Source organism: Lepidochelys olivacea, assembly GCF_965140295.1.
Source record: "Lepidochelys olivacea isolate rLepOli2 genome assembly, chromosome: 9".
NCBI classification, from domain to species: Eukaryota; Metazoa; Chordata; order Testudines; family Cheloniidae; genus Lepidochelys; species Lepidochelys olivacea.
This window is the reverse complement of record NC_140419.1, coordinates 97,942,543-98,014,631: the sequence shown is the minus strand read 5'-3', so window position 1 is coordinate 98,014,631 and position 72,089 is coordinate 97,942,543. Positions and strand designations below refer to the sequence as shown.

Below are 72,089 nucleotides of genomic sequence, written 5' to 3'. Positions count from 1 at the left end.
CCAATGCACCGCTACAGACTAGGGACCGAATAGCTAGGCAGCAGTTCTGTGGAAAAGGACCTAGGGGTGACAGTGGACGAGAAGCTGGATATGAGTCAGCAGTGTGCCCTTGTTGCCAAGAAGACCAATGGCATTTTGGGATGTATAAGTAGGGGCATAGCGAGCAGATCGAGGGACGTGATCGTTCCCCTCTATTCGACATTGGTGAGGCCTCATCTGGAGTACTGTGTCCAGTTTTGGGCCCCACACTTCAAGAAGGATGTGGATAAATTGGAGAGAGTCCAGCGAAGGGCAACAAAAATGATTAGGGGTCTAGAACACATGAGTTATGAGGAGAGGCTGAGGGAGCTGGGATTGTTTAGCCTGCAGAAGAGAAGAATGAGGGGGGATTTGATAGCTGCTTTCAACTACCTGAAAGGGGGTTCCAAAGAGGATGGCTCTAGACTGTTCTCAGTGGTAGCAGATGACAGAAGGAGGAGTAATGGTCTCAAGTTGCAGTGGGGGAGGTTTAGACTGGATATTAGGAAAAACTTTTTCACTAAGAGGGTGGTGAAACACTGGAATGCGTTACCTAGGGAGGTGGTAGAATCTCCTTCCTTAGAGGTTTTTAAGGTCAGGCTTGACAAAGCCCTGGCTGGGATGATTTAACTGGGAATTGGTCCTGTTTCGAGCAGGGGGTTGGACTAGATGACCTTCAGGGGTCCCTTCCAACCCTGATATTCTGATTCTATGAAAATTGTAGCCTACATTCCTGCACAGCTTGCTGGCTTACATGTGAGTTAAAAGGACACACTTTCCTGAAACCAACTTCATTTTGAAACAAAACTTGGTTAGCTAAACGCAATTTTTCCAATTTGTAGGCAATTTTGCACAAGGATCCAATACCAGTCTACCATATTAATCCTGGGACTTTCAACGGGGACTACAACAGTTGGGCACCTCACATAGCTTGCAAGTCTGAATTCTTCAGCACACAAGTAGAAGTTCTGCAGCAACTTCAGATCAGAAGGTTTTTATTTACTGAATTGGGTATGAAATGTATTTTAAAAATATGTACTGAGTCCCAATTTTTTCTAAGCTATTCCTACTGTTTTTCCAATGACAACACCTAGCTGCATGAAAGGACTTGTCTTCATGTACAATGCTAGAGCGGCACAGGGCGCAACTGCACTGTGCCTGAGAGCTCCCATTGGTGTTGTTAATCATCCACCTCGAGGGGTGGCAACTATGTTGACAGGAGAAGCTCTCTCCTTGACATAGCGCTGTCTCCACAAGGGGTTAGGTTGGTAGAACGATATTGCTCAAACTACATAGTTACACAGATATAGGCCTGTAGTATAGACCTGCCGAAGAAGTTATCAGAACCTTCTGTTTTGCCAGCTTGGCAGACAGAGGCTTTTGACACCTAAAGGTGTGGCAGTTTTGGATAAGCACATTAAACTAGATGTCTTTTCTAAAGACATGAGCAATTAATAATAGCTGATTTTTATAATCAAGACATTTGAATTCACACTGAACGTGGAGTGGAGCATTTCACAACACTCAGCTGTTTCAGGCTGCCTGCAGGCGACGGCAGGCATCAACGCAATAGTTTACAAATGGTTTGCATTTTCAAGATTAATTTTTCCAGCACTGACAGACAATTTTAGAAAGGCACACCAGCTAAGAGTTTTGAGGATAACATTAGTCAGTGACTCCCCCTATGGATTATTTTAAAGATGGCTTGAATTTACTTCCTAATCAACAGCCCTATTTAGCCGGTAAGCTGTAAGGCAACACACTGCAGTAAGCAGGAAGGCATGAAGTATTTTAACCCTAGTAATTGTTTAACACACTAGTAGGGGAAAGAAGAGATGGAAACATGTTTGAGAGGATACTTAAAAAGATGGCAGCTGCTGGAGATGTGTAACGTGAAAGCAGGTGCCGTAGTAGCAATATTGGAGCAGACGAACAAGCTCACAATCTAAGCTGCACAACCAGTAACATTTAATCACATGCCTCTTGCCATGAAAACATGGACTGCAAGCTTCAAATTTGTAGCCCATTACAAGGCCTCTCTCTCATAGAAGTGTGATCCCCAGTTTTATATTTTATTTTTATCTCTTATGGACAACTGTGTAGTATTTCAGTTTAACACAGTACAATTATTTGCATCAGTTTTTAATCTTTGGTGTTAAGACATTTTTTCTTCCACCAAATACCTGTATTTGGAATTTAAGGTAACCTGAAAATGCTCATTAGTCTACTGAGACACCAACTGACAAAAATACAAGCTCCCCTGGTTTAGATAATTATCAATGCCTTTCAAAAAGATATTCAGTCTATCTTAAACATGTTGTTCATCAAAAGGAAAAATACCTAGCTGTAATTGTTTCTCCAGAGTTAATATTCCCAAACTAGATTTTACATTTGAGGAAATGCATCCCCAGGGACCTAGACATTTAATACTTTAAAAAATAAACTTTTTTTTGAAGGGGGAGTACAGCAGTGCCATGGGTTTTTTGTAGACCCCATGAGTTTATTTTTTTAATGCCTGATCTGCATCCACAATTACCAAGATTGCCTGAATAAGCAGCCATTCCTTCATGGTTATTTGGATGCAACTGCATTTTTAAAAAAAATAAATCTGACCCTGAATTAATAAAGTTTGAAAGCTAACCTGTGCAGAGAAAAATAAACTGGTGCCCTTTCTTTCATGATATATAAAGGCAGCCCGAAAGACTTAAGGCAAAGATTTAAAAATTAGTGATGAGTGTGTCACCTTTATCTTTCCATGAGTGCTAGCAAAGGAAGCCCCACCGGCACGCCTCAAGTTGCTCACCTAAACTAGTGATATGGATTCTTTGGTAGCAGAATCCTGAGTACTGAAAACACAGCTACTGAACATAATCAAGAGTCCATCGGGCTGATTTTGGTGGTCAGCTGACAAAGTGAATTGAAAGGGGTGGGTACAGCTATTCATTAAGACTGTTTGACAAAACTGACCATAATATAAAGAGAACATGTGGGAACTGGGAAAGCTTTACATAACTAAAGAAAACATGTACAAGAATAGAGGCAGGTATAGAACTAAACTGAGGTATTATTCAGTAGTTAATGTGCTCTAAATCAGACACTTCAAGAGTTCCATAAACCTTATACTTGCTTAAAAATTATGAAATGCGAAGACTAGCATCAGAATTTAGAAGAGAATTACTTGTAACGTACATAGTACAAAGGTTCGTTGTATTATATGTAACTAGCCACTTCCCATCAGAGATCAGAACTATTCCAAGCAAAAAACTGGATTTTGTTTAATATTCCAGGAGTTGTGCACCTTTAATGTCCATATCAATATAGAAGTCTACAACCCAAGGACCTAAAACTCTACAGCAGCACTCTTACTACAAATTGCATAGACTCAAAGCTAAGTCCACCATCCAGAACTTCCAGATACTAATCACTAAACTCCCAGCCTACCTGAAAGCAGAGTGAAAATTTTTTGCATCCACATTAGCTAGATCAACTGCAGAAGTGGGGGGGAAGCTGGATTTTTAGGAGGTAGATACTGGGTACCAGGGAACACACACATTGGAGTTTGGGTGCACAGGATAAACACTAGGTGGATATTTTGCTTAACAATCCTGCCAGTCACCTTTAAGTTTTAGAGTTAGGTCCCCCCACCCCAACTGAATGAACATACAGCTTCAGTTGTTTCTGTAGGATCTAGTTAAAATGCAGTGTTGAACTCAAATTTGTATAGTACTTCACATAGAAAGTTAGTATCTTCATTTCAAGCCATACTTTGTCCCTGACCTAGCTGTCCAGACAGGCACAAACATTTTCAATGACCAAATTTGTAAACTGAAGCTACCTGCTTCACTTACACCACTTTGCATCTATCACACGTTCAGTCAATGTAAAATTTATTAACCATGACACTGCATCTTCACCAATGAGAAAGATGAGGGATGGCATATAGGATTACTGATGCTTGAAAACTGGATTTCACTTCTACCATATATTGGCAAAATAAGCAATAAACGTGTAATACAGAGTACAAATGCAATACAGACAACCTAAAGATGTACTTAAAGACAAGATTCCATACAAACTAATTATCTCTATCTTGGATCACATTTGGAAGTAATCATTTATGAAAGATGCTAGCTGGTACAAGGGCACCAATAACTCTAAGGATGGATTTGAACTTTCCCCAGAAGTCCTCTACACCTCATTTTAGGTTCATGAATATTGCCTTTGACTCTCCGACTCCTACCCTCCAAAAAGATTTAAAGGTTAGGCAACTTAATTTTCCATGCAGAAAACAGTGAAACAAAAACGGTTCTTGTGTTTGCAAGTCCTCCCCCCACCCCACCACTGTGAGTGGGCAAAGTGGGCAGCTGCTTTTGCTTAAGTAACTTACTCCATTTTCAGCTCAGAGGGACAGTTTCCGCAAACTGTTCACTAAGGCTGTTGACAATACAGAGTTTTATCAACAAAAGTTATGCCACTCCCGTTAAATTGCTGTTGTGCGTCCATGCTATGCTCCTTGTGTCAGCTGAGCGCATCCACACTAGCAGCTCTTGCACTGACAGCAGTGCACTATGGGTAGCTATCCACTGTGCAACCCACCACAGGTTGCTTTAGGAAGGATTTGCAATGTCTCACAGGGCAGGTACAGCACCACACGATGCAGGTTCCTCAAGCTCATGGTTCCTTGGGCATCCTACTAGATTGCCATCTGTTTTTCAACTGAAGCGTATGGGGAGAGTGGTAGTATGTCGGCATGCTGTCTTTAAGTTCAGACAGCTGCTAGAAGCAGCCAGTCCTGAGGCACGGAGACACCCTCCCTCATTAGCTCCCACCTGGTTCTGTACAGCACAGCACTTTTCCACACGCACACACCTGCCTCTATGTTCCTAGTACAGGAGATAGCAGCATTCCATATTAATGATTTGCTCTTTGCTGCCAGAGCTCTCAATGTCAGAAATTCCAGAACTTCCTGGAGCATTGAAAGGGGAGGGGCACATGCGTGCAGGGCAGCAGAGTTCCAAACAGTGAGCAGAGCAGTCATGGCAGGCACTGAAAGATACTGGGGAAGGCCGTACCGCCAATATAATGAACAGCAGCATCTATACTGACACTTTGTTGCTTTAACTTCGCCGCCAAAACTGAAGAGTTTTGTCACTAAAAGTGGCATTGCAGTGTTTACACCTGCTCTGTTTTGCTGAAAAAAGCTGCCTTTTCCGGATAAGAAACTGCAGCATAGACAAGAGCTAACAGTAGCACAGCTACTAAAATTTGTAACACAGCTACTAAAATTTAGTATTTTAGTAGCTGTGTTACAAATTAGTACAAATTTAGTAGTTACTAAAATTTAGTAACACAGCTACTAAAATTTGTTCTGCTGCAGCATCAAGATGACACCCACGCTTACTTCTTGGAAGTGGACTGTTACAAAAGCCAGACAACCACCACTTAGTTCACACTTTTCATCTATAAAGGAGATACTCCTCTCAGATGTTCCCATTAGTAACCTTTCATGCTCCAATGAGAACAGCTCTAAAATGGCAATTAACACCTTTTTCTTCAAAGCTAACATTAACATCTGCACACACTGAATGCTTGCTGGCCAAGACCACTTTTAGAGGTGGTTAAAATTTGTGTTGCACTAGTTATCCTTAGATTTCCCAATACGCATCCATTGTTCCACCGCTTTCTTCCAGTCACTCTGTAACTGAAGAAAGGAAATGTGTTAGTACATTGTGTATTGCAAAACAGTGAGGTAATGCAGTTTCTTCTCCGGTTTAGGCTAGACTTCAAGAAGCTAAATGCTCTTCAGCACCCTTTTCACACAAGAAGAGATGATGGCAAAACCCACTAGGTTGGAACATTTGAGTGTGCCCCAAGACATGCACAGCTCTTACACTAATTGTACCTGGAATGTGCAAACGTTATAACTTACTGAATTAACTAACAAATAGGACAAAGTTTTCAGACCAAATTGAACTGGTGATGCAACCGTGGGAACAAAAACATTGCAGCTACACGTCCCCTCTACTAATTCACTTCCCGCTCATGAAATGATCTGCACTTGATCAGCAAGTGACTTTGGTTCCCTGCAACATTAGGACCATTATTAGAATACCAGTGCATTCTGGGACAAACATGACTACAAGGAGTGATGAGTATATCAGCTGGATCAAGACACTGTTTATATGAAAATTGTTTCAAAGTAGAGGCAAATGACTTGTTGCATTAATGCCCATTGCAATGGTTTCCTCCATTAGCACAGCCACCATTCTTGGAGGAAAGAATTAGGAAAATAAGGTGTATGAGTGTAAATTGTGTATATTAAATCTAAAGCAGGGTGCAGTAGACCTCACACAATGCTTAAGTGTAACATCTTTTGAATTACACCTGGTCCAGTACACACTAGATAAGTCAAGATATTTGACATAAGCAGCAGCTCAATTATCCAAAACATTAGGAGCTTGTTCAATTGCCAAAAGTAGAACTGCTCACTGCAGTAACTGAACTCTACCAGGGCATGACAATTTTTGTAATACATCTAATATAGCTAGAGAATTAGATCTATTAAGCCAGATGATTTGAAAGATGGAGAAGTGAGTTCTACCAGCAAGATGCCTTGGCAAAAGCCTAGCAACCAGTCCAAGCTGCACCACTTACTTGGCACTTTACTCTTGACTGGGGAATTCATGTTCTGATCAAGACTCTGGGTTTTTGTATATTAAGCTTCACCTTCCCTAGCCCCTAGAACAAACAAACATACCATCTCTTCAACTCTCCAGTCCCACCACTGATGCAAGTGGGAAAGAGGACTCAGCAAGGAAAGAAGTCTGCCTCTTAATGTCAGAGGCAGAAGTTTGAGGAGGTGAGTAATGTATAGGGAAGGATCAATGTCTACCTTTGCCGATGTTTGTAAACTTTCCTAAACAGTGTCAATTTAAGAGTTTGTTCACCTGCCAGGTGTGGAATTACCATCACTGAAACATACTTAAATGTCAGTCTCACACTAGAGATGCACCACAAAATGAAGCAGCAGTTGAGTATTTTTCCAGATTCCTCCATCCTACTCTGATTTTGGATGATTTTATTAACAGCCATTAAGGCTAGAAATCTGCCTTCCTATTTGCCACTGGCCAGATTTTTTTTGAGCCCTGGACTCAGATAAAGTTAATTCTGTACTAAACCTTCCACAAGAGGATTTCAGAGCACTTGACAAACAGCTTAGCCATTTACCACTGTGAGGTTGGTAACTTTTATAGGTAAGGAAACCAAAGCTGAAATTAAGTGGTTTGTACAATGCCACAAAGATCACCTGTAACCAATCTGGTAATAAAATTGGGTCTCCCAGTTCCCAGATGTACCTTAACTCTGACCCTGGGCTCCAGTTAGTAGTGGTTTAGAGCAGTGGTTCTCAACCAGGGGGTATGCAGAGGTCTTCCAGGGCGTATATCAAGTCATCTAGATATTTGCCTACTTTTACAGCAGGCTATAAGAAAAGCACTAGTGACGTCAGTACAAGCTAGAATTTCATCCAGACAATTACTTGTTTATGCTGCTCTATACACTGAAATGTAAAATATTTATATTCAAATTGATTTTATAATTATATGGTAAAGAGAAAGCAAGCAATTTTTCAGTAATAGTGTGCTGAGACACTAGTATTTTTAGGTCTGACTTTGTAAGCAAGTAGTTTTTAAGTGAGGTGAAAATTGGGGTATACAAGACAAAGACTCCTGAAGTAATGTAGAAAGGCTGAGAACCACTGGCTTAGAGATGTTAATACTGGTCCTAACAGCAAATTGAAATGGAGATCTTTTAACTAATTTTACTTTTCTGGGGGGGGGGGGGGGGAGGAGGGAGAGAGAGTGTGTGTGTGTATATATATAAAAGGGATATGAGGAATAGGAATGCAACTTTTTGTTGCATCCATTATACTGTCCTAGATAGGTAGTGGGAAAGAGTAAATTAATGCAGGAACAAATCCTAGAGTAAAGCAATGTTCTAAATTAATAGCGTACCCTAGATAGTAAATATTTTCCTCCTGTCAAAATAGCTTTAAGTAGTCAAGATAAATTACAAAGCAACATTATAACATTCTGATAGGGAATTGAGAAGCTATGTAATTCCCTGGGCACTGTACTTTTAAATGACAATTCCAACACAACAATAATGTGAATACACCCAACGCAGTAAGTCACAACTGTCAGCTAAAAACCCTCCAAAAAACTTTCCTAAAATGAACAGTGAAAGTCACATGCACAAGGCAGTACCTGCTTCCCTATTTCAGTTTTTTTAAAAGCAGCATTTGAGAGCGCAAACAAGAAGCCAATGTTTTCTGCAGGTTCTCTTTTAGAGTATAGATTTTTCATGTAGTTTATTTTAAATGGGAATGTCCTATCTTTTCTGTGCTTTAGGTTAGGTTTTGAAGTACACTCAGGATTCAAGTTAACTCATATCTTTGCTACTGCAACTGTTTGGCTGGAGACTTTTTGGTAAAATTGTGTTAGAGCAATAATCCATCCACTTTTATGCTTTTTGGGGGAAGGTATTTGTTTCGGTGAGCCTTTCATCCTTATGCCGTTGTCTCAGCAAACTGGAAACATCTGTTCCTGTGCCTGCTGGGCCCCTGATTAAAGGGAATGTGCAGTGATGTGATAGAGGTAGGTTTTGTTATGCTAAACAATAAGCGAATGACCTACAGAACTTGAGTTGTTTTGCTTCATTTGTTTGTTGTTCCAGTTTAGTCGGAGAACCTCAGCAAAAGCAAACTCAAAAGATCTTTAGATATTAAATTAAACTCAGTCATATAATTTTAGATCAAATCTCCCTAAAGGTGGCGGCACTGGTTAAAAATTGAAGTTAAACTGCAAAAGCAGCATGGCCATTTTCTTTTAAAACAGGTTTATTTTGGCTTGCTTCGTTAGCTCAGGAGTAAATTTAAATTAAAGCTAAAAAAGTGAACTCAAAAACCAAAATAAGCATCCATACAGCAGTTTGCACTAGTTTAACTACTCTTTACTGAGCTCTTAGCCGAGCTAGTGCATCTCACATGGCCCAAATGCATACACAGAGGCCTTGTCTAAGTCCCTCCCAGTCATCCTTGCCACTTCCCAACCTGCTAAAGTACTCTGTTCAAACATCCTAGAAATTTTGCTTTCAAGCACAGAAAAAGGCATGGTTTCCACCCCCCACCCAAAAAGTGAGATCAAAAGTTTGAGCATGGAAAAAAAGGAAATTTCTTTAAAGTTACAGTGCTATTATAAAAATTTACCTTTCCTACTGTTACAGCTGCGGTCACTTATCCATGCAGACGTGTCAGAACTGTACCTTGGACCATCATGCCTTTGAAGGTTATCAACCTGCAACAATTAAAACAGATATGACAGAGCTAGAACAGATTTAAAATGGTTATCCAACCTATAACCATCCCGGTCCCAGAAAAGTCACAAGCTTGGGTTTGCAGATTAATGTGTTTCAAGTTCTACTACTTCTCTTTAAGTGGTGGAAGGTTCACTGGCTTGGAATGGACTGGAATGGCTTAGTGATAGGTTGCATGGCTTATGGATTCTCATTCCTTTCCAATGGTGCACTGCCATGTTAAATCCATAAGATGAACGGCAAATTTATTTTGAGGACTAGAGTAGTAACAAGGTTTTTTTTAGTTGGAGGTCTTCAAGTCTACTATATTCAAGAGCATCTTTTGAACTTCATGGCTCTACCTGCGATATGACAACTCACCACAGGTTCTGCCACTTGTACTAGAATTTCCCCATATAATGCAGTTTCACAAAACTAAAATAAAGTCAGGCATCCAACTAAACGTCAAGTTTGCAATGGCTTGCTTGAAAATGCCCAATATCCGAGCTGATATATTTGGCAATCTAAGCCAATTCCTGATTTCATCAGGATTTTAATATTTGTTAGAAATATAGTACATGCAGCTTGTTTTAAGTGTCTTCAATGAAACATACTGGGCATAGAATTTCCCCTCCCAACCCTACTTTGCAACACATTGTGCCTACGAGCTGCATTCTTAAATGCTTTAGTTTCAAAATTGATGCCATACATGCTTTATATCCATAAGAAGAAATGTTGAATTTGGAAGACTTCTAATGCTTTCCAGCATTGCTTTTCCATAAGATATTGTTTTAAATACAGAAAGCACTTCCATTGCCATGACGTACAGCATGTCTCACTGTACTAAGAGGAAGGTAATTTGGTTCAATTTTGACAGACTGAAAAACTAGTTTGCTTTGCTTACCCATCTTTGCTGTTTCACAGGCATTTGATGCTTTAAATCTGTTGTGGAATGCTGAAAGATTCACTTGTTTTTATGAAGTCATAAGCCTTTGAGAAGTTGGAGAGAAAGACTTCTTTGCTTATCTTATTTTCTCCATTTGCCTTTGGAATCAAAGATGGTCCTTTAAAAGTGAGACACTACACAGAGTTGCAAAAATTTGAAACAGTATGAGTAAGCATCGTTTTGTAGCTTCTTTGATGGAACTGGTCAAACCTTTTATTTACAGTATTCTGTAGTTGACTTATTACATGTAAATGGTTTATTTTGGGGGAGAGGTCCTTGCAAATTCCCAGCAAAACAGTAGGAAGGCAAAGTATGCTCAGCATTATCCATTTGCTGTTTCTGGTTTAGTGACTGAATGGAATCCTGATTTTTTCTTTACACAAGGATCTGAAGAAATTTTGATCTGGGAATATTGTGTGATTTCAGAATCAAGAGGAAACTGAAATTTTAATGTGGCACATCCCCCACCACCCTCCAACCATAAGTAACTAATTTGTTTAGAATGAGAGTTTGAATGTGTAGAACGATCCATCTCCATTTTAGATGGCTAGATGTTGTGTGGAAGATCTTAGAACTGCTTGTTCCATTCATGAGGAAAATCAGATGGGAAGTTTGGCATTTCAGGGAAACTTTTACTTTGAAAGTTACAACACTAGTACACAGCTCAACTTTTATACATTTAACATCTGCTTTTTGAAAGAAATGTTAACAATTTTGAAATGAAATTAAACATTGTTTTAACTTTTCCTCACAAAAGCATAAAAATCATGGAGGGGGAAACTTAACAGGCAACAATAAAAAAAGGTAAGAACAACTTTTCCTTTTAGTAGTCCTCTGGTAGTAAAGATAGAACAACTTCCACTTGGGTTTGTGAGAAGTAATCTGTCTTGGTCCAAAAGTTTATGATTGTTTTTCAGTATCTGCTTCTGCCTCCACCCCTATCAGATCGGCTTCCTCCACGGCCACCACCTCTGGGTGCTCCGCGGCTTGAACTGCTGTATGAATCACGGGGAGGAGGGTAACCCCTTTCCATGGAAGGGGGAAGACCTCTGTCTTGTCTTCCAACACGATCACGACCACTTGAGTAGACATCACTTCTGCTGCTTGAATAACTTTCTCGACTTCCATATCCATCTCGTGTACTGCCGTAATCATCATAGCGACTGCTTCCACCATAAGATGGCGGGGGCCCTCGTGCAGGTGGAGCACTACGTGAGTTACCTGCAGGGTCAATGGTCAGGTAATATGGCAACACTATAAGTTATATATAACAATTTAAATCTGAATTTACAGAATTGCTGCACTAAAGTTTACTGTTACTTTTTTGTACGAATTGAAACTTTTTAATATAATCTGCCATGTTAGGACATTTATAGTGGGGGCCGTGTATCAGGCAGCGAATGAATTTAAAGACTGTTTGAAAGGACTGAAGACGGTGTTTATTTCAAGCAGGCTCTTTTGGGGGATATTCCAGAACAACTTGTTATTTTTAGAGAAGAAACTCAGCCATATTTTCCAGTGATAGTCGCAATTCTGAACTGTAGACTTTGCTTCGTTAGGTTATGGTAATCATTTGATCATCTTGTTAAATAAACTAATAATTGCATTCTCACTTTCACTGTGAGGAGAAAACTGAGTGTGACATTCCCCCTTAAATGCAAGCAGCCTAGTAAATCAGGATTAGGAAACCTTTACAAACTCTGCTACGATATCCTCAAAATGGGTCCTTACCATAGCTCTCATACGAATCTCTGTAAGAGCCTCCACTTGGATGATCTGAATAGTCTCTATCGCGTCCACCACCATAGCCATCACGATCACTATAAGAAGAAAAACTGCTGAGACTTACTACAAATCAGTGTTGTGACAGAGTGTGACTGAAGCTGAGAAAAATATAATGCTAGGTACCTGTATCCTCTAGAGGGGTACTCATCACGTGAGCTGGAATGACCATAATCACGGTATGCATAATCTCTTGGAGGCGGAGCATAATCTCTTGTATCCCTGGAACTTGGATAATCTCTACTTGAATAACTAGAAAAAAGTGATAGTTATATTATTTATGAGTATCATAGAATCACAGGGCTGAAAGGGACCTTGAAAGGTCATCTAGTCCAGTCCCGTGCACTCGTGGCAGGATTAAGTATTATTTAGACCATCCCTGACAGTTGTTTGTCTAACCTGCTCTTAAAAATCTCCAGTGATGGGGATTCCACAACCTCCCTAGGCAATTTATTCCAGTGCTTAACCACCCTGACAGGAAGCTTTTCCTAATGTCCAACCTATTCCGCCCTTGCTGCGATTTTTCCTCCCTCCTCTTCACAGCCTTGTATGTACTTGAAAACTTATGTTACCTCTCAGTCTTCTCTTCTCCATACTAAACAACCCCAATTTTTTCAGTCTTCCCTCATAGGCCATGTTTTCTAGACCTTTAATCAATTTTGTTGCTCTTCTCTGGACTTTCTTCAATTTGTCCACATCTTTCCCAAAACGTGGCGCCCAGAACTGGACAGAATACTCCACTTCAGGACTGATCAGCATGGAGCAGAGCGGAAGAATTATTTCTTGTGTCTGGTTTACAACACTCCTACTAATACATATTAGAATATTTGTTTCCGGCCCCCTAAACTGTGTTACACTGTTGACTCATATTTCGCTTGTAATCCACTATGACCACCAGATCACTTTCCACAGAACTCCTTCTTAGGCAGTCTTTTCCCATTTTGTATGTGTGCAATTGTTCCTTCCTAACTGGAGTACTTTGCACTTGTCCTTATTGAATTTCATCCTATTTACTTCAGACCATTTCTCCAGTTTATCCAGATCATTTTGAATTTTAATCCTATCCTCCAGAGCACTTGCTCCCAGCCTGGTATTGTCCGCAAACTTTGTAAGTTTACTCTCTATGCCATTATCTAAACCAGTGATGAAGATGTTGAACAGAACATGACCCAGAAAGGAACCCTGCAGAAGCCCGTTCAATATGGCCTCCCAGATTGAATGTGAATCACTGATAACTGAAGTACTCTCTGGAATGGTTTTCCAACTAGTTATGCACCCACCTTATAATAGCTCCATCTACAGTTTATTTCCCTAGTTTGTTTATGAGAACGTCATGTGACAGTACCAAAAGCCTTACTAAAGTCTAACTATACCACATCTACCACTCGCTCCCCCCCTGCCCCATCCACAAGACTTGTTACCCTGTCAAAGAAAGCCATTACATTAGTCTGACATGCTTTGTAATCCATGCTGTTACTTATCACCTTATTATCTACAAGTTGATTACTTAATTATTTGCTCCATTATCTGTCCAGGTACTGAAGGTAAACTGACTGGTCTGAAATTCCCCAGGTTGTCCTTATTTTCCTTTTTATAGATGGGCACTAACATTTGCCCTTTTCCAGTCCTCTGCAATCAATCTCTTCTTCCATGACTTTTCAAAGATAATTACTAATGTCTTAGATATCTCCTCAGTTAGCTCCTTAAGTATTCCAGGATGTATTTCATCAGGCTTTGGTGCCTTGGACATCTAACTTGTCTAGGTAATTTTTAACTTGTTCTGTCCCTATTTTAGCTTCTGATCCTACCTCATTTTTCCCTGGTATTCACATGTTAGATGCCCGATTGCTAATAACCTTTCTGGTGAAAGCTGAAACAGTCATTTAGGACTTCCACCATTTCCACATTTGGTTATTGTTCTCCCTCACCATCATTGTGTAATGGGCCTTCCCTGTCCTTGGTCTTCCTCTTGCTTCTAATGTATTTCTAGAATGCTTTGTTACCCTTCATGTCTCTAGCTAATTTAATCTCATTTTGTGCCTTGGCCTTTCTAATTTTGTCCCTACATACTCACGTTATTTGGTTATATTCATCCTTTGTAATTTGACCTAGTTTCCACTTTTTGTGGGACTCTGAGTTTCCAATCATTGAAGATTTCATAATTAAGCCAGGGTGGTCTCTTACCATACCTCTATCTTTCCTATAAAGAGGGATAGTTTGCTTTTGTGCCCTTAATAAAGTCTCTCTGAAAAAACTGTTAACTCTTGAACTGTTTTCCCTTTAGACTTGCTTCCCATGGGATCTTAGCTACCAACTGCCTGAGTTTGCTAAAGTCTACCTTCTTGAAACCCATTAGCTTTATTGTGCTGTTCTCCCTCCTACCATTCCTTAAAATCAAGAACTCTACCATTTCATGATCACTTTTTCACCTAAGCTACCCTCCACTTTCAAATTCTCAACCAGCTCCTCATAGGTGAGCATAATTCTTTGCAGACAAAATGAGAAATCAGGACCCTGGTATTAAGCTTTAACTATAATGCATTAACTTTACCTGTCTTTTGTACTATAACCATCATCTCTTGGGGACATGTAGACATCTCTCCGTGATGGCATTGGCTCTCTGCGTGGAGGACCACCATAGCTGTCTCTTCCACGTGATACAGGAGCTTTAAAGAAGTACAATTCACGTAAATCAACTGTTTAAAAATGAAGAAAGCATGAAGGACAGCTGCTGCAGAGGAAGTTCCTCAATGCAAAGTTGTATTAACAGCATAGTTCAGAGTTATTTAGGACATCACTTTGCTATAGTCTGCATTCAGTGCAATACTGTTTCATGGCTGCTACTCAAAACTAAAAAACAGCAGTAGAGGAACATCTTTAAAAAGTCACAGATCTGAAAGTTTTGCTGACATGAAGAGACAATAGCTATACAAGCATAAACATTATGCTAACAAAAAAATGAATTTGATTTGAAGTCATTGGTGATTTGTTACAGGCACGAATAAATCCAGCCTCGTTATTCCAGACAACCAAAAAGAAACACATTGAACAACTCCTTACCTCTCCCTCCCATTCCACTACTGCTTCGCACTGGCCCTGAAGGTGCAGATCTTTTGGGTGGAGGTCCGCCACTTCGTGGAGGTGGCCCCCTCTTCATTGGAAGTGGCCCCCTAGAAGAACCTAAAAAGGTAAAGAGTCAGTCAACCGATCATTTATGGGAAGATCTAGATAAGCCATTTTTTATATTCCTGCAGGTTAAAGGGCTAAAATTTGAGATGCTTAAGCAGTGGCAAATCAGTACCACCAAGCCAGAGCAGAAGTCTGTAGGAAGAACTTGGAGACAAGTGGAGAAGAACTGTAACACTCTGGCCACATGCATGCTCCCTGAGATTCCATAATGGCTCTTTTTTTGGTACAGCGGTCAAATCTGGGAAGCCCCAGTCACGAATAAAAGATGCAGTGTGACCAAAAGAGGAAGAGTAACGTAAATCAGATTACATGGTCATGTAGCCTAGATAATGCACAAGTCCACTGCTTCCAGATATTGTGGCCAAATAAGGAGCAGAGCAGCCTAAAAGCAGATTTGACCACATCCTACCCTGGAGGTTGTGCAGGACCCACTATACAGACCTCACAGAACTGCTTTCTGGCTGTTTTGATTCAACTACACCCCAGATAAGGGGCTACTTGCTTCTCCGATTAAGAAAGCAGCTTGCTTAATTTTAGTCCAGTATCCAGACAAACTAACAAAATCTTGTGTCTCTAACGTTTTCTACATCAAAGGATAACCAGTCAAGTATCTCTCCTAAAAGCTACAGCGCTTTTAAAGTATCTCTCCTAAACAGCGCTATATTAAACAAGCAGTGCTCAAAGTTTGCAGATCCCTATCTTGCCAGATAATTAAGCTTGACCGTCAAAGGATCAATCCCTGAAGTCAGCAGCTATTGTTTATTGAGTTTTGTCTTCTGGCAGTAAGACTGCAAAGCGTTCACCTTTTTCCCAGCTGCAAGATGACTTTCAAACCAGGACACCAGATTCCTTCCTCACTTGCAAGGGAGGAGTTTTGCTTTCTGTTTGAGCCAAAAGTCAAGCAGAATGCTATATGCAGAAAGGAACCCTCACACACTAGAAGATTTAAGTCTAATTACTGAGCCAATAATTTGACTCAACTGCAGAGTGCACATTTTCATCTGTTTTTAATTTAAAAACAAGGACTACTTTATTCAGTGGCTTGATTTTTCAGAGGGATATTGTCACCTTCCAAATCTGATGGTCTTCCATGTTGTCCAAGTGCTATCAGATATGTAAATACATACCCAAGTGACTCCCTCTTGAAGGTGGTCCTCTTGCTCCACTTCCGCCTCTTCCACCTCTAAGGCCCCTGGGAGGACCTCTGCTTCTTGGAGGGGGTGGTGGCCCACGTCTACCACCACTTTCAAAGGATGGCTTGGTTGCTTGTTCCACTTTAATTGCTTTCCCATCTAATGACTAAAAAGAGAAGCTGCTTTACTCAGTGCTCAGTTATGCTTCTATGTCTTAAATAAGCAATTGGGCTAGATGGACCATTGGTCTGATCCAGTAGAGCCATTCTTATATTCAGCTTCACTGTTACTGGGCTTTTACATTATAAATTAAGTAGGTTTGTAATTCTAGAACAGCTCTGAATCTTCAGCATGCCGGTATAAACAACCGGGAATGTACTCAGAAGGAGTTAGTTCTACAGAAAGGTCCTTTGTTCCTGTGGCACTTAATGGAAATCTGCAGCAATTTCAGAAATTGGAACTCTGGTATTTCTGTTGTTTAACTTAGAACATACATCTGTTTTAAATATGTGCTATGTATGTACTACTCTCTCCAGTTTCAGTTTTCAGTAAGCCACAGGATTTTTGTACCAAAGTATAGTGGCATCCAGAAGTTCCAGGGATGAAGCTTAAGGTTTGTCAGCTGGAGCTTTTGGCACATGGGAAGGCAGCTGGACGTGTTCACTTGATGTTTCTGTGAAGATGATCAGCCGTGAACTAAATTAAAGTTGGCATGAAAACTAAAGGCAGTTTCAGAATTAACAATGAACTGGGCAGTTGATACCTTTGCACTATTGCATCAGGCTACCTACTCAAAAAGGTGACAGTCAGTTTATGTTGTTTTCAAGGTTCTCTGAAACCACTATTTTTTTTCTTTTTTTAAAAAGCAAGAGCTGATTCTAGATCTAGATTTAAAGGCATGGCTCTACAGAAATGGGTGCCTTGTGTGGCCATAATACAAGCTCAATGTTCAATATATTCAACAAGTAAACTCAAAGTTTTACAGCTGCTTTGTTACCAGCCTATTATGTGCTGGGTTATCACAAGTTTTGGAATCAAAGAGTCAAGAGTCCTTAAAGAATTTGAGCCTATCTACCAAGACTGCAGGCTCTGTGAAAGGTGTGTGTTATTTAGGTTTCCGAACATCTACTCTGCCCAGAACTCAAAAAGGACAAAAATAGTTAGGATTACTGTGCTAAATACAACATCTCATTAAAGAGAATCAACTCGATTTTAGTTCTCCCTTTCTGCAGTTAGTGATTCTAAGGCCATTGTTCACAAGGAAAGAGATGCCTGTAGGTGGTGACACCCCCTTATCGCCCGCAGCTTTGAAGCTTTATAGAAATTAGTTGCCAGTGGTGCAGTACAAGCACTCTCCCATAGCTTGTGTCGTGCAGAAGCCTGTAGTCTTAAATTACCCAAGAGTCCAACTCAGTCTATTGGATACAAGCTGGAGACACAAACACTGGTAAACTGGATTGTTTAAGTTAGAACTACTATGACAAGGCATCGTCAAGGCACATGGAAAAGCCACCAGTTGTCATGATGAGTTGAAATATTCTAGAAACGGAAGCAAGTGTTTTGATTGGTTAGTTTCAATTGCATGAGGATGCCATCACTTCTTGGACATAATTTGTGTGAAGGTCACTAAAAGACTGGAAGGAGCAAGCTTCATCATGACCATTCTCCCGGCTCATTGTAGATTCCTGACACTTTTGTGTTTTTGCTGTTCTGAAACCAAAATACCTCATTGACCATCTGGCATTTAGAAATTCTGAATACCTGGAATGCAAGCTTTAAGTGCCTTTTATCACCTAACTCCCTAATGTGTGCTTTTCCTTCCCCACGTTACTTTTCCTATCTTTTTGCTTTCTGTTCATTGAAACCCTGGCTTACTCAGCCAAGATATCACCACCTTCTGCAGCAGGTGCTGTGAACCTGTGACCAAAAAGGCCAGCTACAAGTGCCTGGGACAGTCCAATGCTAGTAAGTTTGCAAAGGTCTTAAAGTAACTAATAGGATAATATGCAGAGCCTGTGTTTTACCAGCAGCTAGGATGCAAGTGAAGAAAAGCATTAGTGACACAAGCTGCATTATTTTATCTTTGCTTTTATTTTTCCTACATATGAATAAGCTTCTTGTTTGATTCTAAAACAAACAGAATTTAATTCCAACAACTCAAGACAATCTAACGAACAGTCTTATTGGGATTAGACAGCTACTATAATCTTTAGCGCCTTCTGGGAAAGCTCAAACAAGGGTCTACTCTATAAAAAGGAGACTACAGCTGAAAAACAAGAATTAAAAATAAAAGCCTTAATTTTAAAGCCTTAAAGTTAAAATACTTTAATTATTTCCCTTTCTCCTCGTGTCCATAAAAGGTCAGAAATTTAAATAGTGGTTACTACAATGGCAGCCAACAGTAACTCGGTGTAAAACCCCAAACCACCTTTAACTGTTTAGCATTGTATCCGCAGAACAAGGGTTTTACTAACACCTTTTCGCTTGCTGGGCCCAAGACAGCCTTATGAACACAGCACATCCAATAGTTGGATCATGTATTAAGCTTAAATTTATAAACTTTTTTGGGGCAGCGATCACCTTACTAGTTTGTGCAGTGCCTAGAATAGGGACCTGGTCTCTAGATACTCTGCAACAAATACTGATGTTCAGAGCCATGGTTATAAAAGCCATACAGGTGCTGACCCTCCAAAGAACTACAGTTGCAGGTGTACTACCTACACGGCAGCTGGGAATGGGCAATCAGTATAACCCTATAAAAGTTTGACTGGGAAGGTTCTAATTAAGTGAGGATTAGAGAATTACCCTTGGACAACAGCTATAAAGATTTCCAAGAAACAGAACCAAGGTGTGCTATTAATGCCTAAAAACCTTCAGGTAACACCATGCTAGCTGAAGCATAAGATGTCAATGGATTAGTTTGTGCATTGGCAGGCATTTAATAGACATGTCATTCTTCTTATATTGCTCATTAATAACTGTTTCTGTAGTCTGACTTCAGCTTCAATTAGCCAAAATAGGCAGGGATGCAAAAACTGTAAATACTTTCATTATTAGCAAGGTAACAGGTCCAGGTCCATTGTTTCCTGATAGAGCAGCTAGAAATGAGCACTTGCTATCATAACACCAGGCTGTCATACTGTCCTGACACTTTGTATTATGTGGTCCTTGACTGAAAGGCAGAAAGGATTTTCAAGTTCATTTGATGGCTTGCAACCAGACACTCTTATACAGAGTTTGGCTTTCCACATGTTTTATTGACCATGAACAGTCCACTTTCTCAGACCAAACTGAATGCATCTGCAACAGTTGGTACTAGAAAGACCTATCAGCCCACTGATGACTCTAGGACAGCCTTCAGTAAAATAATAAACACTATGCCCAAGTCACCTATATTTGGACTGTATGGCACTACCAACCACTGATGCAAGGATCTCCTTCGCAGGTAGGCAGAGGTCATACTTAGAATCATAAACGTGTGACTGGAAGTGTCCTTGAAAGATCATGTTCACCGTGATCTCATGAAAACTGCACTGTGAGCACCTTCATTACGACCATCTGGCAAATGCCTTCCTTAGTAGAAAAGCCTTGGCTAATAGAGCCAAGGATAGTTCCAGAGAAGGGTTTATCTGTAGTGATCACCATCTATGAAGAAGCAATGGTACTTTGTGAGCTAATCTGACTACAGTGTAAAAGTATGCACTTTATGCCTGAATCCGTTTCAGAGTGAAAAATAGGGATAAAAGCTTGTGGTACGACACATAATTTGAACTCTGATGTAATTGTTCAGTTTCTTTAAATCCATTACAGGATGAAAACAGTCTCTTCAGAATGATGAAGCATTATGAAGTAATTTCTTCTGTACTGCTTGAACTGTACTGTTTCTTTTGACGCCCATCCTTACTAGAGAACTCAGTTTTATCCTGAATAGCAGATCATGTGAGGGATCTCTGAAAACTTATAGGAAAGAAGCTAGGAGGCAGCACAGGATGGAACTCAATCTCATATGGACCAAATAGCAGCCCAAACCCAGTGATCCGTGGTAATGTCACTCCACAAGGATGAGAATCACCCATCCCCAACAGAGAACAAAGCAAAGCTATCGACTCCCAGCAACTATCAAACTTGAGACTTACTAGAAGTAAGAGTGTAAAAGGCAGAATAACTTGACCAATCTGAAGTGTTGTGCTCTCTTTTGTGCTGTTAGAAAGAACCAAAAGCACAGAACTCCCACGCTTCTTTGGCTAGGAGGGGGTCAGCCAATAACTTATTAGAGACCTGGTTTAATTTTTTTTCCCAAGAGGTCAGTCTTGCTGTATCCTAACAATCCTGTGCCTGGTTTAGGCTGCTACTTCCTATTTAGAAAACTTCTGTTGCTTTCCCACTTTAGGAAACCATGGAACTGAAGAGGCCCCTTTATGGGAACAAGGCTCTGGCTCATGGGAGCTCTGTCCTATAGAAAACCTGGAGAAATGCATGTGTCTTTTCTGACCTAAGGTGTAGAGGAATAGCATTACAGAACACCAGCGTTTGGATATCTTCCACAACATTCAAATGACAAAAAGATGAAGGATGCAGTGTGGTAGTTGTATTGGCCCCAGGATATTAGAGAGAAGGTGGGTGAGGTAATGTCTCTCACCAAACAGAAACTGGTCCAATACAATACATGTCTCACTTACACCTTTTGTCTCCCTCTTTATATAAAAAAAGCAAGCCGCACAGAAGGTACCACTTTACCTCAGTTTTCCTCTAGGATTGACCATAATTGACCCAGAATGCGGTGGATCCAAATTTAAGCAGATGCAGATATTTTAACTGTTCTGTGGCCCAGAAACTAAGCAAGCTACTATTAAAAACCTAAAGTTTTTAAAGATTTCTCATGTAAGGACCTCCACCCCATGCATCTGCAGTTTATCACAGGAAGAAGGAATCAAAGGCTGTTGGACACTTAGGACCACCCTTCAGAACATTATGGGCATTGAGAGGGTGCTCACACAACCCATAAGGCACCACTTTATAAAGGTTCTAAGAGTCCAGTGATGCAGGAGGTGCATTCTAAAATAGTATGCACAGATCTCAAAGAAATACAATTAAATATTATATAAACAAGCCACTATTTTAGCTAATACACTGGGCATTTATTCTAAAAATTCCAAGTGTGGCCAATGTTATACCATTATACAGAAGACCTAAAATAAGAACAAGGAATCATTTTGTTTTAAGAGCAGTTTTAGAATAGTACTCTACACACGATGTCAAATGATCAAATCCTCTCAGCCAGTCACTAATCTCTAGTGCCTCAGCAGTTAAAGCACAAATTATTCCAAGCCACTCTGGTTTAAACAGTATTTAAGAGGACTTTAGAATTGTGCTACATAATTCTCAGTATTACAGTAACATGCATATTTTGAGGTAAATCCTGGAATAGCACCTTTAAGGAACTGTCTACAAGTCAGTAAGAGTCCGACTGCCTTCTAAGTCACAGGACTGTAAACTTTGACTCAGGAAGACTGCTCATCTCTGAAATGGTGGCACAATACAATGGTGGCACAAGTTATTGTAACACTAAGTTGGGCATGGGCACCAAGAACACATGCTCAAACAGTTTGACCGGACACCATGTTATAGCTAGCTTTTACTGTTTGTATTTGATTCTCACTGTGAGACAACATAAGGCAAGGATTAAGAGAGCTCTGCTGAAATTAAATGTTTTAATTAAGAACACTACCAGCACATTGATGTTCCATTCCCAGGATTCCATAGATACTTAAAGACCTATTGAAACACTGCAAAATATAATGCTTAAATCACACTTTAAGATATGCACTCAAAACATTCAAGTGATTGAATATAAACCAAATAGTAAAGAGTGCCAAATGACAACTAAAGGACTCTAGCTATGGAAGACAAGTAATATCAATACAAGCTTCCTCAACTGCCCCATCAATGTGTCAATTGATTTAAAGGTGACACCTCCAAAGAAAAAGTAAATTCAGTCCTGCTACATAGTTGTTCAGAGCTTAAGAGGCTGCAAAAAAGGAGGGCTGTGATGCTGGTCAGCAACAACAGACATCTCCCACTTAGAACACAACTGCAATACCACCCGGGGCTACATACTAGCCTGTGACCTACAGATCTTAGGCTATGTATCCCCATTACTACTCTGGGCCTTTTCACTTATTTCATAAAAAGTTGACAATGCATAGCTACATTATTTGCATATCAGTTTAAATGAAGCAATTCAGTCCTTTCCTATCATCAAAAGTTACTGTTCCTAGTTAAATTGCCAGATTTGAGAAAGGAGCACAGATGCAATCATGGTTGTTACTACTATTGAATGAGTTAGCTGGCAAGCCACTTCCCATATCACGCATCTGGTACCTATTTGACAAATTTAGGTGTGCTTAATAAGCAGATATCCTTTATCTATATCCTCTAAGCAAGAACAACAAACACTAAAAGACTTGAGTAACTGTCTCAAATTCCAAAAACAAATGGAACTGTTTTTCTTCAACTTCATATTTATCAAAATATGTCAATATAACACGAACTCCCATCCTTCCAGATTAAGAAATTACATTTGTATCAATTCAGTACAGTAGATGCTGTTTATAATAAAATTTAGACTTTGATTAGAGTTATGTAGCTTTTGGCTTTACAAACAGATAGGATAAAGAATTTGTATAACAAAAAGCTAAAAACTCCATCTGAAAGGCATCCTGATTCTCAAAGATACATAAATTAACTTCCCTCTTATTCTCCTGAGCAGGAAGCTTCCCACCCCCACCCTCAAATCCTGGGACAGGAAGAGAAGCTTTAATAAATGCCAGTTCTACAGGGTTAGCAAAGATTATATTCAGCATTTGTAAGTTTAGCAGAAAAGAAATTTGGTCATTTGTTACAGTAGGACTTGTCTCTCAGATCTTAATACAAATCTAGTTTGTAAAGCACACTGCTATTAAGTTCAAATAATTAATATTGACACTGCACTGTTGTAGTGATAAAACAAGCATGATTTATCAAACAGAGATCATACCTTTCCATTCATATCTCTGGCAGCATCCTTTGCATCTGCTGGGCTCTCAAATGTGACAAAAGCAAATCCTCTGGATTTGTTCGTTTCACGATCCTTCATCAAGAGAACTGTAAATATAAACCTAAATGTTATTCTACTTTTCATAAGTCTCACAGCATAACCTACCCCTTACAACATGCTCAGAACTTCTTAGAGGACTATGAGAGCAGTATCATTTCAGCTGATCAATGCCATAAGATTCATCACAGCACAACTTTTAGTTAGTATCCATTTAGAAATTTTATTTTTACCTTCCACAATGCGCCCATATTTGCCAAATACAGCCTCAAGAGCTTTCTCATTTGTCTCTGTATTCAGTCCACCAATGAACAATTTCCCAGGACGATCCGCTTCAACCATTTTGACTCTAGTAGGACCTATTAAACATAAGTTATATTAATGAGACATGATGGCACTAGATTTAAGTACTTTAATTCTCTTTTTGTAAGAAGGTGTGAACTCCAGAAAGTATTTCAACACACACCCTCCCTCTCCTTCCTCACCATATATAAGAGTGACTTCTAACCAAGTCAGTTAGAAACTTTAGAGTGAGAAAGAAACAGAGACCATCATCTGTATGAAAGAATGATAGCTAGACACAGAACAAAGCATCAATTTTACAAAACGATATTCATATTTAGCACCCTAATAGTATTTCTAACAGATGAACCTATATAATTTCAATAAATCTGGAAGGAAGCCATGCTATAAAATACAGTGCCGGGATACAGAAACTGGGGGGTGGGGGGGCGGCGCTGAGGAGACCGTAATAAGCCCTGCTCTAACTGACTGCACATGATGTAGGAATGATGTTTTATGGGCAGAAGGAACAATTTTTAAATCCTATGGAAACAAAACAAAATCTTTTACCAGAGGAAAAGAAACAGGACCCTGCAGCTACGTTTCAAATGATGCAAAACAATCCCAGAGTAATTCGCTTCAGGCCGGTCAGCTCTTATTTCCAAACTGTTCAAGCCTAGTCTGGAAACCAGGGTGCATTTTTCAGCATGTTGCTATTAGGCTGGCCCGTCCACGCCGCTCCAGGGGCCGGGTGTAAATCGCGACTGCAGGACAGATGGGCCTCAGCAGCTGGGGAGGAATGTGCCAACGCTGCTTCACCCGCCCCCCAAACCCCAGTGGCGGGAAAACCAGAGCGCACCCCCCCCCCCCGGGAATACCGAGGGCTCGGCAGCCACAATGCGGCCGGGGAGACGAGAGCACGCGGGATCCGCAGCCAGTCACAAAGGCAGAGGCGCGTGAGCCCCAGGCAAAGCGGAGGGGGCGGGGGATGGGAGCGTTAGACCCTCAACAGTCTCGCGACGCTACCACAAAATGGCGGCCACGTTTGGCGGGGAGAATCTCCTACCGGAGAGGCGGGTCGCCGCAGCAGCTGAACTGGGAACTACCAGACCACGTGTGTCTGCCCGGCATCGAGCCACCCCAAACGCAACAAAGAGCCGCGCCCCTCCCCACAGCGAGCGCGCGTGTACACACACACACACCCCGCGAGGCCCACCCAGCGGGACCCGAAAACTGCCCGACACCTAAAATGGCGGCCACCGCTCCTCACCCCGAGAATCCAGCGACCAGGCGGGCGCGGCGCCCAACCGCAGCGAGTGCCCGGCGCCCAACCGCAGCGAGTGCCCGGCCACCCCACACCAGAGCGGGAGGAAGTTTAACTCCCCGACGGAACGTCGGGACCTGGCCCCCTCCAAAAAAAACCCCTTCTTCCCTCTCCCTTCGGCGTCCCCTTTCCTGCCCCGCTCAGCTCTGCTCTCCCGCTCCGTTCCCGCCTGTCCCGCCGGCCGGCCGGCGCTCACCTCCCCTCCAGTTCCCGTCCTCGCAGGCCGCGCTGCAACTGCGCAATGAGAGAGCGAACAAAGGCGCTGCAGGCCTTTATATAAGTGACGTCACCGCCTCGAACGCGAGGGCGAGCCCCGGATGCAGCCGCCAGCGGGGAAGGGGGTTTGTAGGCGCGGGGAGGGGGGGCGCTGAAGAGGCCCGAGTCGTTGTAGGAGCTTGGGGATAGGGAGCGTTTTTTTGAGGGGGGAAGGGGCGATTGCCTGGGGGAAGCGCTGCGCCCTAGGGCCAGCCTGATAGCGCTGCGTGGGCCTCGCACACAGACCCAGCCCTCGCCTGCGCTTAAACATTAGGTCGGCCTCGTGTCGACCCAGTCCCTGCTGTGGCTGCAGCGAAATTGAGGGGACGATTCTTCCCTGTCCTAACTAGTGCCTCTCAGGCTATGGGTTACCTCTCAAACGGCTGTGCTGGTGACCCCTTTCACACAGAAAGCCTCAGAGTGCAAACCCCCCCTTAGTCATTAAAAGCACTTTTAAATCGATTTAACACCATTATAAATGCTGGAGGCAAAGCGGGGTTTAGGGTGGAGGTTGACAGCTCGTGACCCCCCGACCCCTCACGTAATAACCTTGTGACCCCCTGAGGCCTCCCGACCACCAGTTTGAGAACCACTGCCCTACAGGGATGGGAAAACCCCTTCTGGCGCTGTAGGAAAGGATGGCAGCACAGCTGGTGGGCCAGAGCTGTGCGCTGGAGCGGCTGCAGTGCAGTTACACCTGGACGTGACGAAAAGCCCCCATCTACACCCCGTTTTGGTGTAGTACAGACACTTACTAGAGCCACAGAAGGGGTTCTTCTGTTGCTGTAGTAAATCCACCGCTCTGAAGGCTGGTCTGCACTAACGCGGTACAGTGGAACCTCAGAGTTATGGACGCCTCAGGAATGGAGGTTGTCTATAACTCTGAACAAGAGGTTATGGACGTCAGCCCACGGGAAGGAGAACGGACTCCGGGTCGGGGTGAGGGCAAAATAGCTTCATACATAACTTCCTGGTATAGCATGGGTTTAAACTTTCTGAAATACATTTTGGGTCAAAAATTCATGTTTAGGCTCTGGCCGAGGGGAATTTTTAATAAAGTTTGGATAAAATCTGTGCAGATTTTCAAGTTCTGTAAGGGTGGAAAAACATTCTCTCTTCTCACAAAGTTAATGCCATATGCTCCTCTGCCACGTACATAACTCAGAAACAGTAGTGGTTTGAAACCCTGAGCCCAGATCCTGCTCCATGCAGGCAAATCCCTTCATCCACGCAGAACCCCACTGACTTTAATGGGGCTCATGCTGCATGCAGCTTATTACAAGAACTCACTAGGAATGAAACCTTCCAGCAAACACCAAGAAACAAGTACCGATGTGTCTGTTGACAAATGTGTGGTCCTCAAAAATGGCAATTAAATATACATAGTTTATTCAGAATTGTGGAAAGACTTGTCAAACTCTGCTTTGATGGAGAAAATAACTGTTAGCAGCAAGTGTGTGTAGTACTCCTGATGGAATTTTGTGCCAAAAAAACAAAAATTCTGCACACAATATTTTAAAATTCTGCAAAATTCTGGGAATTTATTTAAACTACCATACAATGGATGGAGAACGGGAATGGGGAGCATTGGCAGAAATCCCTGAATCCCCTTTGTCTAATAATAATGTAGCTAGGTTTGATCCTTTATTTCTAGCTATTAGTCAACAAATATTTGTAGCCATATGCTCAGTATTACATCATAGGCAACTGAAGAGTAAGTGAGGGCTGGGGTATCAAACTCACAGTTTATATTGGCTATTGACCATCTCCAGAAAGGTCAGTAGTAAACAGTTTATGGAGCACATTTTGACAGCAAATTTTTTGTCTGAAAGTTTAGACCGGTTCTAATCACAAAAGCATCATAAGGATTTATAAGACCATACTGTCATTTACAATATGCCTCCTTTACACCACTCTGGCAGTGTAAAGGAGCCTTAAAAGTTTATGCCTTTCGAGAAATTCACTAAGAATGGGAACAATTTACTAACAACAATGGGAACAATTAAGCAGTCAGGCTGCTATATTATGTTGTGCCTGCCTCATGCCTGCCTCCAAACATCCCGAAGCCCTGCCCCTGCATGCTGGTCATGCCACAATAGCGAGCCAGAGGCACAGAGTCTCTTTCGTTCGCTCACATGCACGCACGCAAGCCTCCCCCCATGCCACCATCCCCAGTGGTGATTGATGTCTCCCCTGCACACATACAAAGTCCCTCCACCCCCAGGCTGATTTACATCTCCGCCAGCTGCTCTGGGCTGCTGAGGAGGTGCAAGTGACAGCTCTTGTGGCTTCCCTTTGATTCCCCTCAGAAATCATTTTTCTGTGGGGAAGCAAAGCAATCTGCGGACAACATGAATTCTGTGCGTGCGCAGTGGCACATCATTCCTCCAGTAGTAGTGTAGGCGAATACAGTAAACTTGTATCACACTAATGCTGTTATGATAACAGGGCTCATAGATGAATGTATTAGTACCACTATTTTATGGATTACATTTGTATAGTGATAGATCTAACAATTGGCTAGTAAATGCATATTGGCTGTTTCAAAGATAGTAAGCTGAAAACTCCACAGCTTAAACTTCTCTGCGTTTTGATACACAGGTACCAGATGATTTTCCCAGAGAGAAGAGTATACAGTACAAACCTATTTATAAAGTGTACATGTTTGGATAAAGCACTAGCTCTGCTGTACAGTGCTTCTGCAGCAGTGGATGTCAGAGCCTGGTAATGTCTGTGTATAAATGAATGGATTAAATATATTTATATGGCATTGTGCCAGAGAAGTAACTGTCATATGGGCAAGGAAGAACACAGTAGTTATGCCTATAAGTTTAAATTGCAAAGGTGGTAAAATGCTATGCATTGTTCCAGCATCTTTTAAAAATACACCAAAATACATATTCCATCCTATCTAAATTTGGAAGCAATTATTGCTTTGCTGCTTTTATTTTCTTTATATAAAGAGAAATAATATAATATAACATGCTGACATGGCTACTGCATATCCCCACACTTGCTGCAACAAATTAATTTTTCAGTGCCTCCAGAACATGTAAACTGCACAAAATGGCAAAGAAAACAAAACAGTGACTAAATACAGTTACTGGAGAGTTGTAGCAAAATGTTGGAAAACTAGCACTGCGCCAATAATACAAGGATCTTGGTCATTGGGGAAGGAAACAAATCCAGAGTCATTGGATCCTAGAGGATATTTCAACACTAGAATTCCCTAATGTTAATTTTGTTGGAATCCTGAAGGAATACTGATCTGAGTGCTTTCAGGCCAAGGACAGATTAATCTATGCAGCAAAGCATGAGGGGAAGAAGGCATTTTTACTTACTATTCAGCTGAAGAACCACATGTGTTAGAGATAATAGCAGACTCAAATCTCTGTGCTCTAGCCCATTGTTCCCCAAACTTTTGAGGGTCATGCCCCTCCTTACCTCTGCCGGCACCCCCCTACTCCTCCCAGAGCTGGGGTTGGGAGTAGAGTCGTGGCTGGGGGTGGGGATGGGGAACTGGACAGAAGTAAGGGGGCTGAGGCTTGGGCTGCAGCTGGGGATGGGTCTGGGACCAGGAGCAGGGCTTGGGTAGGAGCTGTGGCCAGGGTCTGAGGCTGCGGATGGGAGCGAAGCCGGGCCGCAGTGTGGACCAGCATCCGAGCCTGGGGCCGTGTGCTTCTCTGCTCCTGGCCCCACCCCCAGCCTCTGCCCCAGGCTGGGAATGGGGCTGAGGCTGGGGGCAGGGGCGGGGCAGGAAGTGGAACTCAAACGAGGCCAGGCATGGGCTGGGAGCTGGGGACGCGACTGTGGGCAGGACTGGATCAGAGTTGGGGTCGGGGGAGAGGGGCTGGGTGGTGCTCCTTCCCTGCCCCCTGTGTGAATAGGCCCAGGCCCCCACGTGCCCCTCCAAAGGTTCCTCCATGCCCCCATAAGGGGACACACCCCATAGTTTGGGGACCTCTGCTCTAGCCACTAGAGGGAGGACAAAGAGCAACAGTTAGTGTGCGTTATATGCAGTGATGAGCTGCCAAAAGCTGAAGAACCGGTTCCTTCACTCGCTCTGCGTCTTCGGCGGCAGGTTCTTCAGTCGCTCTGGGTCTTCGGTGGCACTGAAGGGCCCGCTGCCAAAGTGCCGCCGAAGCCCCAGAGCGTCACCGGGTGAGTAAAAATTAAAAAGGGATTCTCAGGGGAACCTCCCCAGCCGAGAGCTCAGGCAGGCCAGACAGGACGGAGTTTGCCCACCCCTTTAACAACCGGTTCTAAATTGGCTTCAAAATTTAACAACCAGTTCGCGCGAACTGGTGCGAACCGGCTCCAGCTCACCACTGGTTATATGGAGACAAAGAGTGAGTAGACTTCTGTATCTGCACTGGAGCTTCTTATGATGACTTTGCAATGCTGATGTAGACTGTTGTAAACCTTGTGGAATACAAAGTTTATTCTTTATCCTTATTTTCTTCTGTGGATTTGTTATCCTTGTAATCTTTATTTTGAGAATATACAAAATACTCCTCATTCCTCCACCCCTTCTGTGTGTTCCCCAACACCCCCAAATATTATTTTATTGTGGAGTACTCAGATCTTTGACTACAGTATTCTTCTTCTACTGGAAATGTTTTTCAAACATGTAATATTTTGCAGTCTCAGTTTCACAAGAGGAACACTTTGTAGCTCTTCAACCATGTTGACATTACAATCTTGTACCATAGTGGGAAAGATGAAAGCTGACCTGGAGCAAGACTGATAATGGCAAGACTGGATCCAAAAAGGTAATTCCTAATACATGCCGTTTTAATATGCTTCAGTGTCTTCAACCATGGGTAGCAAAACTAGAAATTACAGTTGAAGTAAACTAACTTCAGTCTTTCTGAAGAAATGTCTGTGCTCTGTTGACTATTATGTCAATGTATTCAAAGATTTACATCTTCCTGACTTCACTTTTTGCGGAAAACCCAGCCTGTGTTTTTCTCTGAAAACCCTAAAGTCCTAAGGGGTTGTTGGCCTGCTGTGGTTTTACTCCTTAATCCAGTAATTCCTTGCCTTGACAGTACAACCTTAATTTTATCATTTTTTCTCTTGATGTATTTTGTATATGGGATAGCCTAAGTCTTTATAAAGAAGCTGTGTTCTAAAGCTTTGCAGCTTGGCTTCCTTGTAAATATGTAATAGTGAGTGTATTTTCTGTATTATGGAGCTAGTTAGCTAAACAGCACAGTGTTCAGGGGTTCCCAAGAACCTACCTTGGTAGATTTGTAGGAGAGAGTCCTTCTCATGAAAACCTTAAGAGCTCTACTTTGTGCCTCTCCCTGCTGCAAAGTTTCTAAGATATGTCATAGCAGGGCTACCCAAGTCCATTGAACTTGCAATATGCTTTCCAGCACACAGGATGGGCTTTCTTTGGTTGCATGACACATGCTTAGCAAACAACCTTGTGTGAAGTATACTCCATATGCACGGGGCACCATTTGAAAAGTGTCTTAACTCAGCTTTTGTAAAGAGAAATCATGCCTCACTAATATATTAGAATTCGTGGAGGAGATCAACAAACATGCGGACAAAAGGGATACAGTGGATATCATGCACTTGGATTTTCAGAAAGCCTTTGACGAAGTCCCGCATCAAAGACTCTTAAGCAAAGTAAGCAGTCATGGTATGAGAGGGAAGATCGTCTTATGGACCAGTAACTGGTAAAAAGACAGGAAACAAAGGGTAGGAATAAATGGTCAGTTTTCAGAATGGAGTGAGGTAAATTGTGGTGTCCTGCATGGATCTGAACTGGGACCAGTGCTGTTCAACACATTTATAAATGATCTGAAAAAAGGGATAAACTGTGATGTGCCAAAGTTTGCAGATGATACTAAACTACTCAAGATAGTTAAGTCCAAAGCAGACTTCAAAAAGGTACAAAGGAATCTCACAAAATTGGGTGACTGGACAACAAAATGGCACATGAAATTCAATGTTGATAAATATAAAGTAATTCACACTGGAAAACATAATCCCAACTATACATATAAAATGATGGAGTCTAAATTAATTGCTACCACTCGAGAAAAGATCTTGGAGTTGTGGATAGTTCTCTGAAAATTTCTGCTCCATGTGGAGTGGCAGTCAAAAAAGCTAACAATATTAGGAACCATGAAGAAAGGGATTAATAATAAGACCGTAATTATCATAATGCCCATATATAAATGTGAGGTATGCCTGCACCTTGAATAATATGTGCAGTTCTGGTCACACCCATCTCAAAAAAGATACATTGGAAAGGGAAAAGATATAGAGAATGGTTTCAGAGTAACAGCCGTGTTAGTCTGTATTCGCAAAAAGAAAAGGAGTACTTGTGGCACCTTAGAGACTAGCCAATTTATTTGAGCATGAGCTTTCGTGAGCTACAGCTCACTTCATCGGATGATTAAGGATATGGAACAGCTTCCATGTGAGGAGAGATTAAAAAGACTGGGACTGTTCAGCTTGGACAAGAGACAGCTAAGGGGGGAATTGATAGAAGTCTATAAAATCATGAATGGTGTGGAGAAAGTGAATAAGGAAGTGTTATTTACCCCTTCGCGGAACACAAGAACCAGGGGTCATCCAATTAAATTAATAGGCAGTAGGTTTAAAACAAAAGGAAGTACTTCTTCATATAACACACTGTCAACCTGTGGAACTCATTGCCATAGGATGTTCTGAAGCCCAAAATTATAACTGGGTCCAAAAAATAATTTAGATAAGTTCCTGGAGGATAAGTCCATCATTGGCTACTATCCAAGATGGTCAGGGATGCAACTCCATCCTTTGGGTGTCCCTAGGCCTCTGACTGCCAGATTCTGGGACTGGATGATAGGGGATCACTTGATGATTTCCCTGTTCCGTTCATTCCCTTTGAAGCCTCTGGCATTGACCACTTTGGAAGACAGGATAGTGGGCTAGATGGACCAGTGGCCTGACCCTTTATGGCCATTCTCATGTTCACTGATGATAAAACTGACTCATTAATAGCGATTGAGTGTTCTCTTCAGTGCAGGCAATTTCTCTGATGTGTTTCAACTTTCTCTTCACATCAGTTTTGGCTGCAGCAAGAATGTTGAGTAACAGGAGATCTATTTTCCTATTATTCTCATAATCCAAAATGGCTGAACTACGTTTGCTCAAACTTTCTAAAACCTCAAAACCAAATTCTTCACATGTGCAGAGAGACCATGTCCATTTTGATTGTGGGCAACAAAAGCCTGTTCTCAATAAAGAAGTTGTATAGCTGGTGCGAAAAAGTAGATGGCTACATTTTTCACGAGAGTCTTAATTACTTTTAAATAATTGTGAAGTTCTCTACCCAGTCAACAGGTATGAATCTTTAAAATTTCTGTCTTGCTAGCTACAAACATACGGATAAAAACAGTTTAAATTGTGGAGGTCCCCTTATGGAGATTCCTGGTGAATTCATGAACAAACTGGAATTGATTTGAGGTAGGCATATTAATTTTTTTGTAACCAGTCCCCTAAATTGTTTGGATCCAGGTTCTTTCTGGCAGTTATATTTGTCTAGTATAAACATTTGCACTATTTTAACGGTTTTACGAATATTAGTTTTATGAATAACAGTGCAATCTGAACTTTGGTGGTAGAAGAGCCTTAAAGTGAGCGTATTTTTTGTCCTTTCCAGCTGAGTTTCTGTCTTATCTGATTTGAAAATGCCTTCATTATAACTCTGCCCAGGCTCTTGCAAGCACTGAATTACCTACTTGATAAAGAGGGAGATTGTTTTCAAAGACTATCAGTCCTTAATTCACCTAATACAGCACAGGGCAGTAGCCAATCATACTTGTGAATGTGCCTTTACCCCTATCTGAAAAGTAACCTCCTATCCTCACATCCTAGGTTCAGTTTCCCTGTTGTTTCAAAACTTGTTGCCTCTGTTCAGCCTATCCTAAAAATATGGTAATTAGGGTTTGTTTTTGTGATATAAGACTCCTGTCTACTAGGAATTGAACTGAGAGCACTAGTTCATTTGGTGAAGACAATCATACAGCTGTCATATAACAGCTTTCGTTTTCCACCCAGGTGAAGTTGACTTGAACCCGTAACCTTGAGGTACAATGCTCGATAATGTATTACTTTTCTCTTGAGCCATCCAAGCCTCCTTAGAGTCTCTGATTTTACTGCTTGCATGAGCTTGCTGTCCATTAACATTTGTGTTTAAATTTTAAGGCTCAATTGGAATTGTAACCTCAGCTTTTTTCAGTAATTTACAAAATGTGTTACGCCTTTCAGACATCTGTTCTCTGAGCAAGAGCAGATCATTGCTGCCAGTTCAGGCATTTCCAGCAGATGTCACTATGTACAACTTACAGAGGAGCAGCCGTGTTAGTCTGTATCTGCAAAAAGAAAAGGAGGACTTGTGGCACCTTAGAGACTAACCAATTTATTTGAGCATAAGCTTTCGTGAGCTACAGCTCACTTCATCTCCCTTGTCCACATGATTTTTGAGCCCCTCAAAGAATTCTAATAGATTGGTGAGGCATGATTTTAGACTCCATGACATTCCAAATCTCTTCTCGGAAATCCACTCCTACCCCTTGCTGTCACCCCTGAAATCTGGCATTTCTGTCACAAATAAGGTACTGTAATCACGGGGATCTCAGAAGCCACCTGTCACAGGAGGCTGTGGTCAGAGGCCTTTTAAAAACAAATGTCAGGGGCATTGCTCTGTGGAACCCTGACCTTAGACTATCTGAGCACCTTGAATGTATTTATCCTCCTGCCATCACTGTAAGGCAGGGCCGGGATATTATCCACCAGAGACAGCCCAAATGGTTTGCCCATGGAGGGAATTAAACCCACCTGTCTTGAGTTGCAGAGCATTGCCCAGTCCACAGGACCAGCCTTCCAGTCATCTGATTGTTGACAGGCCCAGATGGCTTCTCTGCTGCACCTTACCCCTTCCTGCCATGCTGTAGAGAGCAGAGATGGCAAGGAGCCAGTTACAGAGGTTTGATTTGCTGACCTGTTCTGTCCTGGCCTCAGTAGAATTTAGAGCAGCCTGGGGGATGGGCTGACCGCCTGATTTTAATGGCTTCCAAGAACACAGCACACTCTGGCCATGTCCCTGCGCATGGGTGCCACCCCAGAGTGCTCCTTGGGGCCTTGAGGTGGCCCTGCAGGCACTCTGCCCTTCCCTCTAAGGTCCTTGCAATGACTTACTCTCAGTCTGAAATATTTAAAACAAGAGTTCCCTTTGTGGGGTCACATTTATTCAGTCTTCTCCAAAACACAAGGTCTCCTACCTTCCAACTTCTCCCTCCTCCTTTACTCAGGAACACCCTATCACCCTTGTTGGTGGACTTGCTGCAACCCCTTTTCCCCTGAGGCCCCCCCATCTCTTACCACTAGGCCCTGCCCCTGCTCCACTTCCCCCAAGGCTCCGCCTCCTGGCCACGCAGAGCCGGGCCATGATAAGAGCTACTGTGATGTTCTCTGATCAAAATATGACCATATAGATCACTTTTGCAACCTCTGTTATATATTACATATTATATTATATATATTATATTATATATTACAAAAATATTATATATTTAAGTACAACTTAAATACCAGGTACACTGGTATTTAAGACAAGCAAAAGAGATAAATATTTAAACCAACATGCACTGGTGTATTTCAAGTGGAATTAAATGGAATGCTTTGTTTTGATTTACATTTACATTTGTCTTAGGAGGATCTTTGTTAATTGCAGTGTTTGTTTCTCTGTCACTCTCAAAGGCAAGTATTTTCATGATAAATCTTGCCTTTTTCTTCCAGTAAACCGTGAGGGGATTGTAAAATCAGTGAGTGATGAATCAATACAATTAGTCTGTCTTTGGAGCCAAACTGAAAGTTAATCAAACTTTGAAAACATGTTTCACTTCTTGCTTATATTAATTCACTGCTGAATTATGTATATTTAATAAAGATGTTGCTATTATGCAGGAAGATGCCCAAGAGGAATTTGTTTGGAAGTTGGTTCATGGAGATGTATTTAGACCTCCAAGGAAGGGAATGCTATTATCTGTCGTTTTGGGTCAAGGAACACAACTTTTCATTATGACATTTATTATTCTATGTAAGTAGCATTAGGTTTATGAAAATTACTTACTTACAATCTATTAGTGAAATTGTAAGAAACAGGAAATGATTTCTGGCATAGCTGTCTATCCTTTTTACTGGTAGCAAAGTCCTTTATTTAAGAAAAGAAAAATACACTTGCCTATAGTAATGACCCAGATGTCTGCAATAACACTATCGAAAATAGTAGTGTTTTGATCATTATTGCAGCATCTCTCTATTAGGGATAATTCACATGCTCTAGAGCCTTGACTTTAGCAAAGCTTTTGACACGGTCTCTCACAGTATTCTTGTCAGCAAGTTAAAGAAGTGTGGGCTGGATGGATGCACTACAAGGTGGGTAGAAAGTTGGCTAGATTGTTGGGCTCAACGAGTAGTGATCAATGGCTCCATGTCTAGTTGGCAGCCGGTATCTAGCGGAGTGCCCCAAGGGTCAGTTCTGGGGCCGGTTTTGTTCAATATCTTCGTTAATGATCTGAAGGATGGTGTGGATTGCACCCTCAGCAGGTTTGCTGGATGGATCCACTACAAGGTGGGTAGAAAGTTGGCTAGATTGTTGGGCTCAACGAGTAGTGATCAATGGCTCCATGTCTAGTTGGCAGCCGGTATCTAGCGGAGTGCCCCAAGAGTCGGTCCTGGGGCCGGTTTTGTTCAATATCTTCGTTAATGATCTGGAGGATGGTGTGGATTGCACCCTCAGCAAGTTTGCAGATGACACTAAACTGGGAGGAGTGGTAGATATGCTGGAGGGTAGGGATAGGAAACAGAGAGATACCTAGACAAATTGGAGGATTGGGCCAAAAGAAATCTGATGAGGTTCAACAAGGACAAGTGCAGAGTCCTGCACTTAGGATGGAAGAATCCAATGCACCGCTACAGACTAGGGACCGAATGGCTAGGCAGCAGTTCTGCAGAGAAGGACCTAGGGGTGACAGTGGACGAGAAGCTGGATATGAGTCAACAGTGTGCCCTTGTTGCCAAGAAGACCAATGTCATTTTGGGGTGTATAAGTAGGGGCATTGCCAGCAGATCGAGGGACGTGATCGTTCCCCTCTATTCGACATTGGTGAGGCCTCATCTGGAGTACTGTGTCCAGTTTTGGGCCCCACACTACAAGAAGGATGTGGAGAAATTGAAGAGAGTCCAGTGAAGGGCAACAAAAATGATTAGGGGTCTGGAACACATGACTTCTGAGGAGAGGCTGAGGGAAATGGGATTGTTTAGTCTACGGAAGAGAAGAATGAGGGGGGATTTGATAGCTGCTTTTAACTAATTGAAAGGTGGATCCAAAGAGCATGGATCTAGACTATTCTCAGTGATAGCAGATGACAGGACAAGGAGTAATGATCTCAAGTTGCAGTGGGGGAGATTTAGGTTGGATATTAGGAAAAACTTTTTCACTAGGAGGGTGGTGAAACACTGGAATGTGTTACATAGGGACGTGGTGGAATCCCCTTCCTTAGAAGTTTTTAAGGTTAGGCTTGACAAAGCCCTGGCTGGGATGATTTAGTTGGGGATTGGTCCAGCTCTGGGCAGGGGGTTGGACTAGATGACCTCCAGAGGTCCCTTCCAACTCTGATATTCTATGATTCTATGATAAAGAAGTAAAGTGGTCCCAGTACAATCCCCTTTTTAAGGTTTTGCTGCCTCAGACTTTAGAAACTTAGTTATTTTAAACAGTGAAAATGGCAACTTTGTCTTACCATTCCATTTAACTGCTTCTCACTCTGATACAGACCACTGCTTTTCTTTGGTATATTATCAAAATATGTAAATATATCCCCCACAACTCACTTTATTCCTAGCTAACTTAACATTTCACACAGAGCATTACTTTTCAGAGTTCTAGTTCAGCATCCTTTTCTCTGTTCCTAATGTGTTTAAATGTAAGTATAATAACTTACTTTTTGTGCCTTCATAAATCGGTCCTTCCAAATCCATGACAGCTCTTGGAGTCTCTTTCCAGCTACAACAATTTCACATACCACTAGTACCATATAAGTAGTCAATAACAAAGATGTTTTTCTTCAAAAAGAAGCTTCTAGCTGGAGATTGCAGAGACTACAATTGAGTAACTCCCTTTCAACTCTGGAGTTGCCCTTATAGTTTGTTCAAGAACTTAGACCCCCGTCTTTTTAAATATAGGGACCTTATTTTTAAGATGGGCCATGATGATAAGCATTGTCCATCGTGGTAGTTGGGTTAGGCTTTGTTTGGAGTTCGAAGTTTCTAAATCAGTTACTTGAAGATCCAGTCCTGTCATCTTCATGCTTCTTATAACTACCTTTTCAAAACTTAAATCATTGCTTTTTACTACTCTGGGCCTACTTTTCTTGGACAACTCTTATGGCATGTATTAAACTATTATGGTTGCCTATGCAGTAAATGTACTCTTACAGAAGCATCATTCTTTAAGCTTTTAAAAGCTGGTTTCCAAGCTGAAATCTCATGCCATAGTTTAGTTGGAGGAGCAGAGACTTCAACCATGTGCCTCTCTTGAAGCTGTTTAGCCACAGGAATCTTAGCCTTTTGAGTATGAGATGAAAGTACACAAGCATTTGGTTCAGAGTTATGCCCACAGTGGTGTGCACTTGTGTCTAGTCAGTATGTGTGCAGATGTATGCCTATGCTGTCTGCCAGTGAACTTGATAAACCTGTGTGCTGTGGCTTACATTCTACAATATGCTAATAAAATGTGTCAACAAATGGCTTATTCTTTCTTTTCACATCTTTCATTCTAGCTTGCCTTGGCTTTCTTTCTCCTGCCAACCAAGGAGCTTTGATGATCTGTGGAGTTGTACTGTGGGTCTTGCTGGGAACTCCTGCTGGTTATGTATCTGCTAGAATGTATAAGAGTAAGTACCATTGTTTATTTCGCATGATACAGCATGTTAAATTCAGCATTGCCAGGCATTATATGTAATTCAAGTTGGAGCTGATGTCTCGGATATCAGATCTGCTCCTTGCTGTCATACTGCAAAATATTTGTAAGAGGTGTTACATTTGAAACTCTAGTAATGATTTTTACTTATTCCTCAGCATTTTGAGGTGAAAAGTGGAAGACAAATGTTTTGCTGACAGCTCTGTTGTGCCCTGGGTTAGTACTTTTTGTTCCTTACTCTTATGCAATTGTTCTTTCCTGTATTCTTGTATATAACTCAGTTACCACAAATAAAGAAAAATACTGATTTCTTAGCACAGAACTCTTTCAAGGGCTGTGCCATTGCCTTTATTGCTTCCCTACTTTATTTTACTTTCTACACAGAACATTTTAGAGTGGGAAGAAAAGCTTGTAAATCTCCTGTATTTGGAGAGTTTGCAAATTGCATAATGTTGTAGAACATGGCTTCTCAACCTGGGGGTCACGACCACCCTCCCTTAAGTAGGAGGGAGGAGGATCCAAACACTATGGAGGTGGGGCCTGAAAAGTGTGATTTGTTTTGTTTTTTGTTTTGGGGGTGTGTGGGGGGTGGTTGGTAACATGAAGACACGGCATGGAAAAGTTTGTGAGCCATTGACTTAGAATTGTATTGTGGCTGGTGTAATTAATTCTGACGCGATACAACTGCTCTTAGACTACAGCATTGATTATTTTCTAGATACTCGTGTTAACATTAGCAGGGACTATATTTCATTGTGAATGCGTGGCTTATTATGGTGGCTTTTTGGAAAGGCTCTTCTGTCTAGAGCACCTTTATAAATCAGGGCTAGATCCTACCCCCATTGAAGTCTGTTACACTATTCACCCTTAGTATAGGGGAAATAGGGTTAGATCTTAGATTGTAAGTTTAGTTCCTTACTAATGTGCTAAAATACTTTATCTTGTCTTTGTATGTTGAACATATTGGAATGTTCTTCTGGTGAAACTATGTAATAGGGACATTGGTATTTTAAACAAAATTATTTTTATGTCTAAAATAAGACTATAACATAAGAACAGCCATACTAGTTCAGACAAAAGGTCCATTTAGCCCAGTATCCTGTCTTCCAACAGTGGCCAATTGCCAGGTGCCCCAGCGGGAATGAACAGAACAGATAATCATCAAGTGATACATTGCCTGTCGCTCATTCCCAGCTTCTGGCAAACAGAGGCTAGGAACACCATTTCTGCCCATCCTGGCTAATAGCCATTGATGGACCTGTCTTCCATGAATTTATCTAGTTCTTTTTTGAATCCTGGGAAGGGGAGAAGCAGAGATTGGATTACTGACATGGACAAGATCTAAAATAGACCATGCAGGGTATGGTTTAACTGCATTTGATTACACATTTTTAGGATGTTACTTTCAGAAGTATCTGGGAGCCATTTGTACAATGGCTTGCCCACTGCTTTCGTTTTGCATAAGGTTGTTCAATACAGTCGAATGTGTAGCTTCCTCTGAGACTAGTGTAAATTCTGCTTCAAGAATTCTTTCATAATGAGTCCCAGTGAGTGGTTCATTTGGCAGTGACCCTTCCTGAGATTGATGCTTCTCTTGTACCCTGGGTGGTGGGAATCCTTGCAGGTTCCCAGATGATGTTCCCTAGCAATGTATTTTATTGCTTTACTATAGGATGGAACATGTTTGAAATCTTAATCACTTCTCTCAAATAATTAAAACTGGGTTTCAGTCTCATTTGTTGTAAGGATTTTCAGAAAGCAGGTGGAGAGGGTGCAGGAGAGCATGACTTAGATTTTGTTAATTCCAAAATAAAAGTTTGGAAGTCTTTTTAAAAACTTTTTGTTCGCGGTGTACTTTTTTTTTTCTTTTTTTTTTCTTTTGAAGAGAGGGTTTAGGAGAATATAATGCGGTGGGGAAGTTGTTTGCTTTGTGACACACTTCTACACTAAAAGTGCAAGAAGACTGTCGAGAAGAGGACTTAAAATGGAAGGTATCCCACTGATTAAACTGAAGAAATAATGCTTCACTAACATAGCTGCTTCTGAAACTGTGAATTTCTTAAAATAGTACAAAGATATGATGGGTTGGTTTTTTTTTGGGAGGGGGGTGTTTGTTTTTTATGTATTGTGTTCCATGGCTGAAGAGAGATTAGCTTGTAACAATAAACTCTTCCTAAGACTAGCCCATGGTAGCCCTCCTACCGCATTCACTCTGATATGGTTTATAGTATCTTGAACAGTGGGGTTTTGCCAGCACTGAATGAATTTGGTAGAAGGAACATGGTCATTAGAAAAGAGCTATTTAAAAACATTAATAGACAATGAGCTGTGATGGGAAAGGAAGGGCTGGAAATGTACAGTACAGTCAAGAGAGTGTTTGCTAAAAGACCTCTAAAGATTAGAGACAATTAGCTGTTACAAGGGCCTTATAATAATTACCACTTTTTATGAATTAGTGGGGAAACAATATTGCATAAATAGAGAATGAAATAGACTACAAGTGAATATTCATAAACCTTTAGTTTTATGAACCACCTAAAAATATTTAATTCTCTTCTGATTTTATGCTGCTAGTGAGAAAATTCTGGTTTTATTTTTTCCCCAGAATTGTCTTTGCTGATTTCTTCATTATGAATCTTATTCTGTGGGTGAAGGGATCATCAGCTGCCATCCGCCTTGGCACACTGTTGCTATCCTGGCAATGTGGTTTGGAATTTCTGTCCCATTAACCTTTATTGGTGCATATTTTGGATTGAAAGAAAAGGCAGTTTTTGAGTGCATTGTTTAAGTGTGTCTTATCTGCCACTCAGTATAATACTTTTCTGTCCTAACATCAAGTATTTATTCATGCGGAGTTAGTGTGTTAGCTGTCAACATCAAAACACCAAAATTTGGCTAAGATGCATATGGCTGTTCATTCTGAAATGAACTGTTCTTCAACTTCTGATTTTTGTACGGTAGACAAGAATACAAAATGATTTTCAAAATATTTTTCTGGCCATTTGGAGTCTCTCTTTTAAGAACACAAACTTATTGACATTCCTCTTGCCTACGTAGTTTGTGAGCTACAGTCCTCTGAATTGTTAACACATCTAGAAGAAAATCAGTGATTCCATGAAAAACTAAATAAAGACCTCTCCCTCCTGCATGTTGAAATTTGCTAGGTCACCACTGAAATGGAGTGTCTAAAAATCACTGTTTGTTGGTTTGTGCACTAGTCTGTAATCTTTAAAGATGTGATTTAGCTCAGTGGCTTGTGGCACAGTTTATGGATGAATATAATGGGAGAGTTAAAAATGTCAAGTTCCTAGGAGTTGATATTAGGAAAAAATCATCTTAAGTGTCTTTGATTCCTTTAACACTTTCATATCTTAACTGTAAATAACATAGTAACAAGGTATTTGTCTTTTTTTAATTGTATTAATTTCTCTCAAAGCCAATTGAACATCCAGTTCGTACAAACCAGATTCCTTGTCAGATCCCGGAGCAGTCGTTTTTCACAAAGCCGTTGCCTGGTATCATCATGGGTGGCATCTTGCCATTTGGTTGTATTTTTATTCAGCTTTTTTCCATTCTAAACAGTATTTGGTGAGGATTGTATCTTTACTTGATAGGCAGGCTGGGCTGTCAGCTCAAGCTTGGTATAACAAACCAAAAATGGACATTCCCAAACAGTGGAGTCAGAAAACTCCACAAACTCCTAGGATTGATGGTCTTGCTGAAGACTTTTCAGAATTCTTCAGAATCTAAGCATATAATATATACAATTAAAAATAAAGCTTCTTGCCTTTATTGAGAACTTTAAGACAATACATTTATTTTGCATTTTGCCTGGAACCAGGAAGATCAAAAGAGAAGCACTAATATGAGAGCGTTATCATAATTGGCCGTATACATTAGTTTTTCATGGTATAATGGGCCTTAATGTGTTGCAGGACTCTATTAAAATTTGATAGACCCTTGACACAGTTACAGCACTGTGGTGGTCTTGCACGATCAGGAGGACAAAACTGTTTTCAACTGTGTTTCTGAATCAGGCCAAGACCTTGGATTTCACAGGGCTGCAACAAAATTCAGGAACATTGTTAAAATGCAGTTTGTTTTAGTTTTGCATAAAAGTATTTGACCAGTGTAGCTATTCATAGTACAGACATAACCCAAACGTTAAACTTAGCATTTGATTGTCAAATGAAAAATACCTAATATGCTAGATTATTGTGGTCCGATGTACACTCCATATCCTGATATCTACAGGAATAAGATAGCAAGGTTTAAATATAGAGAGAGTAAAATATACTGTGGGGCATTTATTCACCTTTCACCAGTAGTCCTCAACCGGGGTCTTGATTGTGGCAAGATAAGACACTCTTGAAAAATGTAGGCAACTTTCAAACACACACCTTGATATTGGCCTGTCTAGTTATATAGTTAAAAATACGAAACACCATTACAGGCAGAATGAGCAAAAATTCAGGAGGGAGACATTAGGAGATTGCCAGTATCCCCTTTTTCTCAGATCTCTTAAACTGTAGTAGTTGCAGTCTTCTAGTTATTACATATGAGTTAATTCTTCCTCCCTCATCTCATAAACAAGATAATATTTATACACTTGGGAGGAAAGGGTGCATTTTTGCATGGTCAAGTGTTTCGATGACCCTTGGACTGGAGTAAGATTGATTTGTCTAGGGATAGAACTCTGGGAGTGGAGGAGCAACTGTTAGAAGGTGTAGCATGGTGAAATAGACAGGTGGAAGACTAATTGCAGCAATGTGAAGGAGGCAGATGTCAAGCTGGAGAGAGGCACAAGAGAGAGCCAATGGAGCAGTAGGGCTCAGAAGGCCCTGAGATTTGAAATCATAATAGTACTTTTCTAGTGAGAGCAGTCCTTGACAGAAAGGTGAGGGGAAACGAATGATTTCCCTGGCCTAGGTAGTCAGGGTCTAATTGTTTTACAAAACTATGCTACAGCTTTGAGTTGTCCCTCCCCTGACTTAACAATGAAATTGTGTAAGCAGCGTATTTACACATGAAGGTAGAGGTATAGCAGGTACAGGCTGAAGATTTGGAGGAGTATGTCAACAATGCAGACAAAGACTGTTCTGTTTTCAGATGAGCTTAGTTCTTGGGTATATAACAAAAAGAGTGAAAACTAATTTGACACAGATTTCTTTTGTGTATGTTTAGGTCCCATCAAATATACAACATGTTTGGTTTCCTGTTCATAGTATTTATAATTCTTCTTATTATGTGTTCTGAGGCTACAGTCTTGCTGTGCTATTTCCATCTATGTGCAGAGGTAAATGAACATATTATTTTGATGCCTATATCATGACAGCACAATGCACAGCTAGCTGGGGTATGTCAGAGTGAAGTTTGCAAGGATGCCTATGCAGGGCCACCTCTGCAAAATGCTGGACACTGTAGACTATGTGGGTGTATTGTCAGGATTCTGTATATCGATTGTATGTACCTTTGGCCTGGTTATGTTATTGCCCTATGTTTTATAAAATATACAAGTTCAATTTTAAAAAAAGGCAATTTCTGCCTTGTCACTGCAACTGCAGCTAGCAGTGCAAGCTCTCATTTTACACACTGGAATGGTACTGGAATGGTAGAGGAGCCACAAAACAGGAAACAACACTCCAGCTGGTCTGGCAGAGGTATACTTTTTAATGTTATAAACAGCTTGACTTAAGGCAACTGTTGGGCATAACATGTCAGTGCTCAATTTTGGAGGCTTTTAAAGGGGGAGAGATGTTGTTTTCAAATTGACCATGGATGAGGTATTTTGTAGTGTATGGTTTCAGTAATTTTGTCCCTACTGAAAAGGGCTATTTTAAAAATTTTCTAGTGATCGCCAACAAAATAATTATTGTGGTTTAAAGAAAGCTTTGGATCTGATTTCACTAACACTTTCGCAAAAAATTTGACACTTGCAAATTCTCAACTATATGTATTTAAAATAACAGTAAAAGAATGAAGTCCCATTAGTGAATATTCCCTGTAAATCATGAGCTGAGGTTTCAGATACACTGGCCATAGCATAACTTAGGGTATGTCTACACTACGGAATAAGGTCGAATTTATAGAAATCGTTTTTTTAGAAATCGGTTTTATATATTCGAGTGTGTGTGTCCCCACAGAAAATGCTCTACGTGCATTAAGTGCATTAACTCGGCGGAGTGCTTCCACAGTACCGAGGCTAGAGTCGACTTCCGGAGTGTTGCACTGTGGATAGCTATCCCACAGTTCCCGCAGTCTCCGCTGCCCATTGGAATTCTGTGTTGAGATCCCAATGCCTGATGGGGCTAAAACATTGTCGCGGGTGGTTCTGGGTACATATCATCAGGCCCCCGTTCCCTCCCTCCCTCCGTGAAAGCAAGGGCAGACAATCATTTCGCGCCTTTTTTCCTGAGTTACCTGTGCAGACGCCATACCACGGCAAGCATGGAGCCCGCTTAGGTAACCGTCACCGTATGTCTCCTGGGTGCTGGCAGACGCGGTACGGCTTTGCTACACAGTAGCAGCAACCCCTTGCCTTCTGGCAGCAGACGGTGCAGTACGACTGGTAGTCGTCCTCGTCGTGTCTGAGGTGCTCCTGGCCACGTCGGCTGGGAGCGCCTGGGCAGACATGGGCGCAGGGACTAAATTTGGAGTGACTTGACCAGGTCATTCTCTTTAGTCCTGCAGTCAGTCCTATTGAACTGTCTTATGGTGAGCAGGCAGGCGATATGGATTGCTAGCAGTCGTACTGTACCATCTTCTGCCAGGCAGGCAAGAGATGAGGATGGCTAGCAGTCGTACTGTACCATCTTCTGCCGAGCAGCCATGAGATGTGGATGGCATGCAGTCCTTCTGCACCATCTGCTGCCAGCCAAAGATGTAAAAGATAGATGGAGTGGATCAAAACAAGAAATAGACCAGATTTGTTTTGTACTCATTTGCCTCCTCCCCTGTCTAGGGGACTCATTCCTCTAGGTCACACTGCAGTCACTCACAGAGAAGGTGCAGCGAGGTAAATCTAGCCATGTATCAATCAGAGGCCAGGCTAACCTTCTTGTTCCAATAAGAACGATAACTTAGGTGCACCATTTCTTATTGGAACCCTCCGTGAAGTCCTGCCTCAAATACTCCTTGATGTAAACACCCCCTTTGTTGATTTTAGCTCCCTGAAGCCAACCCTGTAAGCCATGTCGTCAATCGCCCCTCCCTCCGTCAGAGCAACGGCAGACAATCGTTCCGCGCCTTTTTTCTGTGCGGACGCCATACCAAAGCAAGCATGGAGCCCGCTCAGCTCACTTTGGCAATTAGGAGCACATTAAACACCACATGCATTATCCAGCAGTATATGCAGCACCAGAACTTGGCAAAGCGATACCGGGCGAGGAGGCGAAGTCAGCGCGGTCACGTGAGTGATCAGGACATAGACACAGATTTCTCTGAAAGCATGGGCGCTGCCAATGTATGCATCATGGTGCTAATGGGGCAGGTTCATACTGTGGAACGCCGATTCTGGGATCGGGAAACAAGCACAGACTGGTGGGACCGCATAGTGTTGCAGGTCTGGGACGATTCCCAGTGGCTGCGAAACTTTCGCATGCGTAAGGGCACTTTCATGGAACTTTGTGACTTGCTTTCCCCTGCCCTGAGGCGCATGAATACCAAGATGAGAGCAGCCCTCACAGTTGAGAAGCGAGTGGCGATAGCCCTGTGGAAGCTTGCAACGCCAGACAGCTACCGGTCAGTTGGGAATCAATTTGGAGTGGGCAAATCTACTGCGGGGGCTGCTGTGATGCAAGTAGCCCACGCAATCAAAGATCTGCTGATATCAAGGGTAGTGACCCTGGGAAATGTGCAGGTCATAGTGGATGGCTTTGCTGCAATGGGATTCCCTAACTGTGGTGGGGCTATAGACGGAACCCATATCCCTATCTTGGCACCAGAGCACCAAGCCGGCGAGTACATAAACCGCAAGGGGTACTTTTCAATAGTGCTGCAAGCTCTGGTGGATCACAAGGGACGTTTCACCAACATCAACGTGGGATGGCCGGGAAAGGTACATGACGCTCGCATCTTCAGGAACTCTGGTCTGTTTCAAAAGCTGCAGGAAGGGACTTTATTCCCAGACCAGAAAATAACTGTTGGGGATGTTGAAATGCCTATAGTTATCCTTGGGGACCCAGCCTACCCCTTAATGCCATGGCTCATGAAGCCATACACAGGCAGCCTGGACAGTAGTCAGGAGCTGTTCAACTACAGGCTGAGCAAGTGCAGAATGGTGGTAGAATGTGCATTTGGATGTTTAAAGGCGCGCTGGCGCAGTTTACTGACTCGCTTAGACCTCAGCGAAACCAATATTCCCACTGTTATTACTGCTAGCTGTGTGCTCCACAATATCTGTGAGAGTAAGGGGGAGACGTTTATGGCGGGGTGGGAGGTTAAGGCAAATCGCCTGGCTGCTGGTTACGTGCAGCCAGACACCAGGGCGGTTAGAAGAGCACAGGAGGGCGCGGTACGCATAAGAGAAGCTTTGAAAACCAGTTTCATGACTGGCCAGGCTACGGTGTGAAAGTTCTGTTTGTTTCTCCTTGATGAAACCCCCCGCCCCTTGGTTCACTCTACTTCCCTGTAAGCTAACCACCCGCCCCTCCTCCCTTCAATCACTGCTTGCAGAGGCAATAAAGTCATTGTTGCTTCACATTCATGCATTCTTTATTCATTCATCACACAAATAGGGGGATGACTAACAAGGTAGGCCAGGAGGGGTGGTAGAGGAGGGAAGGAAAATGCCACACAGCACTTTAAGCACCGCACTTTAAAAGTTTACAACTTTAAAATTTATTGAATGACAGCCTTCTTTTTTTTTGGGCAATCCTCTGTGGTGGAGTGGCTGGTTGGCCGGAGGCCCCCCCACCGCATTCTTGGGCATCTGGGTGTGGAGGCTATGGAACTTGGGGAGGAGGGCGGTTGGTTACAGAGGGGCTGCAGTGGCAGTCTGTGCTCCAGCTGCCTTTGCTGCAGCTCAACCATACACTGGAGCATACTGGTTTGGTCCTCCAGCAGCCTCAGCATTGAATCCTGCCTCCTCTCATCACGCTGCCGCCACATTTGAGCTTCAGCCCTGTCTTCAGCCCGCCACTTACTCTCTTCAGCCCGCTACATCTCCTCCCGGTCATTTTGTGCTTTCCTGCACTCTGACATTATTTGCCTCCACGCATTCGTCTGTGCTCTGTCAGTGTGGGAGGACAGCATGAGCTCGGAGAACATTTCATCGCGAGTGCATTTTTTTTTCTTTCTAAGCTTCACTAGCCTCTGGGAAGGAGAAGATCCTGTGATCATTGAAACACATGCAGCTGGTGGAGGAGAAAAAAAAAGGGACAGCGGTATTTAAAAAGACACATTTTATAAAACAGTGGCTACACTCTTTCAGGGTAAACCTTGCTGTTAACATTACATACATAGCACATGTGCTTTCGTTACAAGGTCGCATTTTGCCTCCCCCCACCGTGTGGCTACCCCCTCAACCTTCCCCCCTCCCTGTGGCTAACAGCGGGGAACATTTCTGTTTAGCCACAGGCAAACAGCCCAGCAGGAATGGGCTCCTCTGAGTGTCCCCTGAAGAAAAGCACTCTATTTCAACCAGGTGACCATGAATTATATCTCACTCTCCTGAGGATAACACAGAGAGATAAAGAACGGATGTTGTTTGAATGCCAGCAAACATACACTGCAATGCTTTGTTCTACAGTTATTCCTGAGTACGTGTTACTGGCCTGGAGTGGTAAAGTGTCCTACCATGAAGGACGCAATAAGGCTGCCCTCCCCAGAAACCTTTTGCAAAGGCTTTAGGAGTACATCTAGGAGAACCGCGAATGCCAGGGCAAAGTAATCCTTTCACATGCTTGCTTTTAAACCATGTATAGTATTTTAAAAGGTACACTCACCAGAGGTCCCTTCTCCATCTGCTGGGTACAGGAGGCAGCCTTGGGTGGGTTCGGGGGGTACTGGCTCCAGGTCCAGGGTGAGAAACAGTTCCTGGCTGTCGGGAAAACCGGTTTCTCCGCTTGCTTGCTGTGAGCTATCTACAACCTCATCATCATCTTCTTCGTCCCCAAAACCTGCTTCCGTATTGCCTCCATCTCCATTGAAGGAGTCAAACAGCACGGCTGGGGTAGTGGTGGCTGAACCCCCTAAAATGGCATGCAGCTCATCATAGAAGCAGCATGATTGGGGCTCTGACCCGGAGCGGCCGTTCGCCTCTCTGGTTTTCTGGTAGGCTTGCCTCAGCTCCTTAAGTTTCACGCGGCACTGCTTCGGGTCCCTGTTATGGCCTCTGTCCTTCATGCCCTGGGAGATTTTGACAAAGGTTTTGGCATTTCGAAAACTGGAACGGAGTTCTGATAGCACGGATTCCTCTCCCCAAACAGCGATCAGATCCCGTACCTCCCGTTCGGTCCATGCTGGAGCTCTTTTGCGATTCTGGGACTCCATCATGGTCACCTGTGCTGATGAGCTCTGCGTGGTCACCTGCAGCTTGCCACGCTGGCCAAACAGGAAATGAGATTTAAAAGTTTGCGGTTCTTTTCCTGTCTACCTGGCCAGTGCATCTGAGTTGAGAGTGCTGTCCAGAGCGGTCACAATGGAGCACTCTGGGATAGCTCCTGGAGGCCAATACCATCGAATTGTGTCCACAGTACCCCAAATTCGAGCCGGCAAGGTCGATTTAAGCGTTAATCCATTTGTCAGGGGTGGAGTAAGGAAATCGATTTTAAGAGCCCTTTAAGTCGAAATAAAGGGCTTCATTGTGTGGACGGGTGCAGGTTTACATCGATTTAACGCTGCTAAATTCGACCTAAAGTCCTAGTGTAGACCAGGGCTTAGTTATACTGCAGCTTCAATACCAAATTTGCTTAACTTTGTTTGCCACCTAACATAGGTATGCACCTGTCCCTTCCTTCATCAAGGGGTGTGTATGTTGGCAGTCTTTTCAGTCTTTTGAAGATTTGGTCCTCAGCCATACTGTGTTCATTTCCATTTTTGAGTACTCTAGTTGTGCTGTGCTGTTAAACTACTACTGTGTTGCCTCTTGTGGCTACATCTCTGTAGTGGATATTTGCACCATATTTGCAAGGTGCTTTGGGATCCTTGAGGATGAGAGCTGCTACATTCCTGTAAAATTATTGTTTTAATAAATTAATAGTTACTTGCTAACACATTACCCTATGTAAATACAAGCTTAGTTTTCTTGTGAAAATGTATAATTCTGCAACTTTTTAAAATCTAAAAAATAAAACAAAAAATTACAATTTAGTCCCCAGCACGTTCTCCTGAGGCTTTGTAGACTGAAGAGATATTTGCTGTGTTTCCCCAGTTTCTACAGTTACCAGAAAAACCCTAAATAAAGTCTTGATCGTGGATAACAGAATTTCACATTCATAGTTTAAACATCCTGACAGAATTCATTTTGAGAAAGAAATAGCATAATTTTAATAAAAAGGAGTTTAAGCAAGAGTATGAGTATAAAAATATGCCAAGAATTAATTTAATCTTTCATAGACTTGTAAATAATGCTTTGCTCTGAAATGATAAAAGTGCAGTTTTAGTTTTGTACTTGAATTTTTTCCTGAAATGGTTTAGTATTTCTTTCAGGATTATCATTGGTGGTGGAGATCATTCTTAATGAGCAGCTTTACAGCTGTTTATCTTTTTATCTATGAGGTTCATTACTTCTTCTCTGAACTCCAAATAATGGGAACTGCTAGTACCATTTTATACTTTGGGTATACTAGGATCATGGTTTTGATATTTTTCCTTTTTACAGGTAAGTGCAGCATTATCGGTGAAATTCAATGCAACGGTTTCAGGGTTGCTGTTTTCTGATCATTCTAGCCAGAGTCAAGCTGAGAAACACTTGCTTGGAAGAAACCAGCAATTTTGATATTAAATATGGTTTGAGTCTGCTGCTACCATTATTCACTCACTTTACAGCACCCAAAAATATGCACGCTAGCGACATAACAGTACAGATAACTTATTGTTCCTGACCTGAAGATCTACAATCTAATTTGCAGCGATTCTTTTCTAACTTGTTGAGTTTCCTTGATTATTGCATGGTAGTGTAACAGTGACCTAAGAACATTATAGATTTACATTTTCAAAGTGTCCTTGACAGAAAAGCTTTTATATTGGAAATTACTTAGGAAGTCACAAAATGAAAGGAATGCTGATTGCTGATCACACACACACACACACACGTATATATATAATGAATGTAAATGAAAGGTAAGAAACGGAGACTAAAACTGAGAATGGTCTTTGCTAGAAGGATGAATGTGGGACTGGAAGATTTAATCCTGACACTCTGACACTAACTGTTGCAAGTCACTCAACATCTTGATGTCTTTTCACAGTGTGTAAAATGGGGCTAACACTTATCTAATTAATCCTTACAACAGATAATATTTGTAAAAGGTTTTGAAAATGTAAAGTGATCTAAATGCTAAATATAACTATTACTAAATGTAAAGGCTTTAAATTGCAAATGTCACACGCAGTGTATAGGGACTGGAAATTTTTATTTTCAATTTATTTAACTTAATAATGAATGCAAGATGTCCAAATATTCACATGGTAGTGAACTGGTATTGAGTATGTGATAGAAAGCGAATACCTAGAGCAGTCAGACACTTGAAATGCCAGATAGTAAAGCAGATGCGATGCTGCGCAACTTGCAGATGCAAAGAAGAAAAGAGGGGTTAGGAATGTGTTGAACAAAACTTGCCCTACACTGACTCAAAAAAAAAAAGTTTGGGGGGGAGTTACATGTCTTGGGAGTTCTGAACCTATTGAAATGAAGCAAGTGGGGTACTGCAGCACATTGTTAAACAGACAGCGTGAGGACACTTCCAGTGTTGTACTGTTGAGATGCAGGCAGGACTGTGGTCTACTAGAATGTACTTTTCTCATATCTTCTGATGTAATTAAACTTGGAGCATAATGTGAGGAACAGGATTTTTTCCAGAATCAGACCTTAGCTTTCTGGTAGAGTATGAAAAATGAAGAATGTGTGAATTTTATTGATCACACCATCAGCTCTTTTCCCCAGCCCCACAGAAAAGGCTAGGGTTGTGAGGTCCAGGTTCAGCAGAAAGGTCTTTAGTACTGCAGTGAGTCAGCAAGCACCTGGCTAATCCAAGAAACCTCCTTCTGCACTCATGTTCAATGGGTGCTTGCTATGGAGACTTCTAGGGGGCTATTCACTTCAGGCTTCCTCATTTGTTCAAGAGAAGGGTCTAAATCTGGCCTCTTGTGACTGTGGCTGTAACTTTCAGAATTTAGAAAGGCAGGATGGCTCAGTGGTTAGGTTGCAAGTCTAGGACTTCAGAGACGTGGGTTCTATTCCCAGCTGTGCCACAGACTTCCTTGGACAATTTACTATGGGCCAATCTACACTAAAGCTGTAAATTGACCTCAGTTATGTACGTTTCATAACTGAAGTCGACATGACTTACAGAAGTTTCTAGACCACGCTGTGTCGACAGGAGACGCTCTCCCACCGACTTAGCAGGTCTTCACCAGACCCACTAAATCGATCGCAGTAGTGCTGAGTTTAGCCATTAGTGTAGACAAGCCCGAAGTCTCTGTGCCTCAGTTCCCTCTCTGTAATATGGAGAGAACTCTTTTTTACCTCACAACTGTGTGTGAGGATAAACACATTAAAGATTATGAGGTGCTCAGGTACTGCAGTGATGGGGTCTTATAATAACACAGCATGCATATATACATCTACAGAGAAGAGAAGACTCAGCATCTTATTTGTCATGCGTCACCATTTCAAGACACACACAATTATTTTTTTTAAAAGCCACAAATCTGGGGAGATTCTTGGGAGCAAGAGATAGGCTAATAAAAGTCCTTTCTTAGATTCCCCCATCTCTTCTTGGCAGATCCTCATTTACATTCAGTTCATAAGTAAAAAATTTAAAAATAAATATTTTGGCTGCTCAGGGTTGCTTACATCACCGGTCTCTTCTCTGCTGCTGCCCTGCCCCACCTTCTCTAGTATCACTATGTTTGCCGAGATTAGTTCATCTGAGCTCATTGTTATTTGTTGCTTGCCATATGCTAATTGTGGAGAGAAGTAGATTTGGAGCCTGGCTACTTACTAGGGTAACTTCAATGCTGTTGGAGAGAAGGAACTTTTGCTTGCTCACTTTGGATCTGCTACCATCCTTGGATCTATGATTAAGACCTCTGTAATTTTATTCTGAGGAAACCTGAAGAAAAGTGGTGAAAAGGCAAATGGTGATGAATGGAGAATGAGATGCCAGGTAGGAGTTGCCACCATTTTAACAAGAGGAACATTCAGGGGGATAAAACTTCACACGCCGTAGACTTCCAAACAGAAAGCCATACTTTGAAATGTGGTATCAAGGTTCCTTCCCCACTCTGAACGCTAGGGTACAGATGTGGGGACCTGCATGAAAATCTCCTAAGCTTACTTTTACCAGCTTAGGTTAAAACTTCCCCAAGGTACAAACCATTTTACCTTTTGCCCTTGGACTTTCGCTGCCACCACCAAACGTCTAACACCAGTATTATTATTATTAGGAAAGAGTTTGTTTGGAAATGACTTTTCCCCCAAAATCCTCCCAAATCTTACCCCCTTTTTTCTGGTGAAGGTTTGATAAAAATCCTCACCAATTTGCATAGGTGACCACAGACCCAAACCTTTGGATCTTAAGAACAATGAAGAAAGCATTCAGTTTCTTAAAAGAAGAAAAAGTAAAAAAGAATCACCTCTGTAAAATCAGGGTGGTAAATACCTTACAGGATAATTAGATTAAAAACATAGACAGTCCCTCTAGGCAAAACCTTAAGTTACAAAAAGACACAAAAACAGGGATGTCCATTCCGTTCAGCACAGCTTATTTTCTCAGCCATTTAAACAAACAGAATCTAATGCATATCTAGCTAGATTACTTACTAAGTTCTAAGACTCCATTCCTGTTCTGTCCCCGGCAAAAGCATCACACAGACAGACCCAGACCCTTTGTTTCTCCCCCCCTCCAACTTTGAAAGTATCTTGTCTCCTCATTGGTCATTGTGGTCAGGTGCCAGCAAGGTTATCCTAGCTTCTTAACCCTTTACAGGTGAAAGGATTTTTCCTCTGGCCAGGAGGAATTTTAAAGGTGTTTACCCTTCCCTTTATATTTATGACATGTGGCCTCTGAAATTACTCATGCAAACTGGGATCTACTACAGAATTACCCTAACATTCATAAGCAAGTGGCTCCCAGAGTAATTTTGGGGCCTGACCTGGAAAATTTGGCCCAGAAAGTTTCATACTGAAGAGGAAAAGATCTTTTTTTGAACTTGTTTTGTTTGCAGAAAATTGCATCTTGTTCATGCTTAGGCTCACATCTTTCTAATTCTCTTTCATTATCTTGGTGCTGCAAGATGTGGAGTTCACACAGTCCTATCTTACATGTGCCATTTCACTTTAAATCATCAAGCACGAGACTGGTAGAATTATTGGGAAAATGCCTTCTGTATATAGAGGGTTATTTTAAACTGTGACTAGTGATGTTAATTTGTAGTATCCTGTTATTGATGAGCTACAAGACACTGACAGATAACTCATTGCTACCTCTAAAAGACTTCTACCTGCTTATTGAAAACCACTGCAAATATTTATATTCGCTTAACATAGATCTAGAATTCTAGAAATGTAGGAGTGGAAGGGAGCTTGATAGGTCATTTAGACCAGTCTTTTGCACTGAGGTAGGACTAGGTATATATGGCCAAATTGCACGCAACTGTCTCTAGGCAGTTTTTCTTCTGTATTTTCCTGGACATTGTAAAAGTTGGTGGGTTTTTTTTCTTTTTCTTACTATTTAAGCCCTGCAGCTGAGAGGGGAAGAGGGCCTGATCTTTTTTATATCTGAAACTGATAGAATAACCACCTGAGGTAACAAAACAGCAGTGTGCCTGCTAGAATTAGCAAGGAGCATTAGTGTATGCGTTTCTGAGCAAAGTGAGCCAAATACTCTGTGTACGTTATGTTTAATGATGTTAGCTGCCATGTATCTGCTATGTTTCTTCTTTCTCATTATTTACACCCTGCTGAAGTCTGTCTCTTCTTCCCTTTTCATTGGGAGTAGGGGAAAGACTGTGGATTGTATCTGCAGTTTAGAGTCTCTTAAAATTGCAATTGAGAAGGATTTAATTCTTCCAATTTTAAATTATTAGAAAGCAAACATGGAATGTGGCATGTTGCCAGTTAAACTGCTGCTTAAATCCTGGCAAAACAGAGAAGCTCCAGATGTCCTCTGTAATTTACAAAAAAGAAATCTATAGTTAAAAATGTTTTAATTATTTTTAAATTAAAGCAATATGTTAATGTGTGTATAGGTTAGTTGCTACTCTGCCAATTTCAATTTAGGAGACGTAAATTGGTAGAATTAAAAATATTCTTTTTACCTATAAAATGATGATTTAAGTTGCCATGGCAGCTGCTGAAATGGTACTAAGAGCTTCAGATGTGCTGATTCTGGAGTCGTTGATGGGGATACCTGAAAAAGTACAATAATATGTAATTCTGTTGTTTTCATGTGTTAACTTTTATAAACCACATTAATAGTGGCACTGCTTTCTATAACCATTTCATGAAGAAATCACTGTGCAGTCATATTATTTTAGGAAGTGACTGTTTTCTAAATTCTGTACATGGTAATTTCCCATGAATTAGCAATTCAGAGTTGAGTCGTTGATAACATTCAAAACAGAATGTTAGTTTATCCTCTCTAATTAGTTTAACAATCTGTGCTTTGGGTGGATAGTAAACTACTATACCAAGACAATCCAACCAAGGTTATAGGAGTTTTGTTTGCTTTATCATTACTTTTCCTTAGTAGCATCCAATTTGTAAATTAAACTGTAAGAAGGGCCCAATCCTGCCAACACTTCTGAATGTGAGTAAAGTTACTGACATGAGTTAATGAATTACTCATGTGAGTACATCTGCTCACGTGCATAACTATTTGAAGGAGTGGGACCTTGACCTATTCCAGTTATGTCAGCAATAGGTATCTTGTTTTACTATATTTTTAAATCACAGTAGCTGAAATCCAATATAAAAGTCATCATTAACAGCTCATATATGGCAACATAGTGTGATATTTTGGTCTCCACAAAAGAAATCACAGTGAATAGCCAAGTAGGAGCTGAATGCTGAAGCTGAACAAATACTTGTGAATATTTAAAACAATGACTGTCACCAATGTATAATCAAGCTGGCCAAATCTAACAATTATTGTGTACATCAAAACAGACACTATTTTAACTGGTGATAGTTATGATTACGTGGATTTTATGCTTGGGGACAAAAAATGGTTGTGTTTAGTCAAAGCATGTTGCTTTACAGTGACCTCTATTTTTGAACATCACTTTCACTTGTGAGTTAATGCCATGTTCAAAACTGAGTTTTGATCTTCTGGGTAGACTGTGTTTAGAATCTGAGATTCTGAAGCATCCACCACTGTGTAGTGATTGAAACCAGTATGATTTCAAAAGCTACATAAAAAGCTTTTAAGATATATAAAAAGTATCAGCCAAGTGCAGAGTGCTCTTCTATTTGCTTTCTTACATTCTGTTCGTGCTCTGAATGTTTTTTCTTCATTAAACAGTAAAGCTGGAAAAGCTGAGGTGGAATAGGACAGTCTGCTTTGAAGTGTTTTGGCATTATTTGGTGCAGTGATTCTGTTTTTAATATTGAAGTGAAATTAAAGAAATTGTTTACTAATAACTTGATGTTACCCAGTTAAATGTTAGCTCATGGTATTCTTTCCAAATACACCAAAAGAAAACTGTTGCTAAGTGCTATTATGTATTACTGCCTAAAGTATTCAGAAGCCGAGGACAAAAAATCAAGCGAGCTGAATTGTCAGCTCTTTCTGGTATATTGGTCATATTTTGCCTCTTGGGGTAGGGATGTTACTTGACACATTCAGTAACATCTTGACTATCAGTTTCATGAATTTTAAATAACTATCATAAAAAACAAGCTTACATTTACACTTCTGTAGAATCAGATAGAAGATACATAATGGTTTGCAGTGAGCTGATGCTTTCATTTCTATGGATGAGCTCTAAGGGCTTATCACGGAAAGTTAGAATCTTAAAGTAATTGTGAAGGACATCCCTTTGAAGATAGCTCTACCAAAAAAAAGTAATTTCTTAAATGCATGTCCACCCAAATCCATATTCATATCTTTGTAAGTTTGCAGGCAGCTTGGGATCACTTAAACGAAAATAAAAAATATAAAAAGCTGCAGTGGTAATGCTTGATTCTAGAACAAATCAAGGCCTTATAGGGCTGTCAGGGGAGTGTGTGTAGGGATTTGGATTTTTCACAATATTATGGGGCAAAGAGAAGTGTATATCAAAGTTGTATCCCTATCCCTATTGTGGAATAATAGTAGAGAGATAACAGAAAATTTTTCAGAGAGTACTGTAAATTATATTTCCTCTCTGAATCAGTGATGTTTATTGGAATAAACTGATTAACATCCACAGTAAATAGAATCCACAATGAGAAGAGTTTGGGGGTTTTCCTGTTCTGTGTTCCATCCGATATTTCACTTGAGATTGAAAGCCTTCTTGCACTCTGATAACTAAATAGCCAGTCATATGAATATGTAACTTGAATCAGTAGACTGTACAGATTCTTTCAGAAAATTCTGATTTTGCTTTTTACCATGCTTTGTGAAAGAAACTGAAGTAGCTTTGAATGGTAACAAATTATACCACTTATAAACAAATAACCTAGTTGTTTTTTTGGTAAACATAGACATGTTTTTGAATTGGGCATCCTGTTATAAGTATACATGCCTGGTATCAATTTTAGTAAGCTAATTAGAAATCTAATAGTGTCCCTTCTGCAGGAATCATAGAATCATAGAATATCAGGGTTGGAAGGGACCCCAGAAGGTCATCTAGTCCAACCCCCTGCTCAAAGCAGGACCAATTCCCAGTTAAATCATCCCAGCCAGGGCTTTGTCAAGCCTGACCTTAAAAACCTCTAAGGAAGGAGATTCAACCACCTCCCTAGGTAACGCATTCCAGTGTTTCACCACCCTCTTAGTGAAAAAGTTTTTCCTAATATCCAATCTAAACCTCCACCACTGCAACTTGAGACCATTACTCCTCGTTCTGTCATCTGCTACCACTGAGAACAGTCTAGAGCCATCCTCTTTGGAACCCCCTTTCAGGTAGTTGAAAGCAGCTATCAAATCCCCCCTCATTCTTCTCTTCTGCAGGCTAAACAATCCCAGCTCCCTCAGCCTCTCCTCATAAACTCATGTGTTCCAGTCCCCTAATCATTTTTGTTGCCCTTCGCTGGACTCTCTCCAATTTATCCACATCCTTCTTGAAGTGTGGGGCCCAAAACTGGACACAGTACTCCAGATGAGGCCTCACCAATGTCGAATAGAGGGGAACGATCACGTCCCTCGATCTGCTCGCTATGCCCCTACTTATACATCCCAAAATGCCATTGGCCTTCTTGGCAACAAGGGCACACTGCTGACTCATATCCAGCTTCTCGTCCACTGTCACCCCTAGGTCCTTTTCCGCAGAACTGCTGCCTAGCCATTCGGTCCCTAGTCTGTAGCTGTGCATTGGGTTCTTCCGTCCTAAGTGCAGGACCCTGCACTTATCCTTATTGAACCTCATCAGATTCCTTTTGGCCCAATCTTCCAATTGGTCTAGGTCCTTCTGTATCCTATCCCTCCCCTCCAGCGTATCTACCACTCCTCCCAGTTTAGTATCATCCGCAAATTTGCTGAGAGTGCAATCCACACCATCCTCCAGATCATTTATGAAGATATTGAATAAAACCGGCCCCAGGACCGACCCTTGGGGCACTCCACTTGATACCGGCTGCCAACTAGACATGGAGCCATTGATCACTACCCGTTGAGCCCGACAATCTAGCCAGCTTTCTACCCACCTTATAGTGCATTCATCCAGCCCATACTTCCTTAACTTGCTGACAAGAATACTATGGGAGACCGTGTCAAAAGCTTTGCTAAAGTCAAGAAACAATACATCCACTGCTTTCCCTTCATCCACAGAACCAGTAATCTCATCGTAAAAGGCGATTAGATTAGTCAGGCATGACCTTCCCTTGGTGAATCCATGCTGGCTGTTCCTGATCACTTTCCTCTCATGCAAGTGCTTCAGGATTGATTCTTTGAGGACCTGCTCCATGATTTTTCCAGGGACTGAGGTGAGGCTGACTGGCCTGTAGTTCCCAGGATCTTCCTTCTTCCCTTTTTTAAAGATTGGCACTACATTAGCCTTTTTCCAGTCATCCGGGACTTCCCCGGTTCGCCATGAGTTTTCAAAGATAATGGCCAGTGGCTCTGCAATCACAGCCGCCAATTCCTTCAGCACTCTCGGATGCAACTCGTCCGGCCCCATGGACTTGTGCACGTCCAGCTTTTCTAAATAGTCCCTAACCGCCTCTATCTCCACAGAGGGCTGGCCATCTCTTCCGCATTTTGTGATGCCCAGCGCAGCAGTCTGGGAGCTGACCTTGTTAGTGAAAACAGAGGCAAAAAAAGCATTGAGTACATTAGCTTTTTCCACATCCTCTGTCACTAGGTTGCCTCCCTCATTCAGTAAGGGGCCCACACATTCCTTGGCTTTCTTCTTGTTGCCAACATACCTGAAGAAACCCTTCTTGTTACTCTTGACATCTCTGGCTAGCTGCAGCTCCAGGTGCGATTTGGCCCTCCTGATAACATTCCTACATGCCCGAGCAATATTTTTATACTCTTCCCTGGTCATATGTCCAACCTTCCACTTCTTGTAAGCTTCTTTTTTATGTTTAAGTTCCGCTAGGATTTCACCATTAAGCCAAGCTGGTCGCCTGCCATATTTACTATTCTTTCGACTCATCGGGATGGTTTGTCCCTGTAACCTCAACAGGGATTCCTTGAAATACAGCCAGCTCTCCTGGACTCCTTTCCCCTTCAAGTTAGTCCCCCAGGGGATCCTGGCCATCCGTTCCCTGAGGGAGTCGAAGTCTGCTTTCCTGAAGTCCAGGGTCCGTATCCTGCTGCTTACCTTTCTTCCCTGCATCAGGGTCCTGAACTCAACCAACTCATGGTCACTGCCTCCCAGATTCCCATCCACTTTTGCTTCCCCCACTAATTCTACCCGGTTTGTGAGCAGCAGGTCAAGAAAAGCGCCCCCCCTAGTTGGCTCCTCTAGCACTTGCGCCAGGAAATTGTCCCCTACGCTTTCCAAAAACTTCCTGGATTGTTAAACAGGAAAGGGTGTCCTGTTTAACAAGCTGGTTCAGATGTTTATTGGAATGCTATTTTAAGTAAAGCAACAAAGGCTGGCAATGGAGGCAAGATTTCAGTTGAGAGAAACTGCTATCAGCTGTGTGCTTGTATTTCAAGACTGGCTTTCATGAGAGAGGTGCTCAGAGGGAAGAGAATCTGAAAATGCCAGCCTTGACTTGTCTGGCATCAGTGTCTCACCAGTGTGCCAAGCTAGCTGATAACATTTCGAACAATGGCAGTCAGGCACCTAACTCCTTTGGGAGCCTCTGAATATCCCAGTCTTCTTGTCCAACACACTGAAGTAAATGATATAGCTAAAGCTGCAGCCTTTAAAATAGCCACGGTATGCATCCGATGAAGTGAGCTGTAGCTCACGAAAGCTCATGCTCAAATAAATTGGTTAGTTTCTAAGGTGCCTCAAGTCCTCCTTTTCTTTTTGCAAATACAGACTAACACGGCTGCTACTTTGAAACCTTTAAAATAACTGTTTCCTTTACTTGTATTCACCTCACCCAGGTATTACTTGGTTTGTATTTTACTCTTAACTGGTTGGTCAGTGCCAAATATCACGGATTAGGATGGTGTCCCACATAAGCAATTCTAACAATTTATACCCATTTATCACTTCTGTAAATTCCTACACCAGGTGCCGGACAGGGAAGAATTAGGCCCACTCTGCTCAGTCAGTCATTCATACATAGCAGCTTAGTGCAGTGGCCTTCACAATACAGGGTTGAAGTGAAATACGTTAGTTTACTTAAAAATTTTGCAAAGGCAATAGAAAATAAATGACTTTACAAGCAGAATAGAAAAGTCAAGTGACAGCCTTTCAGATAGCGATAAAGCTGTGAACCAGGTTGGGGAAGAAATACTCCCTTCCCCAGAGGTGGTCTTGTTGTTGGAACCTGGAAGAAGTAGGCAGCTTTTATGAGAGGTTTTTAAGTGAGTTATAGGAGCTCTGCAAACATAGAGTTTACTCATGAACAATAATTTAATCCAACTGTCAGGTAATGTTGGCTTTGTGTAATCTTAAATTAACTGTGTAATATCAAACTACTGAAAACAAGCAATGTGCTGAACTCAGCCACGGGAGCTGTTAGTCTGTCAGATAAATGTTTAACCTACAGGTTTAAAAAACCCTTGGGAATATTTAAAAGATTGCTTCATTGAATTTTTCAACTGATTCGCTATAATTCACTCATCATAAATCTGCAAGCAAGGATGCTTAAAGGGAGACCATGGTAGCTCCTTTCAGACTACTCTCATCTTTGATGTTTGCAGCAGACTTGATAGCTATCAACCAGGGACTATTTATTAGTCAAATAATGGAAGCCACAGAGTTACATCACCTGTGAAGTCTTTCCAGTACAACCATTCACATTCTAAATCCTTAAGAAATTTTTGTTTGGATGGAGGAATTACGGTGCATGCTGGGGTTTATAATGGAAACGGTGACTGAACTCTTAACTACAGATGTGCCATTATAATATTGGTAGGGGAGATTTTGTGTATTGACGATGAAAGTAGTTATATAGGCTACTGGACAAAATCCAAATGAGGTGTCTAGCAGTTTTATGTCTAAGAGCCACATCTGACAGGTAACAGGTGGTATCTGGCACTTGCCTCCATTTTATGCATTTACTAGTATGCATCTCAGATTTAGCAGCTAATGTCATAGTAAATCTGGTTGTCTTCTACTATCTAAATTGGCAAAATCTCCAAGAAAGAGAATATTTTCTCTTTGATTTGTTGAGCAGATTTTGGAGAGGGAAGTTGGCAAGTGATTCTATCAATGTACATGAGAAAAACCTGATTATAGATTAAATAGTCCTTGTTCACTGGGAATGGCTTTGGTAATTTTGTATTTTGAATGAAGTCCTCCTTTGAGGGGAAAGTGGTGCGCAGGGAAGGTCCAGAGTAACAAGGGTCAGTGCGTGGGTGTGTTTATATAGAGTCTATTTCTGTAGTAAGCTTGTACATACTTGCAATTGCATGTTCATAGAACTGCAGTGGAAAAATCTTAAACCTTGTGCTAAAATTTGAGCGCTTTCTCTTTAAAATATTGAATTTCTATTACAGGAAAGCTGGTTTATTTTAAGATACCTAATATGTGAAACATACAGGAAAAACAGCACTTCAATAAAACCTAGTCTACCCGACAAACTTTTGCCAGCAACAGTTATGCCGCTTTAATTAAAACCGCTGTTGCATGTCCACACTATGCTCCTTGTGTCTGTGGAGTGCATCCACACCAGCAGCTCTTGAATCAACACAGAGAGCAGTGCACTGTGGGTAACTATCCCACTGTGCAACTGGCCGCAGGGTGCTTTGGGAAGGGTTTGCAATGTCTCATGGGGCAGGTACAGCGTCACATGATGCAGGGTTCTCAATTCCATCCTTCCAGGGGCATCCTAGTAGATTGTCAGCCACTTTTTCAACTAAAGTATGTGTGGGGGAGGGAGAGGAGAGTGGTGTGTCTGGGGTGGGGAAGACAGCAGGCTGACCGACCTATCCTGTGGCAGGGGGAGGGGGACACCCCCCTGGCTCTGCTCCGCACAGCAGTCTGTCCGGAAGCAGCCCGCTCTGCCAGCCTGCCTGTGGCTCTGTGAGTTCCCTCTGAGTTCTCCCACAGCCTCCTCGGCTGCCAGGAGCGGCATCCTGAGCTGCTCTGTGAGCTCTCCCTGCTGAGGAATGTGAAAGCACAGCAGTTGTCCCCTCCTGCTCCCCACTCCCCACAGCAGCAGTCTGCCTGGCGCTGTGTTCCTAGCGCAGGACACAACAGGAGCATTCCACCTTAATGATTTGCTCTTTGTTCCCCAAACACAGCAGCAGGCTCAGCTGTCAGATACTTCTCAGAGCTTTAAAAGGGGACGAGCACATGCCTGCAGGGCAGCAGACTAGTGATCAAAACAGTGAGCAGAGCGGTCAAGGCAGGCATTGTGGGATACCCGTGGAAGCCAGTTATGTGGACAAACAGCAGTGGCTACACTGACGCTTTGTCACTTTAACTTTCCCACAAAAAGCTTTATGCCTCTCATTGAGATGGTTTTATTTTGTCAGCAAAACAGCAGAGTTTTGCCGCCAAAAGTAGCGTTGTGTGTGTATACCTCGCCTGTTTTGTCAGTAAAAGACAACTTTTGCCAACAAAACTTTGTGGTATAGACAAGGTCTAAGGAGGAGGTTTTTAAGAGACACAGCCTGCTTTGAGCCTTCTATCTTACAAACATAAGAAGGTGGGATACAGAGGAACACTGAAAGAAGCTACCAGCTAGGGGAGGAGAGGTTGTAACAATGCAAATACGGGCATATTGGACACAATGGGAAGGAGTTGGAGAATCAACTATAAAATAGACATAGACTTTGTCTACACTGCACTTTTGTCAGTAAAACTTTTGTTGTTCAGGGGTGTGAAAAAAACACACACACCCCCAAATGACAAAACTTTTACCACCAAAAAGCACCGGTGTGAAGCTATCGTGTCTCATTGGGGGTGGATTTATTTTTTGTCTGTGGGAGAGCTCTCTCCTGCTGACAAAGAGTGGCTACACTGTGTGCCTTTTAGCAGCACAGCTGTGTTGCTAAAAAGTGCATAGTGTAGATATAGCTTTAGTGATGTCAAGCCTTAGTGATGTAAATTCCTTTTGTGGTTGGTGTATGAGTTCCTATCAAACCCACTGTTTCGGACTATGATAACTGTAAATCTGGAGGAAAAGGGTAATCTACAGCACCTAATAGTAGGTTGTCAAAAAGCCCTTTACTAGAAATATACGTGGCAAAATGAAGTATCACAAGAACTAGCAGGTATATAATAGGAAGCATTTGAAGAAAGGCTCCTCATTTATCACTTGCGAAAGTCTGGTCAGCAAGTGGGTAGAAAGACAGAAAAGCTAATTCAATAAATATGCAAAAGGTAAAATAGTCTAACAAAGAACCTGAGATTCCCTTTCATTGATTTGCCTTGTGATAGTGAATAATAGAGCTGATATTGAACATGTTCTATTTTCCATAGTTATGTTTATAAAAGCCTCTGATGGTATGTCTCCCAAGGGTGCAGTGAATCTTTTATAGGACTGTTGTAGTAAAACACAGCATGTCGCTGTCTTTTTAAAAACTTGTTCAGCCAGCACTGATTTCTCTACTGTTAGCAGGGTATTAATTGTGGCAACTAGTTAATATCTGTGCCTCAATTAACCAATGTGCAAAGTGCCTATTGCAATAGCTATGTTTATAAAAAGCCTCTGATGGAGTGGACTGGGTATGTCTCCTAAGGGTGCAGTGAATCTTTATAGGAGTGTTGCACGTCGCTGTCTTTTTAAAAACTTGTTTAGCTAACACTGATTTTTCCTACCATTGGGAGGGTGTTAATTGTGACATCTAGTTTAATGTCTGTGCCTCAGTTAACCAATGTGCAAAGTGCTTATAGTAATAGCTATGTCCTGGAGGGGTTTTGAGGTTTAATATTGAATCTCCTTGAATGCAAGGTTGTTAGAAGGGCAACTTATTTATTTCATAAAGTTTGCCTTTGAAATTGGTGCAGGAATTTGAGAGAAACATTATATTTACCCCGAGTCTCAATTGAGTTAATGGGGAGGATATTTGGGACATATTGCACGTGACCCCAGTAACTGAAAAGGAAGCATAGTCTTCCCTCCTTTCCAGTCACTCCATCACAGTGATAGTGGGTGAGGCAGCTGCAACTTTGCTCTTTACAGTAAAAAGAGAAAATACTCTGGCCCTGGGCCAGTCTCTTCCTCTGCCGTATGTTGTTCTCCACCTTCTTAGAATCATAGAATATCAGGGTTGGAAGGGACCCCAGAAGGTCATCTAGTCCAACCCCCTGCTCAAAGCAGGACCAATTCCCAGTTAAATCATCCCAGCCAGGGCTTTGTCAAGCCTGACCTTAAAAACCTCTAAGGAAGGAGATTCTACCACCTCCCTAGGTAATGCATTCCAGTGTTTCACCACCCTCTTAGTGAAAAAATTTTTCCTAATATCCAATCTAAACCTCCCCCACTGCAACTTGAGATCATTACTCCTCGTTCTGTCATCTGCTACCACTGAGAACAGTCTAGAGCCATCCTCTTTGGAACCCCCTTTCAGGTAGTTGAAAGCAGCTATCAAATCCCCCCTCATTCTTCTCTTCTGCAGGCTAAACAATCCCAGCTCCCTCAGCCTCTCCTCATAACTCATGTGTTCCAGTCCCCTAATCATTTTTGTTGCCCTTCGCTGGACTCTCTCCAATTTATCCACATCCTTCTTGAAGTGTGGGGCCCAAAACTGGACACAGTACTCCAGATGAGGCCTCACCAATGTCGAATAGAGGGGAACGATCACGTCCCTCGATCTGCTCGCTATGCCCCTACTTATACATCCCAAAATGCCATTGGCCTTCTTGGCAACAAGGGCACACTGCTGACTCATATCCAGCTTCTCGTCCACTGTCACCCCTAGGTCCTTTTCTGCAGAACTGCTGCCTAGCCATTCGGTCCCTAGTCTGTAGCTGTGCATTGGGTTCTTCCGTCCTAAGTGCAGGACCCTGCACTTATCCTTATTGAACCTCATCAGATTCCTTTTGGCCCAATCTTCCAATTGGTCTAGGTCCTTCTGTATCCTATCCCTCCCCTCCAGCGTATCTACCACTCCTCCCAGTTTAGTATCATCCGCAAATTTGCTGAGAGTGCAATCCACACCATCCTCCAGATCATTTATGAAGATATTGAATAAAACCGGCCCCAGGACCGACCCTTGGGGCACTCCACTTGATACCGGCTGCCAACTAGACATGGAGCCATTGATCACTACCCGTTGAGCCCGACAATTTAGCCAGCTTTCTACCCACCTTATAGTGCATTCATCCAGCCCATACTTCCTTAACTTGCTGACAAGAATACTATGGGAGACCGTGTCAAAAGCTTTGCTAAAGTCAAGAAACAATACATCCACTGCTTTCCCTTCATCCACAGAACCAGTAATCTCATCATAAAAGGCGATTAGATTAGTCAGGCATGACCTTCCCTTGGTGAATCCATGCTGGCTGTTCCTGATCACTTTCCTCTCATGCAAGTGCTTCAGGATTGATTCTTTGAGGACCTGCTCCATGATTTTTCCAGGGACTGAGGTGAGGCTGACTGGCCTGTAGTTCCCAGGATCTTCCTTCTTCCCTTTTTTAAAGATTGGCACTACATTAGCCTTTTTCCAGTCATCTTGCCATGCAATGGTTACTCCTGCCTTAAATCTTCAGTAACTTCTGCAGGCTACTCAACCCTTGCTTATAGAGCAGAACGGACCACTATGATCATCAGAGCTGGGGTTGGGGTGCGGGCTTACCTCATGCAGCTCCCAGTCAGCAGCACAGCTGGGTTGCAGAGGAAGGCTTCCTGCCTGTCCAGGCATCGCAGACTGCGCTGTGCCCTGGAAGCAGCCAGCAGCAGGTCCAGCTCCTAGACTGAGGCACACAAGGAGCGCCGTGCAGCTCTCGTCCACAGGTGCTTGGGGCGGGGACAGTGCGCGGAGCCCCGTGGCCCCCCTGCCTAGGAGCCAGACCTGCTGCTGGCCGCTTCCGGGGCGTAGTGCAGTGTCGGAACAGGTAGGGACTAGCTTGCCTTAGCCGGGCAGCACCGCCGACGGGACTTTTAACGGCCTGGTTGGCGGTGCTGACCAGAGCCGCCACGACCCAGTCCCTTCCATTCCGCGACCCAGTTCCCTTCCAGTCGTGACCCATGGTTTGAAAACCACGGCAGTAGACCACATGGCCTTGCAGTAGTGTATGACCTAAAGACAGTGTATAATTTGAGCTGGACAAGGCTTTTGCATATGTATACATTGTAAGTGTAGCATACAGTTGAGGAAGTTAACTACTAGTTGTTTTAGAGTATCCATGTGGCTGCTAATGACAGATTTATGTAATTTTGTGACTGTGTTCAGTTTTTTAGGGGCACATCATACAAGCAACTCCTAAAAAATCTTTTAGCTTTGAAATTGATAATTTAGTAGCCCAGGGTAAATGTTCATTGTTAAAAGTTAAAAAGTGCACTTTTATTTCTGGATAGGTAACTGGAGGATAATGGGATATTTTGGCCTGCTGGGATTTGCCTGTTATTAGACTTGCTCCAAGAGCATGTATGGAAGATAAACTAACTATTTTAACACTCTTCTTGTGTTAAGGACGATTGGATTTTTTGCCTGCTTCTGGTTTGTTAGTAAGATTTACAGTGTTGTGAAAGTGGACTGAAGAATTTCAAAGTGTCTTTGGATCTTATCACCCTTGCTGTGATATATTTTTACCCTGTATTGAGAAACCTACTTCAGTTATTTTAAAACGTAAAAGCTGAACTGCAACCTGTATGGCACAAAATACAGGCTATATAGATGGAAATAGCAGCTTGGGAAAACGTTTACACCAGTCATACTGTCCCTGAAAATGTTTATCCATTCTAATGACTTTTTAAAAATACTGTATCTGGAGAAACTAATGAATGATGCAATGAAACCATTTTTTAAAATAGTACATTATATAATTTCCAGATGAGATTTCTTGTTATTTTTGGTACTTTTCTTTTTACTCTTAGCAATTGTACCATCAAAGCATAGGACCGTCCAGTAAATACTATGTAAAAATTTGAAACTTTTTTTAACTTAAAACTGATTGTACATAGTATTGTGCACCTTTAAAACTCGTTTATCATCGTACAAAGGAACATGCATTTAGTGTAATGTAGAATTTTGTTAAGGATATCAACCCTTTTTTTTTTTTTTTAAGAAAAACAAAGCACAACTCTGGCTGACTTGTCAAGTATGTCACCACTCCTAAGCATACGTTTCATTTATTTACTTTGTCAAATGGGCTGCCAAAAGGATGATTCCCTTATTTCTGGGCTATACTGCTAGTTATGGAGTGTTCAAATGTAGGGAGCAATAGCACGTGGAGCCTAACTGCTGCTTTGGATTAGAGGATGAGAGGCATTCTCTCTTCTAACCAGATCCCACGCTAGAGCTTTAAAGGAGATTACAAACACCTCCAATTGTATCTGGAAGTGAACAGGAAATAATTGCAGAGACGAGCTCGGTTGTTACGTTCATGCTGGTCACACTTGAAGAACAAAGGAATGTTCAGTGAAATTAAAGGAAATCTTTTTTTCACACAGTGTATGATCAAACTGGAACTCGTTGCCAGAGGAAGCTGTTGAAGCCATGAAGAGGGAAATGTTTAAAACATTTTCAGTGCTGCTGTGTGTGAAAGAGCAAATGATGTTGTTAATACAAATCTTTTTAAAGCTGGGATTTGCAGCATTGTCATCTGAGCCCTTTTTCTCTAGAAATTTAACTCCACTTACTATGCTTTTTTCTTTTTTTTTCTTTGTTCATATGGCATACCAGTGTCTCTGTGATCAGAGATATCCTGCCCCCTGCACTAAACGGGGACCCAGTCCCATAGTTAAGCCAAACGCCTAATGGGGAGAAATTGTCTTGAGTAAATTGTACTCCATTTGCTTATTTTGTTAGTCTTGAATTAGTAAGAAGAAATTGTTTTGGTTTTATCTTTTGCTTTATGTGTTATTCAGTGTTTTTAGAAGGATAGAAGTGTTATGGCTATAATTCTTGCTTTTGAAATTATTTACTGTTTTGTGTGTGAGTGAAGAATGTATGGCATGCTAACAGAGACCAGTGCTGATGGGCCAGATGGTCGGGAGGGGAGTGGAGAAATCGAGAGGAATCCCTCGGGTGGCAGATTGACGATCCTAAAGCAAAGGCATACGCCCCAAGGACAAGATAAAGAGTGGAGCCAGAGGAACAAGATAAGAAACAGCTGCGGATACTCCCAGTAACAACTTGATTGGGAGCAACCTTGACTAACAACTCTGGTTATAGACTTGTATGGGAACTTATTACTATAAAAGAAGGGTGTATTGCCATGGGACTTTGGGTTCATTCTGCATCAATATCGGAGCTTCGAACATGTTCGACAGAGGCCCAGCTCCCTTCCCTCGTGTGCAGTTTCAGCTGGCCACTGGAACTGACTGAGCAACACTAAGGACTGGTAATTATAAAATCCAGCTGCAGAACCTTTTGGGATGCGTGTGTGTGAATGGAAGCATATGCTGATTTTAATGCTTAAATCATACTCTTAATAAACGTGGCATATTGCCTTATCCCCTTTAAAAGATTCTTTTGCTTCTTATAAGCATAACAGTTATTACATAGGCAAAATACCCTTTGAAGCTGGCAGGTGTTTCATATGAGAAAGGACTGACTGCAGTATTAAGCCAAGGGATGGAAAGGAGGAAGCCAGAGGATGCTGCACTGTACAGAAGCTCTGGAGACAGAGGTGGGAGGTCTCATAGCTTCCAAATCTTCACTTCTTCGGCTGGCTATTAACTCCTGGGAATGGTGTTGCACACACTGTGCTCTCCTTAGGAGCTGGTGAAGCCTCTCTTCTGCGTTCTGCAGCCAGCCAAAGCTCCTTTGACAATCAGGCCAAATCTGCCTTTCCCCACTTTGTCAGGCAGTTGTGGCAACTTTTGCTATGTACCAGGAAGCAAGTGAGAAGAGCAGAGCCTTGTTTATCCAAACCCCTCTTATGTGAACCTCTTGTTTGAAACTGGGTTATGATGCCTGACATATTTTGTCTGTACCCCATTTATCTGGATAAATTCTGTGACCCCTGTTATGCTCAGGCAAATAGGGTCTTGCGTACACCAGAAACAGGTAAGGGAGGTTCAGATGTACTCGGCAATGGGGTTGAAGGGGTTCGATGTTGGTTCAGCCTCTTACAGAGAGGACTAGTGCAGAGACACATCTCCGATTGCATGGAATATTTTGGAGTTGCCTCAGCTCCTGTGTCTTTAATCCCATCCTACTAGGGTCTGATCCTAAACCCACTGCAATGAAGAGAGAGAGACTCCCATTGACTTTGATTCTGAACCTTACTATGTTTTTATCCCAAATAAGATAATTTCTTCTCGCTAACAACAGTAGTGTTTCCATTAACTTGGCCTGGTTCCTACTGAGACCCAGCTCAGAAATGTAACAACCAACTGCACCATAAGCACCAAGGCTCGAGCCCAACTGCACTATATATCACTTACAAGATGGGGGGGGACGGACGACACACTATATCCTGGAATACAGTGACACTGATCAAGACTTAGGAGGGTCAATTGAATATAAGCTCCCAGTGCGATGCTAGCCAAGATGACTATTGCCATTCTTGGATGCACAAGGAGGTGAATATCCAGTAGGCACAGAGAGGTGGCATTCTGCATATGACATCTGTGAAACCATTACTGGATACTGTCCAGTTCTGGTGTCCACATTTGAAAAGATGTTGAAAAATTGGAAGGGGTTCAGAAGACGGCTACAAGAATGATACAAGGTCTGAAAAACCTGCTTTACAGGAAGAGACTTAAGAAGCTCAAGGTGTTTAGTTTATCCAAGAAAAGGCAGACAAAGTATTCTGTGTATCCTGTGCCCAACCTGCTCATAGGGGTGCACTCCACATGAACCAGGAAGCAGTTTGAGTCAGACACCAAGGGTTTCTTTGAGGTTTAGGGGAAACTGGGTTCAAATTCCTGCTCTGCCACAGGCTTCCTCTGTGTCCTTCAGCAAGTCTGTGCCTCAGTTTCTCCTCTATAAAATGGGACTAATAGCACTTCCCTTTCCCCAGGGGTGTATGAGGATAAATACATTGACGACTGGGAGGTGCTCAGATCCTAAAGTTCTGGGGCGTATATAAATACCTAGGATAGCTGGATGGACATCATAGTTAATATCAATCTTCAGCAAAACTGGTGGCCAGCAGCAGGAGGTTAATTACTTCTAACTCTCTTCCTGTCCTGCAATTATTAACCGTGTATCTAGTGCAAGAGAAATGACTTGCTGTGCGCTTTTCCAAGCATCTTTGTTCGCTAAAATGGATACAGCCTTCTTGAACATGGAAATGCTGTGTGTAGTTTGTCTCTCTCTCTCTCTCTTTTTTTAAAAGAGATCTTAGCAGGGGAGGGGAGAAAAAGGTCTTCAACATCACTGGATTTCAAATCAAATCAAAACCCATGACTTCCACAAACAGCAGTCAAAGTGTCAGCTGTCCCTAGGTGCGGGAGTGGAGGTTTCCTAGGATTGCACACTATAGTGCAAGTGAATATGACATCATGTATTTCCTGTACATCACTGATCAGAGCCAACGAACACTGCTGAGGTATTGTTCATAAATTTAAGATCTTTGTAGAATCTCTTAGAAACCAGAAATTGAAAATCATTAAAAGTTGGCAGTAAGAGTCCATTTACATCATAGACACAGTCGCTATTGCCGTAGAGTCTACTGCCACCTGCTGGATTCCTCGGTCTCCCTCTTGTCTCACAACTGTAGTTTGTCTTCTGAGAACATTGAATCTCCTCATTAGTAACCCCTACTAGAGTCTGCATTGTCACTGTATTGCAGCAGTTCTCAAACTGGGGGTGGGGACCTCTCAGGGGGTTGCGAGGTTATTACGTGGGGGTCACGAGCTGTCAAACCCCGCTTTGCCTCCAGCATTTATCATGGCGTTAAATATATTAAAAAGTGTTTTTAATGTATAAGGGGGGTCGCGCTCAGAGGCTTGCTATGTGAAAGGGGTCACCAGTACAAAAGTTTGAGAGCCACTGCAGTATTGTGAACATGGGCACTGCAGATCTTTAGCAGCAGGAAGATGGCGGTGTATAGCAGTGATGCCATAATGTTAGTAGCCTGGCTTGGGGAGTACGATCAGATTACTGGTGGATTCTTTGTAATTTGAAGACTTTAAATCGTAATTTGAGGACTTCAGTAACTCAGCCAGAAATTATGGGTTTATTTCAGAAGTGGGTGGGTGAGGTTCTGTAGCCTGCAATGTGCAGGAGTCAGACTAGATGATCATGATAGTCTCATCTGGCCTTAAAGTATATAAGATTAGCTAATATCTGATCACCTGAATTTAAGAAGGTAGGGGCCTGAATGCATCCCACCTGAATGTCAGTACCCGTACATAGTATAATTCCAGTTCCTACAATAAAGTGGATTTTTACAAAGGGAGAGAGAATAACCTGCAGTGCAGATGAGACAACGGTTGGATCACATTAAAGAAGTTCTGTATTAAAATCACGAATGAGTTTGATTCCCCATACTTTAAATTCCAGGGTATTACTAATTAAGAGGTCTCTTGGTTTTACGGTTTCTCTCCCTCTCTGTGTGAAACTTGCAAGCTGCTCATTGTGTTAGTACATCCTAAGACAGAGTTTTTTCTCAAAGCAATACTTTGTAACAACTACTACTCACAGAGAGAGAGACTCAAAGCGATACTCTGTAACAACAGAAACAGCACACAGAGACTCCTCGCCCTTTTGTTGTATTTATCTCGCTTT

General features: G+C 41.9%; 1 protein-coding gene and 1 pseudogene across 3 annotated transcripts; one reads left to right on the top strand and one right to left on the bottom strand.

Moving 5' to 3' along the window:
- Nucleotides 1–10,505: 10,505 nt before the first annotated feature.
- On the bottom strand, nt 10,506–25,404 carry RBMX (RNA binding motif protein X-linked). 2 transcript variants are annotated; one of them, XM_084639260.1, is made up of 9 exons: nt 25,315–25,404; nt 23,746–23,871; nt 23,456–23,562; nt 16,414–16,585; nt 15,158–15,277; nt 14,649–14,763; nt 12,224–12,349; nt 12,047–12,150; nt 10,506–11,536 (listed from the first exon to the last, which is right to left on the bottom strand). In XM_084639260.1, exons 2-9 carry the CDS (start codon nt 23,852–23,854, stop codon nt 11,229–11,231), a joined length of 1,161 nt encoding a protein of 386 aa, XP_084495386.1. In that variant the 5' UTR covers nt 23,855–23,871; nt 25,315–25,404; the 3' UTR covers nt 10,506–11,228. The 2 variants fall into 2 exon arrangements, with proteins under 2 accessions (XP_084495386.1, XP_084495387.1); XM_084639261.1 differs by having other exon boundaries at nt 10,509–11,536; nt 12,047–12,135.
- Nucleotides 25,405–30,953: 5,549 nt separating this feature from the next.
- Nucleotides 30,954–67,015, top strand: LOC311526324 (transmembrane 9 superfamily member 2-like; annotated as a pseudogene). Its single transcript has 9 exons — nt 30,954–31,013; nt 35,343–35,475; nt 38,219–38,332; nt 38,517–38,574; nt 40,964–41,122; nt 41,795–41,946; nt 43,543–43,654; nt 50,008–50,183; nt 66,879–67,015. The product of its transcript is annotated as a transmembrane 9 superfamily member 2-like (transcript).
- Nucleotides 67,016–72,089: the final 5,074 nt, after the last annotated feature.

Excerpts from the sequence above, each read along its gene's own strand:
- RBMX (XM_084639260.1), bottom strand. The coding sequence starts at position 23,854 with ATGGTTGAAGCGGATCGTCCTGGGAAATTGTTCATTGGTGGACTGAAT. Across the intron at positions 14,764-15,157 it reads TAGTGGAATGGGAGGGAGAG|CTCCTGTATCACGTGGAAGA; the intron begins GTAAGGAGTTGT and ends ACTTCTTTAAAG. Across the intron at positions 12,350-14,648 it reads GGTTATAGTACAAAAGACAG|TTATTCAAGTAGAGATTATC; the intron begins GTAAAGTTAATG and ends ACTTTTTTCTAG.